Source organism: Amblyraja radiata, chromosome 18, assembly GCF_010909765.2.
Source record: "Amblyraja radiata isolate CabotCenter1 chromosome 18, sAmbRad1.1.pri, whole genome shotgun sequence".
Classification (NCBI taxonomy): domain Eukaryota; kingdom Metazoa; phylum Chordata; class Chondrichthyes; order Rajiformes; family Rajidae; genus Amblyraja; species Amblyraja radiata.
In genome coordinates, this window is record NC_045973.1 from 5732228 (window position 1) to 5804316 (window position 72089).

Genomic DNA, 72089 nt, shown 5'->3' on the forward strand with positions numbered 1-72089 from the left:
GCACTGCGTAATATTTTAGGCTGGTGACTCATACTACCATAAGACTTTGCTAGTCTTGGGTGCCTAGAAATTGCACATCGTGCATCAAACTTAATTCGTTCCATGGCAATTGTGGAGAGAGAATTAAAAAAAACCCAATACCAAGTCAGTTGTGTTCCACATTATCAACATATAGATTGCATCAACACATGGTTTAGTTTAGTTTGTTGCAATGTGTACTGGGGTACGGTGAAGAGCTCTTGTTGCGGGCTTTCCAGTTAGAGGAAAGACAATACATGATGGCGCCTCTCTTCTCTGTGGATTGTCACCTTGTTGTAGTGGCGAAGCTTGTGTGGACCTGAGATCCTGAGAGCGATGCCGTCTGGAGCTATGCTCCTGGTAGGGCCGCCCGTGGCGGTGAGGTCGAGTGGAAGGTCTCGGACAAAGAGCAATCCAACCAAGACCTCAACGGTGGAACAGGCGGAGGACGATGGCTGACCTTAGTGGAGCATCACAACGGCTGGGAAGGCGGATGAAGGCTGCAGCAGAAAAGGGTCTCCGGTCGTCTTGGACTCCATGCCACTGGATCCTGACCCAGATCTGTCAAGGACCGTGGGGTGGCTGTCTGTGCAGCAGTCTCCCCACGTTAAACAAAGTCACGCACAAGCATCCTCCAACCCTGGAGACACCCATGGTCAGCTATGACCGAAGGGGGCATAAGAAGAAAGGATGGCGCCTCTTCAATGCGGGCTTAGTGTGACTGTTTCTGTACACTTGCTAATTGTGGATGTACATAAGCATGACTATACTCTACTGGACTGTTTGTAAGAAAATAATCTCACTGTGTGTTTGCACCTTGCACATGTGACAATGAAAGTACTATTGGACCAGTGCTTTCCAACAATTGGCCATTGTAAAACTATAGCTCTTTGTTCTGGCAAGCCAGCAAACCCGTATCCATTTCGCCATCCCCTGTATGGTTGAGTCTCAAGAATTAGATGTTATATTCTTCAGGCGGGGGAACGTTAAAGACAAGGAAATCCAACAACTACAACCGCTTCATTTTATTTCCACTATATTAACGGTTGTTGGTGTTGGAACAGTACAGTGCAGAAACTGGCACGTCGGCCCACAAAGTCCGCGCTAAACATGATGCCCAGTCGCACTAATCTCCCCCGACTGATCGTCCAAAAGTTCACAAGTTATAGGAGTAGAATTAGGCCATCCAGTCTACTCCACCATTCAATCCTGGCTGATCTCTGCCCCCTAATCCCATTCTCCTGCCTTCTCCCCATAACCCTTGACACCCGTTCTAATCAAGAATTTGTCTATCTCTGCCTTAAAAATATCCACTGATGGCTTCCACAGCCCTCTGTGGCAATGAGTTCCACAGATTAACTACCCTCTGACTAAAGAAGTTCCTCCTCGCCTCCGTTCTAAAAGAGCGACCATTAATTCTGAGGATCCATAGCTCTCCATTCCCTGCATATCCATGTACCGATCTAAAAGCCTCAGACACCATTATCGTATCTGCCTCCACCACCAACCCTGGCAGTACATTCCAGGCACTTACCACTTTCTACATCAACAAAAACCTGCCCCGAACACCTCCATTAAACTTTGCCCCTCTCACCTGAGAGCCTTAAACCTTTAGGGCAGCACAGTGGAGTAGCGGTAGGGAGAGCCGGGTTTGATCCTGACCACAGGTGCTGTCAGTGCGGAGTTTGCACGTTCTTCCTGTGACCGCGTGGGTTTTCCCCGGGTACGCCGGTTTCCTCCCACACTCCAAAGACGTGCAGGTTTGTAGGTTAACTGGCTTTGGTAAAAATTGTGAATTTAGAAACATAGAAACATAGAAATTAGGTGCAGGAGTAGGCCATTCGGCCCTTCGAGCCTGCACCGCCATTCAATATGATCATGGCTGATCATCCAACTCAGTATCCCGTACCTGCCTTCTCTCCATACCCTCTGATCCCCTTAGCCACAAGGGCCACATCTAACTCCCTCTTAAATATAGCCAATGAACTGGCCTCGACTACCCTCTGTGGCAGAGAGTTCCAGAGATTCACCACTCTCTGTGTGAAAAAAGTTCTTCTCATCTCGGTTTTAAAGGATTTCCCCATTATCCTTAAGCTGTGACCCCTTGTCCTGGACTTCCCCAACATCGGGAGCAATCTTCCTGCATCTAGCCTGTCCAACCCCTTAAGAATTTTATAAGTTTCTATAAGATCCCCTCTCAATCTCCTAAATTCTAGCGAGTATAAGCCAAGTCTATCCAGTCTTTCTTCATAAGACAGTCCTGACATCCCAGGAATCAGTCTGGTGAACCTTCTCTGCACTCCCTCTATGGCAATAATGTCCTTCCTCAGATTTAGAGACCAAAACTGTACGCAATACTCCAGGTGTGGTCTCACCAAGACCCTGTACAACTGCAGTAGAACCTCCCTGCTCCTATACTCAAATCCTTTTGCTATGAAAGCTAACATACCATTCGCTTTCTTCACTGCCTGCTGCACCTGCATTCCTACTTTCAATGACTGGTGTACCATGACACCCAGGTCTCGCTGCATCTCCCCTTTTCCTAGTCGGCCACCATTTAGATAATAGTCTGCTTTCCTGTGCATGTAGGATAGCGTACGTGTACGGGGTGATCGCTGGTCAGCGTGGGCTCGGTGGGCCGAAGGGCCTGTTGCCGCGCTGTATCTCTAAAGTCTATGCTCTCTTAGAAGGTCTTTAACATTTCCACGTTGGGATTCAATGTGAAGTATGTGAATGTGAGGTGATTTGAGAATTAAGGGACAGAAGTTTAGGGGTAACACGAGGGGGAACTTCTTTACTCAGAGACTGGTAGCTGTGTGGAATGAGCTTCCAGTGGAAGTGGTGGAGGCAGGTTCGATTTTATCATTTAAAAATAAATTGGATAGGTATATGGACGGGAAAGGAATGGAGGGTTATGGTCTGAGTGCAGGTAGATGGGACTAAGTGAGAATAAGTGTTCGGCACGGACTTGAAGGGCCGAGATGGCCTGTTTCCGTGCTGTAATTGTTATATGGTTATATGGTTTATACTTTGGTCTACCTCTTATGTTGATAGATTTTATGACATTCCCTTTCTACATTCTTAACATGTGCTATTTGTGAAACCTTCTGCAAATTGATTCACCAAGGCTGCTGTGGAAACTGTCTGAAATTCTGACGATAATGCAGGAAGAAGGATTGTGAGATTTGATCGATGACCAGACTAAAAAAGGTAAATAATAAATCAGGGCATGTAAATTAATGCATGGGTTAACAGTCGATAGTTTTCAGACACACAACATTGGCAAAAACTGAAGCGCAGACTCGCTTTTGTTTTAAGATAGAACGTGTTAGATCGTTGACTTACTGCATACGAACCTAGGCTGGCATTGAATAGATCTCCACAGTGAAAATGTGAACTCGTCGACAAGAAGCCAACACATCAATAGGTGACATATTTCTTTAACTCCTTTTATCATCCACATACTGTTCATATAATGAGACGTGCAAGGACAAAATATTCAAAAGTGCGTGGAGGAGCAAACATTGCTCTCTCCTGGGATTCGCTATCATAGTATTTAACAGTTCGAACAAAGAGTAAATCTAGAACTCAATGACATGGATTGGCTTACAGCAGCAACTACTGCCTCTCAAGCGCAGAAAAAGTGGCCACGTGTACCTAGGTAGAGTGTGATGGATGCACGTGAAAATAAACTACTAATGTGTTGGAAGGAACTGCAGATGCTGGTTTAAACTGAAGATAGACACAAAGAGCTGGAGGAACTCAGCGGGTCAGAGAGCATCTCTGGAGAGAAGGAATAGGTGATGTTTCGAATCAAGACCTGAAACAACACCTATTCCTTTTCTTCAGGTAAACTAAACTAAACATTTGTTGGTACACAAAATTGCTGGGGAAACTCAGCGGGTGCAGCAGCATCTATGGAGCGAAGGAAATAGGCGACGTTTCGGGCCGAAACCCTTTGTTGGTACAGGTGGGGACCCTAATGTGTTGGAAGGAACTGCAGATGCTGGTTTAAACCGAAGATAGACACACAGGGTCTCAACTCCGAAACGTCGCCTATTTCTTTCGCTCCATAGATGCTGCTTCACCTGCTGAGTTTCTCCAGATTTTTGTCTACCTTTGATTTTCCAGCATCTGCAGTTCTTTCTTAAGTCCATAACAAGGGGTCACAGTTTAAGCATAAGGGGGAAATCTTTTAGGACCGAGATGAGGACCGGTGGATGTGGTATACTTGGACTTCCAAAAGGCTTTTGACAAGGTGCCACATAAGAGACTATTGCTAAAAATAAAAAATTATGGGATTGGGGGTAATATATTAGCATGGGTAGAGGATTGGCTAACAAATAGGAAGCAGAGAGTGGGGATAAATGGTTCATACTCGGGATGGCAACCGGTAACTAGCGGGGTTCCGCAAGGGTCGGTGCAGGGACCCCAGTTGTTCACAATTTATATAAATGATTTGGAGGAGGGAACCAAGTGTAATATATCAAAATTTGCGGACGATACAAAAATGGGAGGAAAAGTAGGGGATGAGGAGGATAGGAAGAGTCTGCAAAAGGATATAGATAAGCTAGGTGAGTGGGCAACAACTTGGCAGATGAAATTTAATACTAATAAATGTGAAGTCATTCACTTTGGGAAAAAAAATGATAGGGCAAGTTATTTTCTAAATGAGGAGGAGCTGCGTTGTAATGCAACGCAAAGGGATCTAGGGGTATTAGTACATGAATCACTAAAAGTTAGTATGCAGGTGCAGCAAGCAATCAGGAAGGCCAATGGAGTTTTGGCCTTTATTGCTAGGGGGATTGAGTATAAAAACACGGAGGTCTTGCTGCAGCTGTACACAGTATTAGTGAGACCACATTTGGAATACTGTGTACAGTTCTGGGGTCCATACTTAAGAAAGGATGTACTAGCCCTGGAGGCAGTGCAGCGAAGGTTTACAAGATTAATTCCTGCAATGAGGGGATTGACATATGAGGAAAGGTTAAGTAGGCTGGAACTCTACTCTTTGGAGTTTAGAAGAATGAGAGGTGATCTCATTGAAACATATAAGATCGTGAGGGGCCTTGATCGGGTGGATGCACCGAGGATGTTCCCAATGATCGGGGAAACTAGAACTAGGGGACATAGTTGCAGAATAAGGGGGGGCTCTTTTAAAACTGAGATGAGGAAGAACTTCTTCACCCAGAGGGTGGTTAATTTATGGAATTCACTGCCCCAGGGAGCAGTGGAAGCAGAAACGTTAAATATATTTAAGTCTAAAATAGATGTTTTTTTAGCTGCCAAGGGGATAAGGGGCTACGGGGAGAGGGCAGGGATATGGACCTAGGTATGGTTAGTATAGTAGACCTGAGTGATCTCCTGGACAAGTGTCGATCGCCTGGATTGGGGTCGGAGAGGAATTTCCCGGATTTTTTTCCCGAATTGGACCTGGGTTTTTATCCGGTTTTTTGCCTCCCCCAGGAGATCACGCGGTTCTTGGGGTGGAGAGGGGTGATAGCGGTATAAAGGGGAGGGTAGTGTCTTGTGTTCTGTGTCTTGTGTCTACTGTTTGTGGGTAAGTGTGTCTGTTTAGTGTTCAGCCATGAGCGAATGGCGGTGCGGGCTCGACGGACCTGGTGGTCTACTCTCGCACCTACCTACTTTCTATGTTTCTATATTTAAGAGGGGGTTAGATGTGGCCTTTGTGGCTAAAGGGATCAGGGGGTATGGAGAGAAGGCAGGTACAGGATACTGAGTTGGATGATCAGCCATGATCATATTGAATGGCGGTGCAGGCTCGTAGGGCCGAATGGCCTACCCCTGCACCTATTTTCTATGTTTCTATGTTAAACATTTATTGGCACAGACTCAGTGGGTCAAAGGGCCTGTTTCCACACTGCACCTTTCCACACAGTGCCTCAGTCTCTGGGATTACAGTAGCATTTTCCATTCCAGAAACATTCTGAATTATTTGACAGCTGGCAAAGCTCAATATCAGTTTTTGCTGTGTTTAAAAACCATCATACATGCGCATCTTAAAATTCAACAGCTAACTTATTTTCAAAAATATATTTGTGACCTGAAATGTAAATCAAAACCTATGGAAGTATTTCTGAATAATTACATAAATTAAACAGAAATATAATAATTTTAATCAGCCTGATGAAGGGCCCCCAATCCAAAACGTCATATGTCCATGTTCTCCAGAGATACTGCCTGACCTGACCCGCTGAGTTACTCCAGCTCTCTGTGTCTTTTTCTGTAAACCAGCATCTGCAGTTTCTCCATTTGACTCTTCCCACTGTGAAAACTCCTCAAGGTACGCCTACTTTGAAGAGGTTCTTCAACCTCTCTCTCCGACAGGAGTTCCGTGAGACTCTCTCTCTCCCCCCCCCCCCTCTGTAAACCCTGAGAGCGTGAATGAGGGCCCTGACCCAAAACATGGCTTTTCCATGTTCTCCAAAGATGATGCCTGACCTGCTGAGTTACTCCAGCACTTTGCGTCACGATTTGCTGACACTTCCTCACTCCATGGGGGAATTGGCATAAACACTGCTCCAAATATGTCAAAAAGTAATGTTTCAGAACATAGAAAATCAGTCTGGGCCTTTAAAGAATATGAAGAAAAGCCGAAAAAGACCCGAAGTTGACGACCAAAAGCAGCCATGGAAAGTGGCATTAAATAAACCCCAAGGTATTTTATACATATATTAAAAACAAGGTAGACAAAAATGCTGGAGAAACTCAGCGGGTGCGGCAGCATCTATGGAGCGAAGGAAATAGGTAAAGTTTCGGGCCGAAACCCTTCTTCAGACTGATGCAGGGCGGGAAGAAGAAAGGAAGAGGAGGAGCCAAAGGGCTGAGGGAGAGCTGAGAAGGGGAGGAGACAGCAAGGGCCACTGGAAATTGGAGAAGTCAATGTTCAGGCCACTAGGGTGCAGACTGCCCAAGCGGAATATGAGGTGCTGCTTCTCCAATTTCTGATGGTGCTCACTCTGGCAATGGAGGAGGCCCAGGACAAAAAGGTCGGATTTCAATTCAAGTCAAGTCAAGTTTATTTGTCACATACATATACGAGATGTGCAGTGAAATGAAAGTGGCAATGCTCGCGGACTTTTGTGCAAAAGACAAACAACCAAACAAATTATAAACACAATCATAACACACATATTCTTTTACATAATAAATAATGGAGGGAAAAACGTTCAGTAGAGTTAGTCCCTGGTGAGATAGGCGTTTACAGTCCGAATGGCCTCTGGGAAGAAACTCCTTCTCAACCTCTCCGTTCTCACCGCATGGCAACGGAGACGTTTGCCTGACCGTAGCAGCTGGAACAGTCCGTTGCAGGGGTGGAAGGGGTCTCCCATGATTTTATTGGCTCTAGAGTTGCACCTCCTGATGTATAGTTCCTGCAGGGGGGCGAGTGAAGTTCCCATAGTGCGTTCGGCCGAACGCACTACTCTCTGCAGAGACTTCTTGTCCTTGGCAGAGCAATTCCCAAACCAGATGGTAATGTTCCCGGACAAGATGCTTTCCACCGCCGCTGCATAGAAGCACTGGAGGATCCTCGGAGACACTCTGAATTTCCTCAATTGCCTGAGGTGGTAAAGGCGCTGCCTTGCCTTACTCACGAGTGCTGAGGCGTGTGTTGCCCATGTCATATCCTCGGAGATGTGGACTCCCAGATATTTAAAACAGTTCACCCTATCCACAGGATCCCCATTTATCCTCAATTTCTGAGGATGACCAGGGAGAGGATACGATTACTTAAGGATAAAGGTGGAGATGTAGGCTTGGAGTGAGGGGGTGTAGGCAAGGCACTAAACCAACTTTGTATTGGTATTGACCATGAAGAAGGACATGGTGGATGAGATCAATATTGGGTCGACTAATAATCCTGGGCATTGTGAGGGTACCATGTTTGGCACGGACTGTGGGCCAAAGAGCCTGTTTCTGTGCTGTACTGTTCCATATTCCTCTGCAGCTGAGTTTCATCTTCCCACGAGGCCCACCAGCGCTCCCATTCACTGACCACGCCAGCCCCATCCCATGGACATTCCCCCTCCCTTTCCAAATGTCCCTCTCATAATCCGCTTGTTGTGTTTACTTTCTCAATCATTGAGTTGTACAGTGATACAGCGTGGAAACAGGCCCTTCGGCCCAACTTGCCCATGCCAACCAAGATGTCCCATCTACTCTAGTCCCGCCTGCCCGCATTTGACCCATGTCTCTCTAAACTAGTTTGTACATGTACCTGTCCAAATGCTTTTTAAATGGTTCCACTCCACTCCTTTACCTCTTCAACCCCCTCCAAACCTCTCCACCACTACTCCTCGTCTCTCCCCTACACGCATACCATTACCTCCCCGCTAGCCTCCATCACTCCACTGTTCTCTCCTCTTGTTCCCTTCCACCCCTCCTCTCTGCATTCCTCCCATCTCCCTCCCTGTCCGCCCTCCTCACTCCCATCTCCCTCCCTACTCCACCCCTCTCCATCTCCTCTTCATTCCACCTCTCTCCCCCTCCCTCTACCTCCTGCCTCTCCCCTCCCCTTCTCTCCCATCCCTTCCTCCATCCCCTCTCCCTTCATCCCCTCGACATTTCTCCGCCCTCCATTCCTCTCCTCTCATCTCCATTTCTCTACTCTCTCCCTCGTCCAAGCTCTCTCCCTCCCTCCTCACCTGCCTCTCCCCCTCTCCACTCCCTCTTCTTTCCTCCCCTCTCTCTTCCTCTTCTCCTCCTCCCTCTCCCTCCTCCCTCTCCCTCCTCCTCTCCTCCCTTTCTCTCCTCCCTTCTCTTTACTCCTCTCTTCTCTCCTCTCCTCTCTTTTCCTCTCCCCATTTCCTCCTCTCCTCTCCCCTCTCCTCCCCTCCCTTCTTTCCTCTCCTCTCCTCCCCTCCCTTCTCCCCTCCTCTCTTTTCCCATCTCCTCTCTCCTCTCCTCCCCTCCCTTCTTTCCTCTCCTCTCCTACCCTCCCTTCTCCCCTCCTCTCTTTTCCTCTCCTCTTCTCTCCTCCCTCTCTCCTCTTCTCTTCTTCTCTCCCCTCTTCTCCTCCTTACTCCCTCTCTCCTCCCCCCTTCTCCTCTCCTCTGTGACGGCCGGTGACGCGAGGTGAGGTGAGGCGAGGCTCCGGTCCGGTGCCACCGCCGCCCGGCTGCAGCCTCGCCTCGCCCCCGCCCCGCACACACACACTGCCCGCGGCCGGAGCCGCCATGGCTGCAACCACCCCCGACTTTAACATCCTGCTGGCCACCGACTCCTACAAGGTAGAGGGGGCCCCGTGAGCGTGGGTGGGATCCGCTGTCAGTAATCCCAGGGTGGTGGCTGGGGTGGACTTACGACCAGCAACCATGCACTGACCACTGAGACCCCCACCCTCCTCCCTCCGTCCTGAGGAACACCTTCTACTGACCTCACTGACCACTGGAATCACACTCCGCCATACTGGCACCATCCTCCGTCCTGAGGGGACCTTCTCACTGACCTTCTCTCTGACTACTGAGACCACCCAAGTCCTCCTCCATGCTGAGACCGCTGTCCATCCTCCTCCACACTGAGACCACCCACCATCCTCCTCCACACTGAGACCACCCACCATCCCCCACACTGAGACCACCCTCCATCCTCCTCCACACTGAGACCACCCTCCATCCTCCTCCACACTGAGACCACCCCCACCATCCCCCACACTGAGACAACTCTCCATCCTCCTCCACACTGAGACCACCCTCCATCCTCCTCCACACTGAGACCACTCTCCACCATCCCCCACACTGAGACCACCCTCCATCCTCCTCCACACTGAGACCACCCTCCATCCTCCTCCACACTGAGACCACTCTCCACCATCCCCCACACTGAGACCACTCTCCATCCTCCTCCATAGCAAAACCACCCACCACCCTCCTCCACACTGAGACCACCCACCATCCTCCTCCACACTGAGACCACCCACCATCCTCCTCCACACTGAGACTGCCCTCAATCCATGGTGTTTGGGAAGGTCACACATCGATCCTTCATTATCTTAATGATCTTAAGATAATAAGCCTGGGTACTGCCCGATTCTCCTCCACCCCATTGCAGACATGCACTTTATCTCTGCAACTGATGCGCTACAATGTCGGGAACTATATTCTGGACTCTGTATCTCCCCCTTTAGTCTACCTATTGTACTTGAGTTTGACCTGATTGTGGTATATCCGATCGGGTTGGATAGTAGGTGATACAAAATGTTTCACTGTATCTCGGTACATGTGACAATAGTAAACCTTAAGCTTAAACCTAATTTGTAGAAATAAGGCTCGACCCAACTAAAGTGATTGGAATTCACAGGGATATGCAAGAAGTAGCAGTGAAATATATTCAGAAGATAGACACGAAATGTTGGAGTAACTCAGCAGAACAGGCAGCATCTCTGAAGAGACCCTTCAGTCTGAGGAAGGGTCTCGACCCAAAACGTCACCCATTCCTTCTCTCCAGAGATGCTGCCTGCCCCACTGAGTTACTTCAGCATTCTGTGTCAACCTTCGGTTTAAACCAGCATCTGTAGTTCCTTCCTACACACATAGTGAAATATTCTGCCCAGGGCACCATTAGGAAGCGGTTAGCTGCTGACTACATCTTATTACATCTTCATACATCAGCCATGTGTCTGGGTCAATGGGAACAACTTCTTACCAACCTGCTGGTACTGGATGCTCACTCTGTCACCTTCCTGTCAGCTAACAACGAACCTTTCTACATTTCCTTATCATCATCTGCTTTGATCTATCATTTTCACACATTACCCTTCCATATCTCTCATTTCTCCTGGCTCTCAGTCTGAAGAAGGGTCTCGACCCGAAACGTCACCCATTCCTTCTCTCCAGAGATGCTGCCTGTCCCGCTGAGTTACTCCAGCATGGTGGATCAATGCTTGTTTGAAGGACCCAGTATTTGTATTGGAAGTACCTGAGGTGAATCTTACTGCCGTTAGTTTGTACATGCACAATTGCTACTTGGCTGAAGAAGGGAATTATTATTCCGAAGAAGGGTCCCGAACGGAAACGGCGCCTATCCATGTTCTCCAGAGATGTTGCCTACACTGATTTATTCCTGCACTTTGTGTCTATTTTTAATACTAGGGCCGTTTTGACAAGAAGTGTATTATTTTTCAAGATTCTAGGCAGATGATGATAATGGTTTATTCAGTTTCATTACATTCATTTTAGCTGTCGGCAATGATTGATTGAAAGATACAGGCCCTTCGGCCCACTGAGTCCGTGCTGGCCAGTGGTCGCCCGTTCACACTAGTTCTACGCTATCCCACTTTCACGCCCACTATCCGACACACTCGGGCCAATTTACAGAGGCCAATTCACCCACAAACCCGCACGTCTTTGCGATGTGGGAGTAAACCCACATGGTCACAGGGAGAACGTGCAAACTCCACACAGAGAGCAGCTGAGGTCAGGATTGAACCTAGGTCTCTGCCGCTGTGAGTAGCAGCCCTACCAACCTAGCCACTGTGAGTGCCCCAGTTTCCTCCCGCATGCCAAAGACGTACAATTTTTTTAGGTTAATTGGCTTCTGTAAATTGCCTCTAATGCGTGGGGAGTGGGTGCGAAACATAGACGGATGACCGACGGACAGCATGAACTCGGTGGGCCGAAGAGCCTTTTTCTATGCTGTATCTTTCAATCAACAAAACTCCAAGCAACAGGCTCCAAAAGAAGATGCCACGATGCTGTTACCCAAAACTAATATCTGCAGTGAGCCATCTATAAATATAATGGCAAATGTCCAGTGTTTGTCCAAGATCAATCTAAAGAATTGACACATTGAGAAGCTACTTAAAAATCTACATTCCCAGCAACGATACGGTAAAAAATAATTATCCTGATTACTGCAGTATCTGGTTCACTTTCCATTTGATTTAGATGGAACTACTATGTATTGATGTCACAGCAAAATATTTGTCCTGATTGTAAATTAGTGCTGGTTGCTACAACCCTGAATCATATGCACTGGTATTCTTAATTATCTTCATTTAATCTTTATTCTTGTGCAGTGGTAGATAAAGGTAGAAGATTGAGGGGGGATCTTATAGCAACTTACAAAATTCTTAAGGGGTTGGACAGGCTAGATGCAGGAAGATTGTTCCCGATGTTGGGGAAGTCCAGAACAAGGGGTCACAGTTTAAGGATAAGGGGGAAATCTTTTAGGACCGAGATGAGAAAAACATTTTTCACACACAGAGAGTGGTGAATCTGTGGAATTCTCTGCCACATAAGGTAGTTGAGGCCAGTTCATTTGCTATATTTAAGATGGAGTTAGATGTGGCCCTTGTGGCTAAAGGGATCAGGGGATATGGAGAGAAGGCAGGTACACAATTTAAGAATAAGGAGTAAGCCATTTAGAACGGAGGCGAGGAAACACTTTTTCTCACAGAGAGTGGTGAGTCTGTGGAATTCTCTGCCTCAGAGGGCTGTGGAGGCAGGTTCTCTGGATGCTTTCAAGAGAGAGTTAGATAGGGCTCTTAAAAATAGCGGAGTCAGGGGATATGGGGAGAAGGCAGGAACGGGGTACTGATTGGGGATGATCAGCCATGATCATATTGAATGGCGGTGCAGGCTCGAAGGGCCGAATGGCCTACTCCTGCACCTATTTTCTATTTTCTATGTTTCTATGTATGTCCTGTCTCACCACCTTAAAACTAATTTGTCCAGTAAATAATTCTGAAATAAGCCGGGATGACATGTATTTTACCTTTTTTGTTAATTACCATCTTTGATTTGTGTTTATAATTCATTTGTTTTTACTGTTATGAATTGACTGGATTTACCTTGCACTAAACATTATCCCTGTCATCGTGTATCTGCACACTGTGGGCGGCTCGATTGGAATCATGTATTGTCTTTCTGTTGTCTGGACAGCTCGCAACAAAAGCTTTCCACTGTGTCTCGCTACACGTGACAGTAAACTAAACGCAACTCAAAACTACAGTTCATAAGTTCATAAGTGATAGGAGCAGAATTAGGCCATTCGGCCCATCAAGTCTACTCCGCCATTCAATCATGACTGATCTATCTCTCCCTCACAACCCCATTCTCCTGCCTTCTCCCCATAACTCCTAACACCTGTACTAATCAAGAATCTATCTCTGCCTTAAAAAATATCAATTGACTTGGCCTCTAAAGCCTTCCACAGCAACGAATTCCACAGATTCACCACCGTCTGACTGAAGAAACTCCTCATCATCTCCTTCCGAATGGAACGTCCTTTAATTCTGAGGCGATGACCACTGGACTCTCCCACCAATGGAAACATCCTCTCCTCAGTTGAGATACAAGGAACTTCAGGCGCTGGAAACTTTAGCAAAACACAGAGTGCTGGAGTAACTCAATGGGTCAGGCAGCATCTCTGGAGGACATGGATAGGTGACATTTTGGGTCGGGACCCTTCTTCAGACGGCAGTGCAGTTGAACATCAGAGGAGCCTGACTTCTATGTTCAACAGATCTAGTATCTGAAACAGATTGCCAATTTCGCTGCCAGTGGAAATGGGCAATTGGAGATGTTGCTTAATGAACCAGGTGGAATCAATATCGTACTACTTACTGTTCCAGATAATATTAAACTGTTGATAACTAATATTGTCCCTGAGTGTTAGTGTAAATCATTCTTTAGAGCCTGGAGAAGAAAAGTAAGTATTTAAAATCTTTACCATCCATTCAATGACCTAAATAAGGTTCCGTCACACAAGTGCAGAAACAAGGAACTGCAGATGCCGGTTTATACCAAAGAAAGACACAAAATGCTGGAGTAACTCAGCGGGTCAGGCAGCATCTCTGGAGAACCTTAACACAAATGTTCCTTTCCTTTCTTGCTCCTCGCTCAATTCTATTCTCTTCCACTTTTTTTCTTTTGCTTTCATTCTTCCCACTCTCCCTTTAATCTTGAGCTCATGCTCATAAAGTCATAAGAGCAGAATCAGGCCATTCAGCCCATCAAGTCTACTCTCCCAATCATGGTTGATCTACCTTTCCCTTTCTACCCCATTCTCCTGCCTTCTCCCCACAACCCCTGAACACCCGTACTAATCAAGTATTAATTGACCTCTGATGTTTAAGAAGGAACTGCAGATGCTGGAACAATCGAAGGTAGACAAAAATGCTGGAGAAACTCAGCGGGTGAGGCAACATCTATGGAGCGAAGGAATGGGTGATGTTTCGGGTCGAGACCCTTCTTCAAACGGAAATCAACCTCTGATTGTCTTCCTCTAATTCTACACAACATAGTAATCCTAACCTTTTAAAAGATTGTGTCGTTGGTCATAAGAGAGATACAGCATTTAGTCAATATTCAATACCACTTTATTGTTACATGTACCTAGGTACAGTAGAATTATTTGTTTTGCATACAATCTAGTTAAATCATACTGTACATATCCACAATCATATGTACGATTGTGGAATGCTTAAAGATACAGATTGGAAACAAGCCCTTTGTTCCACCAAATCCACGCTGACCATCGATAGACAATAGACAATAGGTGCCGGAGTAGGCCATTCGGCCCTTCGAGCCAGCACCGCCATTCAATGTGATCCTGGCTGATCATCCACAATCAGTACCCCGTTCCTGCCTTCTCCCCATATCCCCTGACTCCGCTATCTTTAAGAGCTCTACCTAACTCTCTCTTGAAAGCATCCAGAGAATTGGCCTCCACCGCCTTGTGAGGCAGAGAATTCCACAGACTCACAAATCTCTTGTGTGAAAAAGTATTTCCTCATCAAGTTCTAAATGGCTTACCCCTTATTCTTAAACTGTGGCCCCTGGTTCAGGATTCCCACAACATCGGGAACATGTTTCCTGCCTCTAGTGTCCAATCCCTTAATAATCTTATATGTTTCAATAAGATACCCTCTCATCCTTCTAAATTCCAGAGTATACAAGCCCAGCCGCTCCATTCTATCAACATATGATCTTCCCGCCATCCCGGGAATTAACCTTGTGAGCTACGCTGCACACCTTTAATAGCAAGAATGTCCTCCCTCAAATTTGGAGTCCAAAACTGCACACAATACTCCAGGTGTGGTCTCACTAGGGCCCTATACAACTGCAGAAGGACCTCTTTGCTCATTTACTCAACTCCTCTTGTTATGAAGACCAACATGGCATTAGCTACCCTCCAATCCACTGGAACTGATCCTGAATCTACAGAACACTGGAAAGTGATCATTAATGCGTCCACGATTTCCAGAGCCGCCTCCGTAAGCACCCTGGGATGCAGACCCATACACTAGTTCTATATAAGCCCACTTTTGCTTCCCATGCACTTGGGACAATTTATAGAGGGACAATTGACCTGCAGACCTGCACGTCTTTAAAATGTGGGAGGAAACTGGAGCACCTGGAGAAAACCCAGGGAGAACATACAAACTCCACACAGACAGCACCTGTAGTCAGGATCGAACCAGAGTTTTTGGTGCCGTGAGGCAGCAACTCTACTGCTGCGCCACTGTGCCATCCCTAAAAATAGTAGATTTCTACTAAGGAAATACACACAGAATCGCTTATAAAATGCACCAACTAGTATCTCTCAAGTATCAAGGTCTTATCTTGGTCTTAAAGGGCCTTTGCCCAGGGAATTCCACTTTTTTATTCCCCCCCCCCCCCTATTCTTGTAGACTCCCCCCCAATTCTACTAATTGCCCACACACTAGTGGTTATTTATACTGGCCAATTAACCCATCGACTACCATATCTTTGCGACATGGGAGGAAATTGGAGCACTCCAATGGTCACACGGAGAACGTGCAAACTCCACACAGACAGCACCCTAGGACTGAATTGAACCTGAGTTTCTGGCGCTGTGAGACAGAGGCTTTGCTAACTGTGCCACTATGCTTCTCAGATTTATAAGGAGCAGGAAGTGTATTGAAACTTTTTGAGACGGCTCCGTCTAGACTATCCTTGTGCGGCACAGTGGCGCAGTGGTACAGTTGTTGCCTGCGGCCTCACAGCGCCAGAGACCCGGGTTCGATCCTGACTATGGGTGCTGCCCGTATGGAGTTTGTACATTAACCTGCGTGGGTTTTCTCCAGGGACTCCGGTTTCTTCCCACACTCCAAATGATGTACAGGTTTGTAGGCTAATTGGCTTGGCATGATTGTAAATTGTCCCTAGTGCGTGTAGGATAGTGCTAAGTGTGCGGAGATGGCTGGTCGGCTCGGACTCGGTAGGCTGAAGGGCCTGTTTCCGCGCTGTATCTCTAAACTAAACTAAAAAATGTTGTATTTTTTTCCTTCAGGTCACCCACTTTAAACAATACCCACCAAACACCAGCAAAATCTACTCTTACTTTGAATGCCGGAAAAGAAAAAATGATGAGTTCAAAGAAATTGTCTTCTTTGGCTTACAGTATATTCTGAAGAAATATTTATCAGGTAAAAAATGTAGTGACTCAGGATCCAAAAATATGTCTTCTAACGAGATGAGCAGACCCATCACAGTTCTGCATAACTACATATTTTATTCTCGTTTGCCAGCTAGCCTGCAATGGGACTCATCCCAAACGGTTTAAAATTCATGAGCTGTCACCTTAGATATTTAGTCGTAGAAAATTGCATTTAGAAAGTTCAGAGACGTACCGGCAACAGTTGCATTTGCACCTCTTGGCTGGCACAGGCTCTTGTGAAGGAATGAACTGCAGTTGCTGGTTTCAACCAAAGATAGACACAAAAAGCTGGAGTAACTCAGCGGGACAGGCAGCCTCTGGAGAGAAGGGATGGGTGACGTTTCGGGTCGAAACCCTTCTTTTGTAATAGATGTCAGTCAATAGTCTATTTCTTGTGATGGAGACGGTGAGATCTAGAAAGGGGAGGGAGGTGTCGGAGTAAAATGGTCCAAGTAAATTTGAGTGCAGGATGGAAATTGGTGGTGAAGTTGATGAAGTCCATGAGTTATGCATGGGTGCAGGAGGTAGCACCGATGCAGTCGTCAATGTAACGGAGATAGAGTTCGGGGATAGTGCCAGTGTACGCCTGGAACAGGGATTGTTCAACGCACCCTACAAAGAGGTCAGCAGACCTGGGCTCATGCGGGTGGCCATAGCTACGCCTTGGACTTGTAGGAAGTGGGAGGATTCAAAGGGGAAGTTGTTGAAGGTGAGGACCAGCTCCGCTAGGCGGAGTAGAGTGTTAGTAGAGGCAAATTGGATGGGTCTTCGGTCGAGGAAGAAACTGAGGACTTTAAGGCCTTCCTGGTGGGGGATGGAGGTGTAGAGTGACTGAACGTTCACAGTAAAGATGAGGGAGTGGGGGCTCGGAAAGCGGAAGTCATTAAAGAGTCAAAGGGCGTGTGAGGTATCTTGGACATAGGTCGGGAGAGATTGGACCAGGGGGGATAGGATGGAGTCGAGGTACATGGAAATCATTTCCGTCGGATAGGAGCAGGCAGAAATAATTTGTCTGGCAGGGCAGTTGTGTTTGTGGGTTTTGGGGAGGAGGTAGAAACGGGCTGTGCGGGTCTGGGAAACGATAAGGTTGGAGGCTGTGGAAGGCAGACAGACAGAGGTGATGAAATCAGTAAGGCATGTGAGATTAAGGCCTGGTGCTCATCTGCGGGATCATGGTCCAAGGATAAGTAGGAGGAGGTGTCTGAGAGTTGTCAGCTGATGGAGGTCAGCGCGCCAGACTACCACAGCAACTCCCTTGTCAATAATATAACTGGAGGCGATCGCGGTATTTGATTTCCCATCACCAAAATGTAGCTCACTTTCAGTTTAATCATTTAAAAAATTGATTGATGGAAGTAGACTATATTTGAAGTCCCCCGCGGTCAGTGAAAATACAAACAGTACTTAATGGCTTCAATTTGCCTGATTCACATTATCAATTCGGGTATCTAGCGATTGTCTGTGGATAGATGTTTCTTAAAAAGATCTTCCTTTCATAAGAGTCTTGCCATATGCATTATCAATTTTTCTCATTAATAAATCTCACACAGGTTCAGTTGTGACAGAGGAAAAGATTCAGCAAGCCAAACAAATCTATCACCTTCATTTCAAGCACTCTATCTTTCACGAGGATGGATGGCGGTACATTTTAACGGTAGAAAATCTATTAGAATATAGTTCCATTTGGATCATTTCTATGAGTAGATCCTGTTCATGATGCAGGATGGTTTAGTGGTAAAACTGTAAATGCAGATATATAACTCTACACAATGGGCAGCACGGTGGCGCAGCGGTACAATTGCTGCCTTACAGCGCCAGAGACCCGGGTTCGATCCTGACGACGGGTGCTGTCTGTACGGAATTTGTACGCTCTCCCCGTGACCTGCGTGGATTTTCTCCGGATGCCCCAGTTTCCTCCCACATTCCAAAGGCCCACAGGTTGCAGGTTAATTGGCTTCAGTAGAAATTGTAAATCGTCCCAATAGACAATAGACAATAGGTGCAGGAGTAGGCCATTTGGCCCTTCGAGCCAGCACCGCCATTCAATGAGATCATGGCTGATCATCCCCAATCAGTACCCCGTTCCTGCCTTCTCCCCATATCCCCTGACTCTGCTATCTTTAAGAGTCCTATCTAGCTCTCTCTTGAAAGCATCCAGAGAACCTGCCTCCACCGCCCGCTGGGGCAGAGAATTCCACAGACTCACCACTCTCTGTGAGAAAAAGTGTTTCCTCGTCTCTGTGCTAAATGGCTTACTCCTTATTCTTAAACTGTGGCCCCTGGTTCTGGACTCCCCCAACATCGGGACCATGTTTCCTGCCTCTAGTGTGTCCAACCCTTAACAATCTTATATGTTTCAATGAGATACCCTCTCATCCTTCTAAACTCCAGAGTGTACAAGCCCAGCTGCTCCATTCCCTCAGCAAATGATAGTCCCAAGTGTGTGTTGGATAGTGCCAGTATATGGGATAATTGCTGGTCGGCACGGGACACAGTGGGCTCAAGGTGCTGTTTCCACGCTGTATCTCTAAACTAAAGTCTCAAGGCTTGATTGGATCCATGTATAGTACAGTCATAGAGCGATACAGGCCCTTCAGCCCATCTTGCCCACTCTGGCCAACATGCCCCAGCTACACTAGTCCCACCTGCCTGCTCTTGAGCCATAATTTGATCTATGTATCCATGTATAATCTGATTTGGCTGAAAGGCACACAAGCAAAGCTTTTTACTGTACCTCAGTCCACATGACAATAATGAACCGAAACTTACAATACAATACAATTTATTTGTTATCATTTGAACCTCTTGAGGTTCAAACAAAATTTGGTTTCTGCAGTCATACACACAAGAAAAAGAACCAAGACACGATTTACACAAACATCCATCACAGTGAATCTCCTCCTCACTGTGATGGAAGGCAAAGTCTTATCTCTCCCCTGCTCTCCAATCCTCCCGATGTCAGAGTCAAAGTCCCCGGCGGGTGATGGTAAGTGTCCCGCAGCCATTAAAGCCGCACCGGGCGATGCAAGGCCGCGCTCCGGGTCTTGGTGTTGGTGCCCCTGGCGGGCGCTTGCAAGTCCCACGGCCGTTAAAGCCGCGCCGGGCGATGTAAGGCCCTGCTCCAGGTACTTTTCAACCCCGCAACTCGGGGTTGCGGAAGCCCCGAAAACGCCGTTGCGGAAGCCCCGAAAAGCGGTCTCCCACCAGGGACCCGCGGGCTCCCGGTGTTACTGTCCACCAGACCTGCGGTTGGAGCCTCCGAATCTCCAGGGTCCGGCTGCTTTAAACTAAAGCTTCCTTAAATGTATTAATTTGGAATCTTGTTTTGGTATTTTGCAGCATAACTAACAGTACTGATCTTCTGTTGCTTATTATCCAGAATATATACTCTATTGTCCCCATAGTTACTTTTCAAAGGTTTACCTGAGTTCTTAGATATTACCTTGCCCACTGTGACTAACAAATGTACAACATACTACTGCTCTGACACAGTGATAATCTGTAACTTTGGTCCCAAATGGATAGTAGCTGGCCAATGCCATGCCAATCCCACATCAAGATAAGGGAGATAGTTCCACGGATTAAAAGACTCATAAGAATTTTTTTGTTCTCACAATTCTCCAAGTTTACAAAACTGGTTTGGACAGGTGCCTCTGTTTCAAACCATGTTCATTCTGTATCTGAATTTCGAACGCGTGGAAAGTTGAACATAGAACAGTGGGGCCCTTCGGCCCACTATGTCCGTGCTAACCATGATTAGAAGATAAACCTCTCTGATCTGCCCGCACATGATCCATATCCATCTATTCCCTGCAAGTCTATGTACCTATCTAAAAGCTTCTGAAACACCACTGCCATATCTGCCTCCACCACCACCCCATGGCAGCGCGTTCCAGGCACCCACCACCCTCTGTGTAAAAGACTTGCCCCGCACATCTCCTTTAAACTTTGCCCCTCTCACCTTAATGTAACACCATCTGTCCTTTGACATCTATACCCTGGGGAAAAAGATTTTGACTATCCGCCCTATCATCGCCTTTCATAATTTGTCATCTAATGTTTGATTATTGTGCATTTGTACCCACCTATTCATTGCCTTTCATGTCCTTTTGCATGAAAGGGTCATTTGACCAGTTGGTGTGTTATTTGGAAGTTTACTATAATATTCTTTTACCTCAGAAACACAAAGGACACCTACCAATCCGAATTAAAGCTATTCCTGAAGGGAGCATCATTTCACGGGGAAATGTCCTATTTACTGTGGAGAACACAGACCCCGATTGTTTTTGGCTGACAAATTACATTGAGGTTTGTTGACATAACTATTAAATCACAACGGCTGATCCCGGTAGAATTTCTGGATGTTTTTAGATGTCATTGAATGTTACCATTAACTGATACATTAACTCGGGTGGTGCAGCTGGTAGAGCTGCTGCCTCACAGCGACAGGGACCCCAGGTTCGATCCTGACCTCGGGTGCTGTCTGTGTGTGGAGTTTGCACGTTCTCCCTGTGACCGCATGGAGTTGCTCCGGGTGCTCCGGTTTCCTCCCACGTCCCAAAGACGTGCATGCTTGTCGGCTAATGGGTTTCAGGAAGTAGTTCCTGGTATCCAGGGGAATGGTGGAATTTAGGGAAAGTTAATGGGAATGCGGGGATAATTGAAAGAAAAGTGAGATGAATGCTGGATCAGTGCGAATTTGTGGTAAAAGGTCGTGACAGATGGCACAATGGGCTAAGTGTTCGGCTGGCAACCGGAAGGTAGCTGGTTCGAATCCCGCTTGGAGTGCATACTGTCGTTGTGTCCTTGGGCAAGACACTTCACCCACCTTTGCCTGTGTGTGTGGATGTAATTATGTGAGGCACTTTGGGGTCAATGCAAGTTGACTAAAAATGTGCTATATAAATAAAGAAATTAGAATTAGATCGAGCAGGCCAAAGACCCTATTTCTGAAAACACATGGAACTGCAGATGCTGGAATCTTGTGCGGAACACAAAGTGCTGGAGTAACTCAGCAGGTCAAGTAGCATCTATGGAGGGAATGGCCAGCTAATGTTTGGGGTGGAGCCCTCTTTAGACTGCAGTAGGGGGGAAAAGCTGGAAAACAGAGATGGGGGAGGGACAAAACCCGGCAAGTGATAGGTGGATACAGGTGGGGAGGGGGTGATTTGCAGGTGACGGGCGCTCGATGGTCAGGTGAGGGGTGTTTGTTTCTGTGTCTCTGTACATAAGATATGTGGTATAAAATCATGAGAGGAATAGCTAGCGTCAATGTACAGTCTTTTACTCAGAGTAATGGAATCGAAAACCAGAGGTTTAAGGTGGGGGGGGGGGGGGAGATTTAATAGAAACCCGAGTTTTTTTACACACGGGTGGTGGTTGTATGGAATGAACTGCCAGAGGAGGTAGTTGAGGCAGGTACCATCACAACATCTAAATAAGGGGTTTGGACAGGCTAGATGCAGGAAGATTATTCCCGATGTTGGGGAAGTCCAGAGCTAGGGGTCACAGTTTAAGGATAAGGGGGAAGTCTTTTAGGACCGAGATGAGAAAATCATTTTTTACACAGAGAGTGGTGAATCTGTGGAATTCTCTGCCACAGAAGGTAGTTGAGGCCAGTTCATTGGCTATATTTAAGAGGGAGTTAGATGTGGCACTTGTGGCTAAAGGGATCAGGGGGTATGGAGAGAAGGCAGGGATGGGATACTGAGTTGGCTGATCAGCCATGATCATATCGAATGGTGGTGCAGGCTCGAAGGGCCGAATGGCCTACTCCTGCACCTATTTTCTATGTTTCTATGTTTCTATAACATTTGGACAGGTACATGGATAGGATGGGTTTAGAGGGATATGGGCCAAAAGCAGGAAGGTGGGGCTAGTGTAGATGGGGCATATTGGTCGGCATGGGCAAGTTGGGCTGAAGGGCCTGTTTCCACATAGTTTGACTCGTGTGTCTAAGTCTGTTAAAAACCGAGCAGACTTTTCGAAAAGTAATAGAAATACAGACTTTGAGATTTAGTGGGTTACAATGTAATGAATTACCTTCATTTTATCTTTTGTTTTTCTCCAATAGTACTCTCTCAGCAATGATTCTGAATACTTTTGTCCCAACAGACGACGCTTGTTCAGGTCTGGTATCCGATCACCGTTGCTACCATTTCCAGAGAGTTCAAGAAGATAATAGCTCTGTACCTGAAGAAAACCACTGGTGGTTTGGATGATCTGGAGTTCAAGCTACATGACTTTGGTTATCGGGGAGTTTCATCACAGGAGGTACTCACTTCTCAAATACCAGTTTGACATTGGATGTACAATTCTGCAGTGATTTATAATGTCATTTTAATTTTGCTTGACGTTGAGGTTAATTATTGTCACACGTGCCGAGGCGCAGTGAAGACCTTCGCCTTGCGTGCTATCCAGTCGCAGAGACACACAGCACAAAGACAGGTCCTTTCGCCCAACCACCTCTGCTGACACTGGTTCCCTCAACATCCTCATCCTCCTCGACCTGAGCGCAGCCTTCGATACAGTGAACCATAACATCCTGCTCACCAGACTCAAAGACCTCGGCATTGAAGGCTCTGCACTCAGCTGGCTCCGTTCCTACCTTTCCAACAGATCCCACTTCATCTCTCTCCACAACCACACCTCTGCTACAGCCACAGTCACTCAAGGCGTTCCCCAAGGCTCCGTACTCGGCCCCCTCCTCTTCATCATCTACATCCTCCCCCTTGGTCAGATACTCCGCCACTTCAACCTGGACTTCCACTGTTATGCCGATGACACCCAGATCTACTTCGGCACCAAATCCCCCCACAACCCCCCCCCCCCCCTCTCCCATATCAACTCCTGTTTGTCAGCTATAAAAACCTGGATGCAACATAACTTCCTCAAACTAAACAGCGATAAGACAGAATTCCTCCTCCTAGGCTCCAAAGCCACACTCAGCAAAATCAATAACCCCACTCTCACCATCGACGGCACCACTGTCTCCCCATCTCCCAAGGCCCACAACCTTGGCGTGATCTTTGATTCAACCCTCTCCCTTGAGCCTCACATCCGCCATGTCATTAAAACCTCCTTCTTTCATCTCCGCAACATCGCCAAACTCAGACCCTCTCTCACACCTCCCGCTGCTGAAAGACTCATCCATTCCTTCATCTCCTCCCGACTGGACTATTGCAACTCACTTCTCCTTGGCATCAGCTCCACCTACATCAACCGACTCCAACTGGTCCAGAACGCACCCGCCCGACTCATCACCCACACCAAATCCTGGCATCACATCACTCCAGTCCTCAAACAACTTCACTGGCTTCCCATCTCCCACCGGATCACCTACAAAATCCTGATCCTCACCTACAAAGCCCTCCACCATCTGCCCCCCCCCCCCCCCCATATCTCACTGACCTCCTCTCCCCCTACCAACCCTCACGGTCCCTCAGATCCACATCAGCCGGTCTCCTCTCCATCCACAAGTCCAACCTCTGCAGTTTTGGGGACAGAGCCTTCTCCAGGGCAGCTCCCAGGTTCTGGAACTCCCTCCCCCAACTGATCCGCAATTCCGTGTCCCTCACCATCTTCCAGTCCCGCCTCAAGACCCATCTCTTCACCTCTGCCTATCCTTAGCCCCACGTCCCCCTCCCTTTTCATCTGTGCATTAATTGCCTCATATTGTGTTTTGAATTGTATTCTGTCTTTACTTTGTGTACTAGTCATATCTCTACTATTTATTTCATTCCCCTTACATGTTTTTTCTCTACCTGCTAAATTTTTGTAAGGTGTCCTTGAGACTCCTGAAAGGCGCCCATAAATAAAATTTATTATTATTATTATTAGGCCATGCCGACCAAGATGTCCCCATCTAAGCTAGTCACGTTTTCAGTTCGTGACTGCTATTTTCTATGGATGTGCAGGGAATGGAGGGATATGGATTATGTGCAGGCAGATAAAAGTTGGTCTTGGCATCATGTTCGGCCAGACATTGTGGGCCGAAGGGCCTGTTCGTGTGCTGTACTGTTGTATGTGTATGAAGGAACTGCAGATGCTGGTTCTGAGAAAACAAATGTGTTAGTGGGGTGGTGTGGCTGTACTGTTCTATTTCCTTGTTCTACTTCCCTTTATTTTAAAACTATGGAGGAAAATATTGTGTCACCTGCATGCAGACTTGGGGAAAATCTTCCTTATGTAAGTAATCCCTTTGCTTCCTGTGGCTTCTAGCATTTTCAAGTGTAGATGGTTCTTGAATAATATTTTCATGAGCTCGCTTTTAAACTTCAGGTTGGGACTTAATCCATTTCTTTTATCTAAAGAGTGGTAATACGCAAAGGAAAATGTGATCATTTTTGGTTGAAGTAGCTGTCAGCTTATTCAGCATTTTTTTGAATGCAGCAGTTTTGTAATTTATTGCAATCTGGTGAAAATGTTGGAAACTTTCCTTGAGAATATTCACAATTCATATTCCAACATCAGTTCAGTTTAGTTTACGGTGCCTCAGGAAGGCCGTCAGCATCCATAAAGACTCCTCACACCCGTGTAATGTACTGTTCGAACTACTTCCCTCCGGCAGACGTTACAAGGCCTTCTACGCCCGAACCTCCAGACTCAGGAACAGCTTCATTCCCAGAGCTATAGCGGCTCTGAACCTGGCCCTGCTGAGTGCCCCCCACCCCCCATGGACTGTCCCCCTCGGATGGTCACGTCACACAGACACATCTGCACTTTAATCTGTTTGAACTGTTTTGGCTATTTTAATGTTCTTTTTACAAACCATGTTCTCGGGGTATCTAAATCTAAATTTTATTAGTTATTTAAGTTATGACATCGGATGGAAGCTGCATACCAAATCTCGTTGCGCTTATGTGCAATGACAATAAAATATTATTATTATTATATTATTATTATTTATTATCATGTGTACTGAGTGAGGTACAGTGAAAAGCCCTTGTTGCATGCTAACCAGTCAGCGGAAAGACAATATATAAATACAATCGAGCCATTTACAGTGTATAGATAAGGGATTACATTTAGTGCAAGGTAAAGCCAGCAAAGTCCGATCGAAGAGTCCGAGGGTCACATATGAGGTAGATAGTAGTTCATCATTCGACTGGACTATTGCAACTCACTTCTCCTTGGCATCAGCTCCACCTACATCAACCGACTCCAACTGGTCCAGAACGCAGCCGCCCGACTCATCACCCACCAAATCCTGGCATCACATCACTCCAGTCCTCAAACAACTTCACTGGCTTCCCATCTCCCACCGGATCACCTACAAAATCCTGATCCTCACCTACAAAGCCCTCCACCATCTGCCCCCCCCCCCCCATATCTCACTGACCTCCTCTCCCCCTACCAACCCTCACGGTCCCTCAGATCCACATCAGCCGGTCTCCTCTCCATCCACAAGTCCAACCTCCGCAGTTTTGGGGACAGAGCCTTCTCCAGGGCAGCTCCCAGGCTCTGGAACTCCCTCCCCCAACTGATCCGCAATTCCGTGTCCCTCACCATCTTCCAGTCCCGCCTCAAGACCCATCTCTTCACCTCTGCCTATCCTTAGCCCCACGTCCCCCTCCCTTTTCATCTGTGCATGAATTGCGTCATATTGTGTTTTGAATTGAATTCTGTCTTTACTTTGTGTACTAGTCATGTCTCTACTATTTATTTCATTCCCCTTACATGTTTTTCCTCTACCTGCTAAATTTTTGTAAGGTGTCCTTGAGACTCTTGAAAGGCGCCCATAAATAAAATGTATTATTATTATTATTATCACTGTTCTCTGGTTGTGGTTGGATGATTCAGTTGCCTGATAACAGCTGGGAAGAAACTGTCTCTGAATCTAGAGGTGCGCATTTTCACACTTCTGTGCCTTTTGCTCGATGGGAGAGGGGAGCAGAGGGAGTGTCCAAGGTGTGACTCATCCTTGATTATGCTCCTGGCCCCTTGCCGAGGCAGCGTGAGGTATAAATGGAGTCAATGGAAGGGAGGTTGGTTTGTGTTATGGTCTGGGCTGCGTCCACAATTTGCTGCAGTTTCTTGCGAACTTGGATGGAGCTGTCCCCAAACCAAGCCGTGATGCATCCTGACAAAATGCTTTTTGTATGGCTCATCTGTAGAGGCTGGTGAGAGATCAGGGCATGCTGGGGAAAGTCAGCAGTTTCAGCTGCCTCTGTGGACAAAGAAAGAGAATGAACTGATCAGAATGATAGCCCTTCAGCAGAGCTGGAAACGTGAGAGGAAACATGAGTGTGTTTTAAATTGCAGAGAGGAGCAAGGTGGAGCCAAGAGAGGGAATGGATTTGCTCGCATTTTTTGTGCATGGAATGTGCCAGGGACCTGGAACACATTGACAGAAACAACGGTGGAGGCAGATACAACAGTAGCATTTGAGAGGCTTTCAGGCAGGCGCATGTTTCATTAATGAAAAGGAACCCCGGATGCTGGTTTATACCAAAGATACACATAAAGTAACAGAGGGTCGAGCAGCATCTCTGGATAAAATGGACATGACATTTCGGGTCGGGGTCGGACTCAGTTTGAAGAAGGGTGCAGATGCTGCCTGTACGGAGTTTGTACGTTCTCCCTGTGACCACATGGGTTTTCTCCGGGTCCTCCTGTACTCCAAAGGCGTACAGGTTTGTAGGTTAGTTGGCTTCTGTAAGTTGTAACTTGTCTCCAGTGTGTAGGATAGTGCTAGTGGTGTCTGGTCAGCACGGACTCGGTGGGCTGAAGGGCCCGTTTCTGCGCTGTAGTTAGAGTTAGATAGAGCTCTAGGGGCTAGTGGAATCAAGGGATATGGGGAGAAGACAGGCATGGGTTATTGATTGGGGACGATCAGCCATGATCATATTGAATGGCGGTGCTGGCTCAAAGGGCCGAATGGCCTCCTCCTGCACCTATTTTCTATGTTTCTATGTTTCTATCTCTAAAGTCTAAAAGTCTAAACTTAGAAACATAGAAACATAGAAAATAGGTGCAGGAGGAGGCCATTCAGCCCTTCGAGCCTGCACCGTCATTCAATATGATCATGGCTGATCATCCAACTCAGTATCCCGTACCTGCATTCTCTCCATACCCCCTGATCCCTTTAGCCACAAGGGCCACACCTAACTCCCTCTTAAATATAGCCAATGAACTGGCCTCAACTACATTCTGTGGCAGAGAATTCCAGAGATTCACCACTCTCTGTGTGTAAACACAGTAAGATTCCTCGATGCCTGTCAAACGGAATCGCCATTCAAGTGTTGGCTGGTTCAGCGACACATTGTCGGAAATATATTTCAGGAAAACATTTTTCTTTCTCTGCGAACAAGGTTCTTTTCAACAGAACTGCCAGTTGTGATATACTCTGTGTGTAAAACAAAAATTATTACTGTCCATGAACCTAAAGAGAAAAACCTCAAAACAGGCACATTCTTAATGAATTATTAACATGATATATAACATAAATCAGTCAGCATAACTTAGGGCTGTAATATTGAAACTTAACCCCTTCCTAGAAAATATAGGGAAATGTATTTACAGTGAAAGAAAAAGATGATTGTAGTTTTCTGATGAATTTGTCCATTGTTTACCGAATAATAATCAGCTTTTCTCAATCCCCTTTCAATTTGACTTTTCACATACACAGGAAAATGTCTTCCTCAATTCACTGCATGCAATTTTGTCTAATGTGACCAAAAAAATGTAATGCATAAAGGATATTATGAATGCCAAACTTTAATAAACTTAAAATTTGTGCTTTTGAATTGTGGAACAAGGCCAAGAGTTTTGGATTGAATGAGGTGTAATTACTAATCTGGTGTGCAATTAATAGACAATAGACAATAGACAATAGACAATAGGTGCAGGAGTAGGCCATTCGGCCCTTCGAGCCAGCACCGCCATTCAATGTGATCATGGCTGATCATCTCCAGTCAGTACCCTGTTCCTGCCTTCTCCCCATATCCCCATTTCGTTTGAACCTCAAGAGGTTCAAATGATAACAAATCAATTGTATTGTATTGTATTGTATTGTATTTTTAAGAGCCCTATCCAGCTCTCTCTTGAAAGCTTCCAGAGAACCTGCCTCCACCGCCCTCTGAGGCAGAGAGCCTAACATTTTCAATATAACATATTATATTATCATATAACAATCATATAACAATACACCTAACATTTTCAGTTCAAAGCTGAGAAATTAGGTATGTTTTTGATCGTATCGTTCAGGAGCAATTGATAAATCGCACCTTCTAGGAGTGCATTGAAAACTTAAATCATTAGAATGTGCATTTTATCCATTGGTCGTTTTGAACAAGATGCATTTTAAAAGCAGCACAGTGGCCCACCAGGTAGAGTTGCTGCCCAACAGCGCCATAGACCTGGGTTCGATCCAGACCTCAGCTGCTGACTCTGTGGAGTGGGCACGTTCTCCCTGTGACGACGTGGGTTTCATAGAAACATAGAAACATAGAAAATAGGTGCAGGAGGAGGCCATTCAGCCCTTCGAGCCAGCACCGCCATTCATTGTGATCATGGCTGATCATCCCCTATCAATAAACCGTGCCTGCCTTCTCCCCATATCCCTTGACTCCACTAGCCCCTGGAGCTCTATCTAACTCTCTCTTAAATCCATCCAGTGACTTGGCCTCCACTGCCCTCTGTGGCAGGGAATTCCATAAATTCACAACTCTCTGGGTGAAAACTTTTTTTCTCACCTCAGTCTTAAATGACCTCCCCTTTATTCTAAGACGGTGGCCCCTGGTTCAGGACTCACCCAACATTGGGAACATTTTTCCTGCATCTAGCTTGTCCAGTCCTTTTATAATCGTATATGTTTCTGTAAGAATCCCCCTCAATGAATGAATGAATGAATGAATGAATGAATGAATGAATAAGTTTATTGGCCAAGTATTCACATACAAGGAATTTGCCTTGATGCTCCGCCCACAAGTGACAACATGACATACAGTGACAGTTAGAATTGACACATAAAACATTAAACATTAATAATAAAACATTATTGATTAAACATGGAATTAAATAAAATATCAGAGCAAAAGGAGGCTACAGATTTGTCGTTATTGAGTAGAGCTACTACTCGTGGAAAAACGCTGTTTTTATGTCTGGCTGTGGCGTCTTTGACAGTGTGGACTCGCCTTCCAGATTGCTTGGCCTTTTGCCTGTCCTCTGCAGTAGGAGGGCCTGAGATATGTTTCCATTCTTTACATCACATCCCCATCCAGCCTGTCCACATCTGGTGCCTTAAATGTACGGGTGATCGACGCAGCCGAAGACTTGAGAAGTAAATGTTTGGAAAGTGTCCCGATCTCCGGGTGAGCTTGTATTGATGGATATGGTGTTTGCTTCCCTTGCAGTCTGCAGCTCTCGGAGGCGCGGCGCATCTGGTGAACTTCCAAAGCACAGACACGGTGGCAGGGCTGGTGCTGGCCCAACAGTTCTACAACTGCCGAATGGCCGGGTTTTCAATCCCTGCAGCAGAGCACAGGTAAGAAACATTATGTTTTGTTTAGTTTTAGAGATACAGCGTAGAAACAGGCCCTTCGGCCCGCCGAGTCCGCGCCCACCAGCGATCCCCGCACACTATTATGGGGCTGTCCCACCGTACGAGCTAATTCAAGAGTTTCTCCCGAGTTTCCCCTGATTCGAAATTACGGTAATGGCCGCTCGTGGGTACTCGGGGCTCTCGTGGACATTTTTCAACATGTTGAAAAATCTTCACGAGTCTTCCCGAGCTTACTGCGTTTCCCGAGTACCTGCCGTTAGGATTATGAGCCACTAAGGGACGTCCCAAGCTCCGACGTACCGTCAACGTACATACTACTTGCTTACCACGAGTTTGATTTTTTTTTTAACTCGGGAGAGCTCTTGCAGTGGGACAAGTGGTACAGTGGGACAGCCCCATAACACTATCCTACACACACTAGGGACAATTTTACATTTACACCAAGCCAATTAACCTACATAACCTGCACGTCTTTGGATTGTGGGAGGAAACGGAGGATCTCGGAGAAAACCCACGCAGGTCACGGGGAGAACGTACAAACTCCGTACAGACAGCACCCGCAGTTAGGATGGAACCCGGGTCTCTGGTGCAGTAAGGCAGCAACTCTACCGCTGCGCCACCGTGCCGCCACAGCGGGGGAGATCATCGTGTGAAATTTGAAACTCCTGATTGTTTGTACAAGTTGCAATTTGAAGTGATCAAACTACACCAACAGATAACTGAAAAAATATATTCTAATAATGTGCTTATTATTTAATTCATGTCTTTAATATGCTTATTTCCCTTGCGTTAGGCACACATTATGAAGGGTCCTGACATGAAACGTCACCTATCCTTGTTCTCCAGACATGCTGCCTCACCCACTGAATGAGTGTAGGCGAGTGTGTGTGTGTGAGTAGTGTGCGTGAGTGTGCAAGGGCGAGTGCCTGCACAACTGAGTGTACAAGCAAGTGTGAGTGGGCGACTGCGAGTAAGTGTGATTGAATGTGTGTGTGCAAGTGAGTGTGTGTGAGTGAGTGTGTGCGAGAGTGTGAGAGTGTGAGTGAGTGTGTGTGTGTGTGAGAGAGTGTGAGTGAGTGTGCGCGTGTGCTTTCTCTTGCAACATCCAACTTACAGTGGCTTGCAAAAGTATTCATACCCCTTGAACTTTTCCACATTTTGTCACGTTACAACCACAAACGTAAATGTATTTCATTGGGATTTTATGTGATAGACCAACACAAAGTGGCGCATAATTGTGAAGTGGAAGGAAAATGATACAAAACTGAAAAGTATGGCGTGCAAAAGTATTCAGCCCCCTTTACTCTGATACCCCTAAATAAAATCCAGTGCAACCAATTGCCTTCAGAAGTCACCTAATTAGTTAATAGAGTCCACTTGTGTGTAATCTAATCTCAGTATAAATACAGCTGTTCTGTGAAGGCCTCAGAGGTTTGTTAGAGAACATTAGTGAACAAACAGCATCATGAAGCCCAAGGAACACACCAGACAGGTCAGGGATAAAGTTGTGGAGAAGTTTAAAGCAGGGTTAGGTTATTAAAAAATATCCCAAGCTTTGAACATCTCACGGAGCACTGTTCAATCCAACATCCGAAAATGGAAAGAGTGTGGCACAACTGCAAACCTACCAAGACATGGCCGTCCGCCTAAACTGACAGGCCGGGCAAGGAGAGCATTGATCAGAGAAGCAGCCAAGAGGCCCATGGTAACTCTGGAGGAGCTGCAGAGATCCACAGCTCAGGTGGGAGAATCTGTCCACAGGACAACTATTAGTCGTGCACTCCACAAATCGGGTCTTTATGGAAGAGTGGCAAGAAGAAAGCCATTGTTGAAAAAAAACCCATAAGAAGTCCCGTTTGCAGTTTGCCACAAGCCATGTGGGGGACACAGCAAACATGTGGAGGAAGGTGCTCTGGTCAGATGAGACCAAAATTGAAGTTTTTGGCCTAAATGCAAAACGCTATGTGTGGCGGAAAACTAACACTGCACATCACCCTGAACACACCATCCCCACTGTGAAACATGGTGGTGGCAGCATCATGCTGTGGGGATGCTTTTCTTCAGCAGGGACAGGGAAGCTGGTCAGAGTTGATGGGAAGATGGATGGAGCCAAATACAGGGCAATCTTGGAAGAAAACCTGTTAGAGTCTGCAAAAGACTTGAGACTGGGGCGGAGGTTCACCTTCCAGCAGGACAACGACCCTAAACATACAGCCAGAGCTACAATGGAATGGTTTAGATCAAAGCATATTCATGTGTTAGAATGGCCCAGTCAAAGTCCAGACCTAAATCCAATTGAGAATCTCTGGCAAGACTTGAAAATTGCTGTTCACAGAAGCTCTCCATCCAATCTGACTGAGCTTGAGCTATTTTGCAAAGAAGAATGGGCAAAAATTTCAGTCTCTAGATGTGCAAAGCTGGTAAAGACATACCCCCAAAGGACTTGCAGCTGTAATTGCAGCGAAAGGTGGTTCTACAAAGTATTGACTCAGGGGGGCTGAATACTTTTGCACGCCACACTTTTCAGTTTTTTATTTGTAAAAATATTTGAAAACCATGTATCATTTTCCTTCCACTTCACAATTATGCACCACTTTGTGTTGGTCTATCACATAAAATCCCAATAAAATACATTTACGTTTGTGGTTGTAACGTGACAAAATGTGGAAAAGTTCAAGGGGTATGAAAACTTTTGCAAGCCACTGTATACAGTTCTAGGAAAAAAGGCACAAAGTGCTGGAGTAACTCAGCGGGTAAGGCAACATCCCCAGAGAACATACACAGGTGATGTTTCAGGTTGGGACTCTTCTTCAGACTTAACTGCTTTAACTTAATAGAAACATAGAAAATAGGTGCAGGAGGAGGCCATTCGGCCATTCAGCCCTTCGAACCGCCATTCATTGTGATCATGGCTGATCGTCCCCTATCAATAACCCGTGCCTGCCTTCTCCCCATATCCCTTGATTCCACCAGCCCCTAGAGCTCTATCTAACTCTCTCTTAAATCCATCCAGTGATTTGGCCTCCACTGCCCTCTGTGGCAGGGAATTCCACAAATTCACAACTCTGGGTGGAAAAAGTTTTTTCTCACCTCAGTCTTAAATGGCCTCCCCTTTATTCTAAGACTGTGGCCCCTGGTTCTGGACTCACCCAACATTGGGAACTTTTTTCCTGCATCTAGCTTCTCCAGTCCTTTTATAATTTTATATGTTTCTATAAGATCCCCCTCATCCTTCTAAACTCCAGTGAATACAAGCCTAGTCTTATCAATCTTTCCTCATATGACAGTCCCGCCATCCCAGGGATCAATCTCGTGAACCTACGCTGCACTGCCTCAATCACAAGGATGTCCTTCCTCAAATTAGGAGACCAAAACTGTACGCAATACTCCAGATGTGGTCTTACCAGAGCCCTATACAACTGCAGAAGAACCTCTCTACTCCTATACTGAAATCCTCTTGTTATGAATGTTAGGAAAGTCAATGAAATAGAACAATTGCGATCATTCACAAAGTGCAGATATAACAATCCTCACAGCAATGTTATTACTATGCTTTGCATGACCACAATAACACTTTATCACAGAGCTCTTTACTGATGAGACTCGTTTAGGTGCTTGGTTGCACTATATCCTGTATTTTTATTTTCAGAATTACATTAAAAAAGCTCAAGAGATAACCCCTGCAAGCAGAATCCATTATTAATTTAAATGTATTCCTTAGCGCAGTGAAGTTTGCTTCCTTTTGATGTTAACAAATACATTTTCTATTTATTCTGCTCTACTTTTAATGTATATTTTATGATATTGTAACCAAGAATTTAGATGAACAATTATTTCTTCTACATTGGCTACAAAGATTATGCAGATTGCATGATACAATCAGTACCCCGTTCCTGCCTTCTCCCCAGATCCCTTGACTCCGCTATCTTTAAGTGCTCTATCTAACTCTCTCTCTCCCGTATCTGAGGAAGGATGTGCTGGTGTTGGAGAGGGTCCAGAGGAGGTTGACGAGAACTATCCCGGGGATTAAAAGCGTTAACGTCCAATTAACGGAACCTTTGACATCCTTATCTAAACGAATCAAGAACCTGTCAATCTCCGCTTTAAAAGTACCCAATTACTTGGCCTCCATAAAGCCCTGTCCCACGGTACGAGTTCATTCAAGAGCTCTCCCGAGTTTAAAAAAAATCAAACTCGTGGTAAGCACGGAGAATGAACGTAGCGGGTACGTCGGAGCTCGGGGACGTCTCTTAGCGGCTCGTAACGCTAACGGCAGGTACTCGGGAAGACTCGCTAACGGCAGGTAAGCACGGGCAGACTCGTGAAGATTTCTCAACATGTTGAAAAATGTCCACGAGAGCCCCGAGTACCGACGAGTGGCCATTACCGTAAATCTCCGAGTTAGAATCAGGGCAAACTCGGGAGAGCTCTTGGAATGAACTCGTACCGTGGGACAGGGCTCATAGCGGTCGGTGGCATTAAATTCCACAGATTCACCACCCTCTGGCTCAAGAAATTCCTCCTCATCTTCATTCTAAAGGCACGTCTTTTTATTCTGAGTCTGCGCCCGCTGGCCCGACACCCTTCCACGAGTGGAAACATCCTCTCCACATCCACTACACTATATCCAGGCCATTCACTGTTTGGTAAGTTTCAATGATGTGTCCCATCATCCTTCTAAACTCCAGTGAGTCCAGGCCCAGTGCGGTCAAACGCTCATCATACGTTAACCCGCTCATTCTGGTAAACCTCGTCTGGACCCTCTCCAACGCCGGCACATCTCTCCTCGGACACGGGGCACAACCGCTTTCCTTTTTCATTTGAAAGTTGGAATCTGTTTGCGCCCATGCTTGGGGCAATGTATGTATGGACTTTGATGACATTTGCCGTATGATTTGTTGCCTTTGCAGCACCATCATTGCATGGGGCAGGAGTCGGGAGAAGGATGCCTTCGAGTATTTGCTCCAACAGTTTCCGTCCACTCCCATTTCCGTCGTCAGTGACAGCTACGACATTTTCAACGCCTGTCGGCAGATCTGGGGAGGTGACCTCAAGGACAAAGTCATGCGACGGAACAAGGATTCCGTGCTCGTTATCCGACCCGACTCTGGCGATCCGGTCAAGACTGCCATTGAGGTACTTGCCAGACTGAAAAAAGTTAAGGAATTATTGCCATTGTTGGCACTGGCTTTTGCACCCAATTTATAGACAATAGACATTCGGCACTTCGAGCCATCACGAGTGTATGGAACAAGCTGCCAGAGGAGGTAGTTGAGGGTGGGCCTATCCCACCATTTAAGAAACGGTTAGACAGGTACATGGATAGGACGGGTTTGGAGGGATATGGATCAAATGCTGGTAGGTGGGACTAGTGTAGCTGGGACATGTTGGCCGGTGTGGGCAAGTTGGGCCGAAGGGCCTGTTTCCACGCAGTATCACTCTATGACTATTATTGGCTGATGCCCACCTTCTGCACTCAACTCCCTGACTGATGAAGGCCAACATGCCTAAAGCCTTCTTCACTAATCTTTTCATCTGCAGCACTGCCTTCAAGGAACTATGTACCTGTGCTCTGTGATCCATCTGCTCCACAATACTCCCCAGGGCCCTGTCATTCACGGTGAAGGTACTGCCACGGTATGACTTCCCAAAACCTTGTGTTTATTTATCTCCATTTGCCATTCTTCGGCCCACTTGCCCAAGATTGCATTGTAATCCTTGATAACCACCCTCACCGTCCAGATACAGCCTATTTTAGTGCCATCGTCAAACCTACTGATCATGCCTTAGTTCTAGTTCAGTTTAGAGAGGCAGCACGGAAACAGGGCCTTCGTCCCACGAGTCCGTCCCCGCACACTAGCACTATCCTACACACACAAGGGACAATTTACAAGCCAATTAACCTACAAACCTGTACGTCTTTGGAGTGTGGGAGGAAACCGGAGCACCCGGAGAAAACCCACGTGGGTCACGGGGAGAACGTACAAACTCCGTACAGACAGCGCCCGTAGTCAGGATCGAACCCAGGTCTCTGGCGCTGTGAGGCAGCAACTCTACCGCTGTGCCACCGTGCATTCTGTGACAAAAGAGACGCAAGTTGTTTTTCTATGTTTTCTTTTCCTGTCAGAGTCTGTAGAGGAGTAGATAGCTCTGGGAAATGGGGCATTTGTCACTTTGAGCATCAGCTTATAAAGTTTGCTTTGTTTCAGTCTAGTTATGTATCACACACCCAAGATCTGAAGAGAGGTTTTACTGCACTAGTGGGGCTATTTCATCTGTACCAATGGATTGCTCGAGAGCATTAATTTGTGCCCATTGGAGAGATTTTATGTTCTAGCCTCAATGTTGTATAAAAGTTTAGACTTCACAATCTCATTTCAGACTACCGTTGTGTAATGGTAACGTTTCTGAAACAGCCCCAGATCCATTGACTCCATCAACGTATCACACTGCCTCAGCAAGGCCACCAGCATAATCAAGGACCAGTCTTACCCCTGTGATTACTGTATGTGCCTGATTGTTGGAGAGATACAATAGACAATAGGTGCAGGAGTAGGCCACTCGGCCCTTCGAGCCAGCACCGCCATTCAATGTGATCATGGCTGATCATCCCCAACCAGTACCCCGTTCCTGCCTTCTCCCCATATCCTCTGACTCTGCTATTTTTAAGAGCCCTATCTAGCTCTCTCTTGAAAGCATCCAGAGAAACAGCATCCAGCATACAGCATGGAAACAGGCCCTTCGGCCCACTGAGTCCACTTCTATGTTATCCCACTTTCTCATCCACTCCCTACACACCAGCGTCAATTTTACAGCGGGCCAAATAACCGACAGACCCGCACGTCCTTGGAATGTTGGAGGAGACCGGAGCACCCGGAGATGCCCACAATGTTGGAGGAGACCGGAGCACCCGGAGATGCAGCATGGATGAGATGTTGCTAAGACGACGTGCATATTATTATATAAGTTATCACAAATCTGAAAGGCTGCAGTTTAAATCATTCTTCCGCCACGGATCACCTGACGTCATTTTCTTTTCCTACCTGCAGGTTCTGAGAATTCTGGAAGAAGTCTTTGGAAGCACTCCCAACTGCCTGGGATATAAGACGTTGCCAGCCTACATCCGACTCTTTCTGGGAGATGCTATCAACCTGGGTTCCATAGAAGAAGTGCGTGAATTTTGTTGCAATGGCATAGAAAGGAACTGCAGATGCTGGTTTATTCCAAAGTTGGACGCAAAGTGCTGGAGTAACTCAGCGGGTCCAGGCAGCATCTCTGGAGAAAATTGATAGGGGATGTGTCGGGTCAGGAAGCCTTCTTCAGACGGAAACATTTGTTCTCACAGAGAGTTGTGAGTCTGTGGAATTCTCTGCCTCAGAGGGCGGTGGAGGCCGTTCCTCTGGATACTTTCAAGAGAGAGCTAGATAGGGCTCTTAAAGATAGCGGAGTCAGTGGATATGGGGAGAAGGCAGGAACGGGGTACTGATTGGGGATGATCAGCCATGATCACATTGAATGGAGGTGCTGGCTCAAAGGGCCAAATGACCTACTCCTGCACCTATTGTCTATTGTCTATTGAATAGGATCGGAGATATAAGGTCTTCACAACCTGCTGGCATTGGATGCTTGTTTGAAAGACCCAATATTTGAATTTGGAAGTACCTGAGGTGAGACCGTCTCCCAATGTTTTGTACGTCCAAAATGACTACTTGGCCGAAGAAGGGAATTACTGCTCTGAAGAAGGGTCCTGACCCGAAACGTCACTTATCCATGGTCTTCAGAGAGGCTGCCTGACCAGCTTTAGTTTAGTTTAAAGATAAAATGTGGAAACAGGCCGTTTGGCCCACCAAGTCCGCGCTGACCATCGATCCCCGCACATTAACCCTGTCCTAAAAGCACCAGCGACAATTTAAAGCCCTGTCCCACTGTACAAGTTCATTCAAAGAGTTCTCTCGAGTTTACCCTGATTCGAACTCGGAGATTTACGGTAATGGCCACTCGTCGGTACTCGGGGCTCTCGTGGACATTTTTCAACATGTTGAAAAATCTTCACGAGTCTTCCCGTGGCTACCGCGTTTCCCGCGTACCTGCCGTTAGCGTTACGAGCCGCCAAGAGACGTCCCAGAGCTCCGATGTACCCGCTACGTTCATTCTACGTGCCTACCACGAGTTTGATTTTTTTTTAAACTCGGGAGAGCTCTTGAATGAACTCGTACAGTGGGACAGGACCATTACAGTTATACCAAGCCACAAGCCTGCACGTCCTTGGAGCGTGGGAGGAAACCGGAGATCCCGGAGAAAACCCACGCAGGTCACGGAGAGCACATACAAACTCCGTACAGACAGCACCCGTAGTCGGGATCGAACCCGGGTCTCTGGGACTGTAAGACAGCATCAGCACCAAAGTTACTCCAGCATTGTGTGAATCATGTTTTTCAGTGTTTTTTGTTCATTCGGGTCACCAATGGAGGAAGTTCCACACATATGGTGAATGTAAAGCCTGGCTATTGTTTTGCTTTCCAGATCCTAATAGCTTTGAAGAAAGAACACTGGAGCGCTGAGAACATAGCGTTTGGGTGCGGAGGTGCACTCCTGCAAAAGCTGAACAGAGACACCTTGAACTGCTCTTATAAATGCAGTTACGTTGAACAAAATGGAAAAGGGGTAAAGATAAGTGTATTGTAGATTTGAGATATGAACGATCAGAAACCAGGGAGTATAGTTAGTGCGAATGGTCAACCATCAGTTTGAATGGCCTCTTGAGAATGCAGAGTGGGTTATAATGTGAGGGGGAATATCATGGGAACTTACTGAGTAATGAAAGGACCAAATAGAGTGGGGATGTGGGGAGGAGGTTTCCAGTCGTGGGAGAGTCCAGCACCAGAGGGCGCTGCCTCAGAGTAGAAAGACGTGCCTTTTGGGATGGCGCCAAAACGTGGCGGTGCCCGCATGTGTAAATACGCAAAAATAATTTCATTGTGCAGTTACGTGTGTGGCAAATATTGAACCATTGTAGATCGGGAGGAATTTCTTTAGCCAGAGGGTGGTGAATCTGTCGAAACTATCGCCACAGACGGCTGTGGAGGCCAAGTCATTGGGTATTTTTAAAGCAGAGATTGATAGGTTGTTGATTAGTAAATCGTCGAAGGTCACGGGAAGAAGGCAGGAGAATGGGGCTGAGAGGGAAAGATAGATCAACCATGATTGAATGGCAGAGTAGACTTGATGGGCCGAATGGCCTACATCTGCTCCTTGGTCTTATGGTCTTAAAGCAACTCTTGCTATTGAGGGAGTGCAGCGTAGGTTTACAAGGTTAATTATCGGGATGGCGGGACCGTCATATGCTGAGAGAATGGAGCAGCTGGGCTTGTACACTCTGGAGTTTAGAAGGATGAGAGGGTATCTCAGTGAAACATATAAGATTGTTAAGGGCTTGGACACGCTAGAGGCAGGAAACATGATCCCGATGTTGGGGGAGTCCAGAACCAGGGGCCACAGTTTAAGAATAAGGAAGCCATTTAGAACGGAGACGAGGAAACACTTTTTCTCACAGAGAGTGGTGAGTCTGTGGAATTCTCTGCCTCAGAGGGTGGTGGAGGCAGGCTCTCTGGATGCTTTCAAGAGAGAGCTAGGTAGGGCTCTTAAAAATAGCGGAGTCAGGGGATAACGGGAGAAGGCAGGAATGGGGTACTGATTGTGGATGATCAATCATGATCACATTGAATGACGGTGCTGGCTTGAAGGGCCGAATGGCCTATTCTTTAACTGTCTTATTTTATGCCCAATATTATGCGGTTCATGTGACCAAATATGTTTTCTTGATTACTTTGAAAATGCTCTTCAGTTTTCTGGTTGCTATTGGTGCCTGAATTGGACATCCAATTTGCAATGTGATTTCTACGTATTCAAACGTGGACATAATTTGCAGAGACTTACCTGTCAGTGACGAGACGAGAAATTTGGGTGTGTTCTCCTTGTGATAGTGCGACCATTGAATTAAATGGTCAGGAAGTTCAGACAGCAGCTGCCTGAATGTAGCACACAGCCAGAACATGTGGTCAACATTCCTAGATTGTTAACTGTCAATGAGAAATGTCCCTCTCGTTAGGAACAAGGAACTGCAGATGCTGGTTTACAAAATACGAGACAAAGTGCTGGAGTAACTCAGCGGATCAGACAGCATCTCTGGAGAAAAGAAATAGGTGACGTTTTAGATCGAGACCCTTCTTCAGACAAAAGGGTTTCTGAAGAAGGGTCTTGATGTGAAACGTCACCTATTCCTTTTCTCCAGAGATGTTGCCTGACCCGCTGAGTTAGTCCGACATTTTGTGTCCACCTTCAGTTTAAACTGGCATCTGCAGTTCCTTCCTGCACACCAATTGTTGACCTGGATTCAGTCAATCATAGAAGTTGTCTTGGGCGACACAAGATGTCTTGGTAGAGCCGCTGCCTCACAGCGCCAGGGATCTGCGTTCAATCCTGACCTCAGGTGCTGTCTGTGCGGAGTTCTCTGCACGTTCTCCCTGTGACAGTGTGAGTTTGCTCCGGGTGCTCCGGTTTCATCCCACATCCCAAAGACGTGTAGGTTTGTGGGTCAATTGGCCTCTGTAAATTTCCCTGAGTGTGGGGAGTGGATGAGAAAGTTGAATAACATTGAACTAGTGTGAACGGGTGATCGCTGGTCGGCGTAGGCTCGGTGGGCCGAAGGGCCTGTGTCCATGTCGTATCTCAACTAAAGTCGCTGGTCAAAAAGCCCTGCTACAGATGGTTAATAACAATGCCGTTATTCCTCCGAACCATTTTGACATTGGAGTGAGTGAGTTTATTTTTAAGTAGTAATAGACAATAGACAATAGGTGCAGGAGTAGGCCATTCGGCCCGTCGAGCCAGCACCGCCATTCAATGTGATCATGGCTGATCATCCCCAATCAGTACCCCGTTCCTGCCTTCTCCCCATAGCCCCTGACTCCGCTATTTTTAAGAGCCCTATCTAGCTCTCTCTTGAAAGCATCCAGAGAACCTGCCTCCACCGCCCTCTGAGGCAGAGAATTCCACAGACTCACCACTCTCTGTGAGAAAAAGTGTTTCCTCGTCTCCGTTCTAAACGGCTTACCCCTTATTCTTAAACTGTGTGTGGCCCCTGGTTCTGGACTCCCCCAACATCGGGAACATGTTTCCTGCCTCTAGCGTGTCCAAGCCCTTAACAATCTTATATGTTTCAATGAGATACCCTCTCATCCTTCTAAACTCCAGAGTGTACAAACCCAGCTGCTCCATTCTCTCAGCATATGACAGTCCCGCCATCCCGGGAATTAACCTTGTAAACCTACGCTACACACCCTCAATAGCAAGAATGTCCTTCCTCAAATTAGGGTTCCCAAAACTGCACACGATACTCCTGGTGTGGTCTCACTAGGGCTCTGTACAACTGCAGAAGGACCTCTTTGCTCCTATATTCGACTTCTCTTGTTATAAACTTGTTAATCTTGTTATTAACTCGCTAATCAAATATGCGACAGTGGCAGTCGGCGGCACTTGATCTTAATCCCTCATTTAATTACTTTGTGTGCTTTATAATTAGCTGGATGTCTACAAACAGCCAGTGACTGACCCGGCCAAAGTTTCGAAGAAGGGCCGACTAATCTTGCGGAGAAATCCGGATGGAATCATTGAAACGGTGGAGGAAGGGAAGGGCAATCCGGAGGAGGTATGAGCCCAGGGAAGACTTTCCGTCTCACATTCTCTTTTCACTAACAATCATAGTCATAGAGTGATGCAGTGTGGAAACAGGCCCTTCGGCCCAACTTGCCAACATGTCCCAGCTACACTAGTCCCACCTGCCTGCGTTTGGGTCTTATCCCTCCAAACCTGTCCTATCCATGTACCTGTCTAACTGTTTCTTAAACGTTGGGATAGTCCCTGCCTCAACTACCTCCTCTGGCAGTCTGTGTGAAAAGGTTACCCCTCAGATTCCTATTAAATCTATTCCCCCTTCACCTTAAACCTACAGTATGTCCTCTGGTCCTGGATTCATATCTTTATGAACGGAGGTTGGAGTAGAGAAATAGGAGAAGCAGATGGTAAAGGGTGATCTGAAAAAAGGTCCCGACCCAAAATGGACAAAGTGTGCAGGATAGAACTAGTGTACGGGTGATCCAGAACAAGGGGTCACAGAACAAGGGGTCACAGTTTAAGGATAAGGGGGAAATCTTTTAGGACCAAGATGAGGACATTTTTTTTCACACAGAGAGTGGTGAATCTGTGGAATTCTCTGCCACAGAAGGTAGTTGAGGCCACAGTTCATTGGCTATGTTTAAGAGGGAGTTAGATGTGGCCCTTGTGGCTAAAGGGATCAGGGGGTATGGAGAGAAGGCAGGTACAGGATACTGAGTTGGATGATCAGCCATGATCATATTGAATGGCGGTGCAGGTTCGAAGGGCCGAATGTCCTACTCCTGCACCTATTGTCTATGTTTCTATGTTTCTATGATCACAGGTCGGCGTGGCCTCGACGAGCTGCCTGTGAGGGAGGAACTACGGAAGACCCAGCGTGGGCGGACCTCTGTGAGGGGGGGGGTGAAGAGGAATGGGGACCCACCCTGGAGGGCCGCCGTGAGGGGGGGGGGTGAATTCGTAACCTATGTAAGCACCCTTTATGGGCAACTATTTGCCAGCAAATAATTTCACTGACCTCATTATGTGACAATAAAGCATTCAATTCAATTCAATTCAATGAAGGGCCTGTATTTTTACACAAAACCAAATGAAATTAAACTCAATTTGGCCTCGATGACCCCACACGACTTGCCTCTCAGTGCTGTCAGGTGTGGAGATCCTTTACGGTGAGAGAGGAAAGATTGAATATGAACCTGAGGGGTACGTTCTTCACACAGGTGGTGGGTATTTAGAACGAGCTGATAGAGGAGATAGTCGAGGCAGGTACCATAACAACATAAAAGACATTCGGATAGGCCCATGGACAGGAAAGGTTTGGAGGGATCTGGGTGAAATGCGGGCAAATGGGACGAGCTTAGATGGGGCATCTTGGTGGGCGTGTAGCAGTTGGGCCGAAGGGCCTGGTTCCACACTGTATCGCAGGTAAAGACAATTCAGCTTGTATAAAATAATTCCAAGATTAATGATTGGCCTAAGGAAATAAAATGCTTTTAATAATGTTGAATGTATCTCTAAGTTAAGGGGGGGGGGGGGGCACAGTGGCACAGCTGTAGACCTGCTGCCTCCCAGCGCCAGAGTCCCAGGTTCGATCCTGACTTCAGTTGCGATCTGTGCGGAGTTTGCACGATCTCCCTGTGACCACGTGCGTTTCCTCCAGCTGATCTGGTTTCCTCTCGCACCCCAAAGACGTGCGGGTTTGTAGGTTAATTGGCTTAAGTAAATTGCCCCTAGTGTGTAGGATGTGAAAGTGGAATAAGATGGAACTAGTGTACGAGTGATCGCTGGTCGGCGTGGACTCGGTGGTCCAAAGACCCTGATTCCATGCTGTATCTCTAAATTAAATTAAACTAAATGGGGCCTTTGGCCCACCGAATCCACGCTGATCACTGATCCCCTCACACTAGCACTATTCCACACACACCAGGGACAATTTACAATTTACCAAACCAATTAATCTACAAGCCTGCACGTCTTTGGAGTGTGGGAGATCCCGGAGATCCCGGAGAAAACCCACCCATATCACGGGGAGAACGTACAAACTCCGTGCAGACAGCACCCCTAGTCGGGATCGAACCCGGGACTCTGGCGCTGTGAGGCAGCAACTCTACTGCTGCGCCACCAGATAGTAAATGCTGAACGTATATTTTTACAGGACCTCTTGGTTGCTGTTTTTGAAAACGGGAACGTACTCCAGGACTACACACTCGACGAGGTTCGAGAAAATGCAAAGCTCCATCCAGCCTGTTGACCTGCAGTGGCGTGAGCAGGCGAGAGAGCTGCCTGATAAAATCTGTTAACTGGTGATTCACCTTCAACAACAAAAATGCAGTTGTCTGGAAGTACTAACTATCGAACTGTGGGGCTGCTTTAACAAACAGAGTCAGAAACCAGCAAAGATTACAGTTAGTGATTTTCACCAACCCACCCAAAGAAACGAGACGAGTTTGAAGATTTCATGTGTAAAATTATTCAGTTAAAAACTCAAAACCATAGCATGTTTTATTAAAATTTTGATAAACCAGACGTGTAATGTTTGACTGAAGAAACAAAAGTAGTTTGAAGATTTCATGAGTAAAATTATTGAGTAAAAACTCCAAACCATAACATGTTTTAGTGCAATTTTGATAAACCTGACGTAATGTTTGACTGTCGACAAAAAATGCTGGAGAAACTCAGCGGGTGAGGCAGCATCTATGGGGAAAAGGAGTAGGCCACGTTTCGGGTCGAGAACCTTCTTCGTAGTCGAAGGGAGGTCGAAGGCGGTCGTCTTCACTCTCCACTATTCGGTGTCCAATTATCCCGAAGTTAGTTGTAGCTAGTCGAAGCTGGTCTTCAACATAGTCGAAGGAGGTCTTCAACATGTCATTTTTTCAAACTTTTCTAAACTCGCCAATTAGGTCGCCCAAGTGGGACAGCCCCTTAACTATATACGACATGCTGGACTGTGCCGTTTCCGAACGTCACAAACCATTAGTAGAGAGTAGAGTGTTTAATTTAATTTGTTCATGATATATGTTTTTTATTTCTAGTTATTTGTTGTTATTTGTACTGCACACTGAATGGACACTGGTTGAGTAACGTTTTTTTGTTTCCTCTGGGTATGTGAGTACTCAGGAAAATGACAATAAAGATATACTGATACTATGCCCCACACCTGGGCAGCACGGTGGCACAGCGGTAGAGTTGCTACCCCTCAGTGCCAGACACCCAAGTTTGATCCTGACCACGGGTGCTGTCTGTGCGGAGTTTGTACAGTACGTTCTCCCCGTGACCTGCAGGGGTTTTCTCCGGGTGCTCCGGTTTCCTTCCGCACTCCAAAGATGTACATGTTTGTAGGTTAATCGGCTTGGTAAAATTGTCAATTGTTCCCAGTGTTAATGTGTGGGGATAGCTTGTCGGCGTGGACTCAGTGGGCTGTAGGGCCTGTTCCCGCACTGGTCAGCGCAGACTCAGTTGGCCGTAGGGCCTGTTCCCGCACTGGTCGGCGCAGACTCAGTGGGCCGTAGGGCCTGTTTCCGCACTGTATCTCCAAACTAAGCTAAACCTGATTGATTTTTAAGCACATTCTAATTTAACATTCCATTGACCATCTTTAAATCTAATGGTTGAAATATATAATTGGTTCTATTATGGCAGTTTGCAAAGAGATATCACCCTGAAAATATCCTCTCAAAGATAATTATTTCTTGTCTTTCTCAAAAGGGTTTATACATTGAAGTTGTGTTCTATTTACAATTTAGGGACGGCACAGTACTGCAGCGGGTAGAGCTGCTGCCTTGCACTGCCTGACCTTGGACGCTGTCCGTGTGGAGTTTGCACGTTCTCCCTGCGACCGGGTGGGTTCCCTCCGGTTTCCACCCACACCCCAATGACGTGAGGATTTGTCCGTTAATTATAGCCTCTGCAAACTGCCTCTAGTGTTGGGGAGTGAACGAGAAAGTGATGACTGACAATGAATACGTTTATTGGCCAAGTATGTTCACATACAAGGAATTTGCCTTGGTGCTCCGCTGGCAAGTAACAACACGACATACAGTAAACAATTTAGAATGACACATAAAACATTAAACATTACGAATAAAACATTATACTTTAAACATGCGAATGAAATAAAATACCAGTGCAAAAGGAGGCTCCAGACTTGATTATTGAGTCGAGCTACTGCTCGAGGAAAAAAGCTGTTTTTATGTCTGGCTGTGGCGGCTTTGACAGTGGGATAACAAAGAACTAGCGTGAAAGGGTGATCGATGGTCGGCATGGACTCAATAAGCCGAAGGGCCTGATTCCATGCTGTATCTCTAAACGAAGCCACAATCATTCTTTCAAGACTTTTTGAGAGTGGAGAAAGAAATAGCTTTTAACCATCCGCAGAAGTTTGATTTGTTGCAGTACTCGAGAAATCATTTCATTCTCCATATAATGGGTCTAGATTAATAGTTAAAACACCGATTCCACTTAACGTCACTGCTCTGGGTAAAGAAAGAATTCTGGTTAAAAATGGTTTAATAACACTTGCTGAATCCTCATTTTTTTATGTGTCACAGCAATTGATGATTCCGTGAAATACGCACAAAACAAACCGTTTCAATGGTGAAAGCTTGACTAATGACCCATGAAGAAAATCACTTCCCTTTAATGAAAGCTCGGTAACAATGCAGAGGCTGCGTATATTTTAAACGTGATAGGGGCAGAATTAGGCCCATCAAGTCCACTCCGCCATTCAATCATGGCTGATCTATCTCTCCACCCTAACCCCATTCCCCTGCCTTCTGCCAACAACCCTTGCAACCCGTACAAATCAATAGTCTATCTATCTCTGCCTTAAAAGTATCCATTGATTCAAGACTGCGGAGCATCCTGGACCATGCAGCTCACCCCCTCCATGACACACTGGTCAACCTGAGGAGCACCTTCAGCAACAGACTGGTTCCACCAAGATGCAGCACAGAACGCCACAAGAGATCCTTCTTCCCTGTGGCTATCAAACTGTACAACTCCTCCCCCTTCTGTCATGGGGTAGACTGACTCCATTTCCCCCACCTCCCCAATCTTTGCACATCCCTAATCTTGGGCTTTCCACTCGTCACAGTGGTCAGATTTTACATGTCTTCAATCCATTTGTAGGTTTATAGGCTTGGAGGCCAGAAGCATTGGAAAGGTGCTGAGTTTATACACGGTACATGATCCCGTGAATGATTAGGTTAATGTACGATGAACGTTTGTCGGCACTGGGCCTGTACTCACTTGAGTTTAGAAGAATGGGGGGGGGGGACTTCATTGAAACTTACAGAATAGTGAAAGGCCTGGATAGAGTGGATGTGGGGAAAGGGATTTTCCACTAGTGGGAGAGTCTCGGATCAGAGGGCAAAGCTTCAGAATAAAAGGATGTACCTTTAGAAAGGAGATGAGGAATTTCTTTAGTCAAAGGCTGGTGAATCTGTGGAATTCATTGCCACAGAAGGTTGTGGAGGCCAAATCATGGAATATTTTTAAGTTGGAGATTGCCAGATTCTTGATTAGTATGGGTGCCAAGGGAGATGGGGCAAAGGCAGGAGAATGTCGTTGAGAGGGAAATATGAACCAGCCATGATTGAGTGGCGGAGAGATTTGATGGGTGGAATGGCCTAATTCTGCTCCTAGAACTTATGAAGCTATGAATTTATGAAACATCATTAGAGTCGATGCCTCAAATCCAATCTCAGCATTCTTCCTGAATCTTGCTTCAAATCCACGCTATTGGAATCATAATTAGTTGCAAGACGGTCTTTCAAAGGTATGTTACAGCCCATTAGACCTGTTCCATTACTGTATCTCACAACTAGCTCCAGGCTAAAATGCCCTGCAATGTTTTACAGAAGTGAGAACGATGTAGGTCATGAACATGGCCCCTACATCTCCCATTGTGTGGGTAATCCATGGCTGGTTTGGGCCACATCATCATCGGCGGGTCACGCGGAACGAGTCTGACTGTCCTCTCATGGAGGACGCCTGTGCGTGACTTTGTTTAACGTGGGGAGACTGGTGCACAGACAGCCACCCCACGGTCCTTGACAGATCTGGGTCAGGATCCAGTGGCATGGAGTCCAAGACGACCGGAGACCCTTTTCTGCTGCAGCCTTCATCCGCCTTCCCAGCCGTTGTGACGCTCCACTAAGGTCAGCCATCGTCCTCCGCCTGTTCCACCGTTGAGGTCTTGGTTGGATTGGCTCTTTGTCAGAGACCTCCCCCTCGACCTTACCGCCATGGGTGGCCCTACCAGGAGCATAGCTCCAGACGGCATCGCTCTCAGGATCTCAGGACCACACAAGCTTCTCCACCATGACAAGTTGACAATCCACGGAGAAGATTATTTCTAGCATGTCTGTTACTGTTCCATGTAGGGATCGGCTGTGCTGTAGCCTCATGCGGCAGGAGACATGGACTAATTTACTCGCGGACAAATTGGACCCCAATTGTGAAATTTATTTTTGAGAAGCCCTCTAACCACCAGCACTGTTCCCCATCTCAACCAAACAGAGCTTTTCAAAGAAATCATCAGTTTAGTTCTGAAATACAGCGCAGAAACAGGCCCTTCGGCCCACTGAATCCTCACCAACCAGCGATCCCGCACACTAACACTACCCTACACACACTTGGGACAATTTACATTTACACCCAAGACAATTTACCTACAAACCTGTACGTCTTTGGAGTGTGGGGGGATACTCGGAGAAAACCCAATCTCGGAGAAAGCCCACAGCAGGTCACGGGCAGAACGTGCAAACTCCGTAGTCAGAATCGAACCAAGGTCTCTGGGGTCACAAGGGGTCACAGTTTAAGGATAAGGGGGAAATCTTTTAGGACCGAGATGAGGAAAACATTTTTCACACAGAGAGTGGTGAATCTCTGGAATTCTCTGCCACAGAAGGTAGTCGAGGCCAGTTCATTGGCTATATTTAAGAGGGAGTTAGATGTGGCCCTTGTGGCTAAAGGGATCAGGGGGTATGGAGAGAAGGCAGGTACAGGATACTGAGTTGGATGATCAGCCATGATCATATTGAATGGCGGTGCAGGCTCGAAGGGCCGAATGGCCTACTCCTGCATCTATTTTCTATGTTTCTATGTTTCTCTGACGCTGTAAGGCAGCAGCTTGCCATGATTGTTGTGAAACCATTTGTGTTTGTTTTAGGGATGTCTGAAGAAGGGTAACAACTCGAAACATCTCCAGGGATGCTGCCTGACCCACTGGCTAAGATATGTAAAATGAAAAGGATTCCTAATTGTCAGTCCAGCTCTTACATGAAACAAAAGCCATGGTATACATTTTATTAGCTTTCAAATGCCTTTTGGATTATTTATGCCACGCTATTTCTAAATCTTGTTTAATCTTGTAGAATTCACGGGGCACACACACTAGCACAGGCGTGAAACATGAATGGACAGTGTTGAATATTTATCTTTCAACATGGATGCAGTGGAACATGCAGTCAAGTGGTTATTTATCCTGTCCATAAATTTAAAGAGTAATAAAATAAGGGGCATAAAATAGCAAGAATTTAGACGTATGATTTAGCAATATTTGCAGCTGTGGTCATAGCCTGAACTCAAACTCATAAGGTCATAACTGATAGAAGAGGAATTAGGCCATTCGGCCCATCAAGTCTACTCCGTCATTCAATCATGGCTGATCTATCTCTCCCTCCTAACCCCATTCTCCTGCCTTCTCCCCATAACCCCTGACACCCGAAATAATGAAGAAACTATCTATCTCTGCCTTAGAAATATAATTTTTATTATTATCAAAAAATATATAAATATGATTTTTATCATAGTAGATATCTAGACTGAAGCCAGCTGCAAGTATAACCATATAACCATATAACAATTACAGCACGGAAACAGGCCATCTCGGCCTTTCTAGTCCGTGCCGAACACGTATTCTCCCCTAGTCCCATCTACCTGCATTCAGACCATAACCCTCCATTCCTTTCCCATCCATATAATTATCCAATTTATTTTTAAATGATAAAATCGAACCTGCCTCCACCACCTTCACTGGAAGCTCATTCCACACAGCTACCAGTCTCTGAGTAAAGAAGTTCCCCCTCATGTTACCCCTAAACGTCTGTCCCTTAATTCTCAATTCGTTGAGGTTAGTATCACATTCAATTGTATTCCCCATTATTTCACTTGATTGTCACTAAATTTAATTAAAACATTTTCTCGCTGTTCCTCCCCTCTACGCAGGTCGTCGTGCCAGCTTCAAAGTCGCCTGGTTGAGTCTCATTGTCTGTAACTCCTTTTCAGCTAGACCACAGCTAGACTATGGCCTGTCTCCATTGTGATCATTACTTTTTTGTATATCTTTCATTCATTTGTTCTGTATCTCGCTACATCGCTGCCTATATCTCTAATTTCCCTTTCCCCTGACTCTCCGCCTGAAGAAGGGTCTCGACCTGAAACGTCACTCGCAGTGACTCAGCAGGACAGGCAGCATCTCTGGAGAGAAGGAATGGGTGACGTTTCGGGTCGAGGCCCCGCCTTCTCTGACCCCAACCCCCACCCTTGTCGTGTCTTTACCATCCCCCCTATCTCTGACTTGAAATAAAAGTTATCCTGATATTATTTGGTAATGAAAGGGTGGCACAGTGGATCAGCGGTAGAGTTGCTATCTTACAGCCCTCGCAGCGTCAGAGACCCGGGGTTTGATCCCAACTACGGGTGCTGTCTTTGCGGAGTTTGTCCATTCTCCCCGCGACCTGCGTGGGTTTTCTCAGAGATCTTCAGTTTCCTCCCACACTCCAAAGAAGTACAGGTTTGTTGGTTCAAAGACGTAGGGAGGTTTGTCGGTTAGTTGGTTTGGTATAAATTTAAATTGTCCTCGTGTGTGTAGGATAGCGTTAATGTGCGGGGATTGCTGGTCAGCGCAGACCCGGTGGGCCGAAGGGCCTGTTTCAGCGCTGTATCTCTAAACTAAACGAAACTGAACTAAAATGCTGTTGCTATCTAGTTTTCATTGATTATTACCCAAGTAACTTTAATGTTCCCTTATGCAGGATTTTTCTCAGTCATGGAAAAGCTGCAAGAGAGGAGTTAGATTAGTAAGAGACAGCTTTGGAAATTAAAAAACTGGGTCTCTTTAAATAATAGGCGTTAATATGAGAGCAATCATTCCAGACTCAGTGTCTTAGCAACCGAACTGGTCAGGCACATGATGCTTAATCTACTTCCTTGCATTCCTGCAGTGAGCAACTATTGACGGTCCCTTCACCCTGAGGGCCACGTTGTGATAAATACCAAAGCTTACAAGCGCACAATGTGAAGAAGGCCATCTATTCAGACCTTTGTCAGTAACTATCAGAGCGGCATCTGCAATGCCATTGTAACAAAATGGAGGTAGACTATTAAGTGTCAAAGACGGAGGGCATAGCTTTAAGGTGAGAGGGGCAAGGTTTAAAGGAGATGTTTGGGGCAAGTTTTGTGTGGGTGGGTGTCTGTAACGCGCTGTCTGGGATGGTGGTTGGGGCAGATACAATAGTGGCGTTCAAGACGCAATTACATAGGCACGTGAATATGCAGGGAATGGAGGAATATGGATCACGGACAGGCAGATGAGATCAGTTTCGTGTTCGGCACAGGCACTGTGGGGTGAAAGGACTGCTGCTGTGCTAAACGCTCCTATGTTCTATTCCAATGGCAATTGAGGCTTTTGGATAGGTCCATGGGTATGCAGGGAGGGGAGGGATATGAATGTGCGAGCAGAAATCACTTTAACTTGCCATTAAGTTGAGCACAGACATTGTGGGCCGAAGGGCCTGTTTCTGTGCTGTACTGTTCTCTATGGTCCATATAATTTTCTATTAAGTCGCTGTAATTCCAGTGAATCAGAAAGTTAGACCAAAGGGGAAATTTGGCCAATCATCTCCGCCCTGTTGGGCATTTACAGAAGTGCCAATAGACAATAGACAATAGGTGCAGGAGTCGGCCATTCGGCCCTTCGAGCCAGCACCGCCATTCAATGTGATCATGGCTGATCATCCCCAATCAGTACCCCGTTCCTGCCTTCTCCCCATATCCCCTGACTCCGCTATTTTTAAGAGCCCTATCTAGCTCTCTCTTGAAAGCATCCAGAGAACCTGCCTCCACCGCCCTCTGAGGCAAAGAATTCCACAGACTCACAACTCTCTGTGAGAAAAAGTGTTTCCTCGTCTCCGTTCTAAATGGCTTACTCCTTATTCTTAAACTGTGGCCCAAGCTGCAGATAAACTTTATAGATTTAGATACAGCATGGAGACAGCTGCTTTGGCCCATCGGGTTCACCAAGTTGATCACCCGTTCACACTAGTTCCATGTTATCTCACTTTCACATCCACTTGCTAAGCTAAGGGCAATTACTGAGGCGAAATGAATTCACCTACAAACCCTCACGTCTTTGGGAAGTGGGAGGAAAGCGGAGCACCCGGAGGCCTCCTACGTGGAGAACGTTCAAAACCCCACACTGACTACAGATCCCTGCCTCAGAGGGGGGTGGAGGCCAGTTCTCTGGATACTTTCAAGAGAGAGCTAGATAGGGCTCTTAAAAATAGCGGAGTCAGGGGATATGGGGAGAAGGCAGGAACGGGGTACTGATTGGGGATGATCAGCCATGATCACATTGAATGGCGCTGCTGGCTCGAAGGGCCAAATGGCCTACTCCTGCACCTATTGTCTATTGTCTATTATCCCGAGGCCAGGATCGAACCTGGGTCTCTGGCGCTGTGAGGCAGCAACTCTACCCCCTGCGCCACCACGCCACACAAGTGGTCTTGACTTGGAAATGTATGAAATAATCCTATATTTGACATCAGTGAACCTGTCTCTGAACAGCACTGAGTACCTTCACCAAGAAGTGCCTCACTACCAACATCTCAAGGACAATTAGGGATGGGTAATGATAGACGACACAAAGTGTTGGAGTAACTCAGCAGGTCAGGCAGCACCACTGGAAACTGGCTGTAGGTGGGCAGAGGGGGGGGAGAAAGAAAGGTGGAAGAGAGGGACGCTGCCTGACCCGCTGAGTTACTCCAGTACTTTGTATCCTTTTTTTTTGTAAACCAGCATCTGCAGTTCCTTGTTTCTCCATGGATAATGACTGGTTGCCTTTCCTTAGATGCCCAGATAACAAGAAATTAATAAATACATTATTAAAAATATCAATAAATGTAACATTTTTTTCCCCTGAAGAAGTGAATTAATATTTTAGTTTTTGGTTATATAAGGATATGGAATTTCAATTTTTCCCAATTAGAAATAATACAGTTTCATTTATTTGCACTATATATTCTGTATTAAAATGTAACTATTGAAATCCATTCATCATATTACGTCAATTTTGAAGGCTGTGATAACACCATTTCCATATTTTAACTTCTATGTTTTAGCTCACAATAATTGATTTGTTCAAGTTTTAAAACTTGCAGCAAGTTTGTGAAGGAAGGTTTCTTTGTAATGTTCCTAATTTCAATGTGTGATGGAAAGGACATGTCGTGGGACTCTGAATTTAAAATATGGGCATTAGTGTGAGGGAATATTACTGAGATCATAAATCATATGAACAATGAATTGAGGTTAATAATTCTTATCATGAATAATAGAAACTGATAAAGCATGTAATGTTAAAAATAAGTAAAATGAAAACTTCTTAATAGTCATAGAATCATAGACTGATACAGTGCAGAAACAGGCCCTTCAGCCCAACTTGCCCACACCGGCCAATATGTCCCGACTACACAAGTACCACCTGCCCACGTTTGGTTCATATCCCTCCAAACCTGTCCTATCAATGTACCTGTCTAACTGTTTCTTAAATGTTGGAATAGTCCCAGCCTCAACTACCTCCTCTGGCAGCTTGTTCCACACACCCACCACCCTTTGTGTGAAAATGTTACCCCTCAGATTCCTATTAAATCTTTTCCCCTTCACCTTAAACCTACGTCCTCTTGTCCTTGATTCACCTACTCTGGGCAAGAGACTCTGTGCATCTACCCAATCAATTCCTCTCATGATTTTATTCACCTCAATATGATCACCCCTCATCCTCCTGCGCTCCAAGGAATAGTGACCCAGCCTACTCAACCTCTCCCTATAGCTCAGACCCTCTAGTCCTGGCAACATCCTCATAAATCTTCTCTGTACCCTTTCAAGCTTGACAATATCTTTCCTATAACATGGTGCCCAGAACTGAACACAATACTCCAATACTCAAATCCATCACCAATGTCTTATACAAATGCAACATGACCTCCCAACTTCTATACTCAATACTCTGACTAATGAAGGCCAATGTGCCAAACGCCTTTTTGACCACCTTATCCACATGCGACTCCACCTTCAAGGAACCATGCACCTGTACTCTTAGATCCCTCTGCTCTACAACACTCCCCCAGAGCTCTACCATTCACTGTGTAGGTCCTGCCCATGTTAGACGTCACAAAATAAAAACACCTCACCCTTCTCTGTACTTAATTCCATCAACGATTCCTCTGCCCACCTGGCCAATCGATCCAGATCCTGCTGCAATTTGTTCACAACCATCTTCACTATCTGCAAAACCACCCACTTTTGTATCATCAGCAAACTTGCTAATCTTGCCCTGTATGTTCTCATCCAAATATTGATATCAGTATATAATATAATTACATTTGATATAATTATCCAGCATGTTTTAACTGTTCTTTTCTCCCTGAACTTGAATAAATAGCCAATATTATTACCCAGAAATATCGTTACATTTAACCTTGGAATTAGATAATTAATTTTGGACAATTAAATAATTAATTAAATGTGAGTTGTGCTAATTCACTGTCCAGTTGAGAAAGGGGAATCTTTCACTATTTGAGTTTCATTTGATCGATTGATTGATTGATGGCTACAGAATAGAAACAGGAGTGTCACCCCACCGAGTTCTTGTCGACCCTTAATCAGCCGTTCACTCTAGTTCGATGTGAATCCACTTCTTGATGAGTACAGGTGTCAGGGGTAATGGGGAGAAGGCAGGAGAATGTGGTTGGGAGGCGAGAGATTGATCAGCCATGATTGAATGGCGAGTAGTCTTGATGGGCCGAATGGCCTGATTCTGCTCCTATCACTAATGACTGTATGACCACTCCCTACACACTAGTTCAGTTTAGTTTATTGTCACGTGTACTGAGGTACAGTGAGAAGCTTTTTGTTGCATGCAGACCACACAGCAGAAAGACAATACATGATTACAATCAAGCTATTTACATGATAAGGGAATAACGTTTAGTGCAAGGGTAAAGCCAGCAAAGTCAAGGATAGTACCGATTTACAGCAGCCAATTACCCTACAAACCTGCACGTCTTTGGGATGTGGGAGGAAACCAGAGCACCCAGAGGAAACCCACCTGGTCACAGGGAGAACGTGCAAACTCCACACAGACCGCACCCACAGTCAGGATCGAACCCGGTTCTTTGGCGCTGTGTGGAAGTGGCTCTGCCAGCTGCACCACTGTGCTCCAGACAGGAAGCTGAAGTCATGTTTCCCTGACTCATTGTATCTGCTTTATAATTGTGAATAAGCCGAAAAAAATGTTTTCTTGACAGAAAAGCTTCCAAAAATGTTTTGGAAACAAATCACCGGTTAGGACTTTGATATTTGATAAGAGGACGTATCTGGGAGTCCACATCGCTGAGGATATGACATGGACATCACACGCCTCAGCACTCGTGAGTAAGGCAAGGCAGCGCCTTTACCACCTCAGGCAATTGAGGAAATTCAGAGTGTCTCCGAGGATCCTCCAGTGATTCTACTCAGCGGCTGTGGAAAGCATCTTGTCCGGAAATATTACCATCTGGTTTGGGAATTGCTCTGCCCAGGACAAGAAGGCTCTGCAGAGAGTAGTGCGTTCGGCCGAACGCACTATGGGAACTTCACTCGCCCCCCTGCAGGAACTATATAATCAGGAGGTGCAACTCTAGAGCCAATAAAATCATGGGAGACCCCTTCCACCCCTGCAACGGACTGTTCCAGCTGCTACGGTCAGGCAAACGCCTCCGTTGCCATGCTGTGAGAACGGAGAGGTTGAGAAGGAGTTTCTTCCCAGAGGCCATTCGGATTGTAAACTCCTATCTCACCAGGGACTAACTTTACTGAACGTTTTTCCTTCCGCCAACAATATTTAATATGTAAAAGAATATGTGTGTGTTTATGATTGTGTTTATAGTTTGTTTGGTTGTTTGTTTGTTTGTCTTTTTGCACCAAGTCCGCGAGCATTGCCACTTTTCATTTCACTGCACATCTCGTATATGTATGTGACGAATAAACTTGACTTGAAAAAAAAAGGTAGGTGAGGAGTTAAAACTAGACAGCAATGACTAATGGGCCTGTCCCACTTGGCGATTTTTTTAGGCAACTGCCGGCGACTGTCATAGTCGTAGCAGGTCGCCGATAAACCGGTGACAACCTCCGTCATCCTGGCGACAACCTACAACAGCACCGACGTCAGGAGAAGTCAAGCTACGCACATTGGCGTCAAACCCACTGTCGCCGAAACATTTTCAATAAATTGAAAATTCAGCGGCGACCAGAAAGACGCTACGACTTTTTGCGTGACTGAGGAGACGACTCCCGGCGACCACCGGCGAACGTGTGGCGACAAACTAGTCGCTTGCAGTTGCCTAAAAAATCACCTAAGTGGGACAGGCCCATTAGGCTACGACGCTCAACCTGATACCAGCTGATACTTGCACCTCATCTCTTGTGGATGGTGTATTTTAGTCCTGTGTTTGAATTCCATCAATATCTGGCCACTTAAGTTAATTAATTAAAAATCATGGAATTAAAAGGTTCATTTTTTCAATGTATTTGCTGATTGTTATAAAAATCCAATGGTTTCATTAATATCTTTGGGGGAATGAAATTCTGCTCCAGCTATTAACATTTAAGAGTCGTTTGGACAGATGCATGGTGGATAGGATGGGTTTAGAAGGTAATGGGCCAAGCGTGAGCAGATGGGACTAGATGGGGCATGTTGGTCGGCACATGTAAGTTGGGCCGAAGGGCCTTTTTCCACGCTGTATGACTCTAAATTATGACTTTGTGATGGATGCAACTGACAGATAGATGATTGAATGGGCACGGACGTGAGATGATCAAACGATGTCATGTCTAGGACGCAAATCCGTGTGAAATGTTAAACAACAAAGATTGATCAGACTGATTAGTCTGGAGACGAGTCCCCAACCCAAAACGCCATCAGCCCATGACATCCACAGGTGCTGCCCGACTCACTGAGTTCCACCAGCACTTCATGTTTTGCATGGGAAAGATGGGCTGCTGCATTGTGAAGGAGTGTAGAATGGAATTGCAGATGCTTGAATATATCAAAGATACAATCTGAGGAAAGACATTCTTGCCATAGAGGAAGTACAGAGAAGGTTCACCAGACTGATTCCTGGGGTGTCAGGACTTTCATATGAAGAAAGACTGGATAGACTCGGCTTGTACTCGCTAGAATTTAGAAGATTGAGGGGGGATCTTATAGAAACGTACAAAATTCTTAAAGGGTTGGACAGGCTAGATTCAGGAAGATTGTTCCCGATGTTGGGGAAGTCCAGAACAAGGGGTCACAGTTTAAGGATAGGGGGGAAATCTTTTAGGACCGAGATGAGGATAACATTTTTCACACAGAGAGTGGTGAATCTGTGGAATTCTCTGCCACAGAAGGTAGTTGAGGCCAGTTCATTGGCTATATTTAAGATGGAGTTAGATGTGGCCCTTGTGGCTAAAGGGTTCAGGGGGTATGGAGAGAAGGCAGGGATGGGATACTGAGTTGGATGATCAGCCATGATCATATCGAATGGCGGTGCAGGCTCGAAGGGCCGAATGGCCTACTCCTGCACCTATTTTCTATGTTTCTATGTTTCTATCAGTCCGTGACCTCCACCAGTGCTGCCCGACCCGCTGAGTTCCACCAGCACTTTATGTTTTGCATGGGAAAGATGGGCTGCCGCATTATGAAGGAGTGTAGAAAGGAATTACAGATGCTTGTATTTATCAAAGATAGACATAAAGTGCTGGAGTAACTCGGTGGGCCAGGCAGTTTCTCTGGAGAAAAAGGATGGGTGATGTTTGGGGCCGGAACTCTTCTTCAGAAGATGTTCAGAAGAAGGTCCTGACCCTTTTTCTCCAGAGGTGCTGCCTGAGTTGCTGAATTACTCCAGCACTTTGTGTCTATCGTCACTATCTACATTATGAAGAATCTTGCCTGGGTATTGGGTACTGATCACTCGCTGTCTCCGTCTCTTCCTTTCTTCTTCCCGCCCCCCCCACCCCCACATCAGTCTGAAGAAGGGTCTCGACCCAAAATGTCAACTATTCCTTCGCTCCATAGATGCTGCCTCACCCGCTGAGATTCTTCAGCGTTTTTGTCTACCTTCGATCATTACATTTTGACAACGGTCTCAAACACTCCGGGTTTGAGATATCGCCGCAGGATGAATTTTCAAGAAAAAGGTTCTGAGTTTCACGACAAATTTCTTCTTGTTTATCTCCTTGCAACCTCTGCCAGGTTGAAAATGCTATCACTTACTCCTCCAGATTAATTAGCGCGGAGGAGTAGGTGGAGGGGAAAAGGATACGGAGCTCGGAGCGGGCGTTCCAGCTGGCACCAGCCACATTGTCATCTGTTCATTCATTTGGACCTGGAACCCGCTGCCAGGGGTTGGTGGTGGAGGCCGATACGGTAGTGGCATTGAAGAGAGTCTTGGATAGGCACATGGGGTATGCAGCGAATAGAGGAATACGGATGATGTGCAGGTAGATCAGAGTTGATCTTGGCATCATGTTCAGCACAGATTCTGTGGGCTGAATGGCTGTACTGTAATGTGCTGTACAGTTCTATGAACAGCCATGATCATATTGAATGGCGGTGCAGGCTCGAAGGGCCGAAAGGCCTACTCCTGCACCTATTTTCTATGTTATGTTTCTACGTTTCTATGTTTTATGTTCTAAATATAGGGGACATGTTAAAGAGGTTTGCAGAAGATGCTAGAATTGGCTAAGTGCTTGACCTTAACATGGAAGGTTTAATGTTGCAGATAAACAGATAACAAAGCATATTTAATCCAGAGAAGTAAGAGGAAATGTATTTGGGAAGGTACAAAAAGGTAAGGGAGACATGGTGGCGCAGCGGTAGAGTTGCTGCCTTACAGCGCCAGAGACCTAGGTTTGATCCTGACTACGGGTGCTGTCTGTACGGAGTTTGCACGTTCTCCCCGCGACTGCGTAGGTTTTCTCCGGGTGCTCCGCTTTCCTCCCACATTCCACAAGACGTACAGGTTTGTCGGCTGACAGGCTTCGGTAAAAATTGTAAATTGACTCTCGTGTGTAGGATAGTGGGCGTGAACAATAAATGAGAGAGTATTGAATGGGGTGGAATGACAAAGGACCTTGGAATATATATATACAGAAGCTTATAGCTACTCTAACAGCTCAGTTAGCAGGTTAAAAGGCACACAGGATGTTTTATTTTATTAGATGAGCCGCAAAACATAAGAGCACGAGGTAATGCTGAAACTGTATGCAAAATTAATGAGGCCACAATTTAAGTACTGCATCAGTACTGGTCATGACGTTATAGGAAAGATGTTAACATGCAGAGAGAGAGAGTGCAGGACATATTCATGAACATACATGCAAAATGCTGGAGTAACTCAGTGGGACAGGCAGCATCTCTGGAGAGAAGGGATGGGAACCGCTGCCTTATCTCCAGAGATGCTGCCTGTCCCGTTGAGTTACTCCAGCATTTTGTGTCTATCTTCGGTGCGAACTAGCATCTGCACAAATTCATGAACATGTTGTCAAGACCAGAAAACCGAATCTCCGATGAACAGCTAAATGAGCTAGGAACAAGGAACTGCAGGTGCTGGTTTACCAAGGAAAGACACTAAGTGCTGGAGTAACTCCGCGGGTTAGGCAGCATCTCTGGAGGACATGGATAGGTGACGTTTTGGGTTGGGACCCATCTTCAGACTGATTGTAGCGGTGGAGGTGCGGGGGGGGGGGAAGAAAGCTAGAAGGGCAGTACAAGGCCGGGTAGGTCATGGTGGGCTAAGATTCTTTACTTTGCAATAGGGGAGACATAATCGAGGCAGATAACATTCCATGGTGACTGGATCGAGTGAATAGGGAGGGCCTGTTTCCTGGAACGGAAAGGTCAAAAACAAAGTTCAATTCAGTTTAGTTTTGTTTATTGTCACGTGTACCGAGGTACAGTGAAAAGCTTTTGTTGCGTGCTGTCCACTCAGTGGGAAGACAACACGTGATTACAATCGAGCCATTGACAGTGAACAGACACATGATAAGGGAATAACATTTAGTGCAATGAAAAATCAGTTAAGTCCGATCAAAGATAGTCTGAGGTAGATAGTAGTTCAGCATTGCTCTCTGGTTGTGGTAGGATGATTCAGTGGCCTGATAACAGCTGGGAAGAAACTGTCCCTGAATCTGGAGGTGCGAGTCGTAAATGTTTAAGAAGGAACTGCAGATGCTGGAAAATTGAAGGTAGACAAAAATGCTGGAGAAACTCAGTGCGTGAGGCAGCATCTATGGAGCGAAGGAAATAGGCAACGTTTCGGGTCGAAACCCAAGGGTTTCGACCCGAAACGTTGCCTATTTCCTTCGTTCCACAGATGCTGCCTCACCCACTGAGTTTCTCCTGCATTTTTGTCTACGTGCGAGTCATAAATATTTGGTCGATGGGTTAGACAGTTTATACCATCCTTTTTTTCCTGAGAACCTGCCTGACCCACTGAGCTAGTCCAGTCCTTTGTGTCTATCTATGCTCATGTCAATCTAAATGAACCCATCTACTCTAGCCCCACCTGCCTGCATTTGGCCCATATTCCTCTTTAAATCTTTCCTATGTTTAAATTGTTAAATGAATTTCCAAGTCCTTACATTATAAAATAAATATTGAGCAAAAGGAATGTAAACACATAAAACCAAGTGTACTTACGAATTACATCAGTTCCTCATCTAATATTAATCAATAGCATTTCATGAAGGATATAAAGTGCCTGTCCAAAAGAAAGAAATGAGCTGGGAAAGCAGTATCCGTCACCCTGTGAAGGAAGTAATTAGATGAACATGTTCCACATCACGAGTAGGGTGTCTGTTGTACACAGTGAGACCACACCTGGAGTATTGTGTGCAGTTTTGGTCTCCAAATTTGAGGAAGGACATTCTTGCTATTGAGGGAGTGCAGCGTAGGTTCACCAGGTTAATTCCAGGGATGGCAGGACTGTCATATGTTGAGAGAATGGAGCGGCTGGGCTTGTATACTCTGGAATTTAGAAGGATGAGAGGGGATCTTATTGAAACATATAAGATTGTTAAGGGTTTGGACACACTAGAGGCAGGAAACATGTTCCCGATGTTGGGGTAGTCCGGAACCAGGGGTCAGAGTTCAAGAATAAGGGGTAAGCCATTTAGAACGGAGATGAGGAAACACTTTTTCACACTGAGAGTTGTGAGTCTGTGGAATTCTCTGCCTCAGAAGGCGGTGGAGGCCGGTTCTCTGGATACTTTCAAGAGAGAGCTAGATAGGGCTCTTGAAGATAGCGGAGTCAGGGGATATGGGGAGAAGGCAGGAACGGGGTACTGATTGTGGATGATCAGCCATGATCACATTGAATGGCGGTGCTGGCCCGAAGAGCTGAATGGCCTACTCCTGCACCTATTGTCTATTGTCTATTGTCTTCATAAGAGGTTGGGAACTAAGACTAGGAATTGGCCAGTTGAATCGTCAACTCTGTCGTCGAAAAATATCCTAACTGATCCAATCTTGACCTCAGTGCCACTTTTTCACTCTCTCCCCATCATTCACAAGTCCCTAGATAGACACATAAAGCTGGAGTAACTCAGCGGGTCAGGCAGCAACGTAAGGGAAAAGGAATAGGTGACGATTTGGGTCGAGACCCTTCTTCAGACTGAGTTCTTAGTTTGAAGAAGGGCCGTGACCCGAATCCATTCCTTCTCTCCAGAGATGCTGCCTGAGTTACTCCAGCATTTTGTGCCTATCTTCGGAGTAAACCAGCATCCGCAATTCCTTCTTCGGAATCTTTATATTTGAATGAGGATTATGTCCTAATTTTCCATTCCCAACTTCCACGACCTTTCTTCATTAATCAACCTTTTTGTGGAATATTTCTTTCTCACTGAGACATGAAATATTTATTTAAATGTCTGCTGCTGATGAACTGCCAGCCCCTTTAATCTATATTCCTTTTCAGCCCTTCTTAACTACCTCTGTCCCCATTCCCAATAAATAATTGCCTTTATTTAAGTTTCAGGTACTGAAGACTCAAGTTTCTCAGTCACAAACAGAATTTAAAATTCGACCAACGCACTTTCCGAAAATAGCCTGCTCCCTGATCAGTTCCTCCACTTAAGAAACCATTCCCATACAAGTATTGGTCAAATATACAATTCCTGTGAACTTATTCACAAGACTCCCCTTGCCAAATTGATTTATCTAGTCCATATGTAATTAAAGTCACCCATATTTATTGCCACCCTTTCTTAGAAGCTTCTATGTCTATGGAACTGATGCACCACAAAGCGCTACAATGCTGAGAACTATATTCTGTACACTCTGCACCTTTCCCTTTGTTCTACCTGTTGTATTTGAGTTTAATCTGATTGCATTTATGTACGGCACACCTGTTCTGTTTGGATAGCAGGCAAACCAAAGCTTTTCACTGTATCTTGGTACGTCATAGAGTCATACAGCGTGGAAACAGGCCCTTTATCCAACTTGCCCACGCCGACCAACATGCCCCATCGACACAAGTCCCACCTACCTGTTTTTGGTCCATATCCCTCTAAACCAATTCTATCTATGTACTCATCCAAATGTTTCTTAAACGTTGCGATAGTGCCAGCCTCAACTACCTCCTCCGGCAGCTCGTTCCATACACCCCCGCTCTTTGTGTAAAAAAGTTACCCCTCAGGATCCCATTAAATCTTTCCACCCTCACCTTAAACCTATGTCCTCTGGTTCTCGACCCCCCTACCCTGGGCAAGAGACTCTATGCATGTATCCCATCTATTCCTCTCATGTGAAAATAATAAAGTGAAACCTAAACCTAAATTGGTGAGATTAGGAACACCAAATATGCATATCTTTTCTTTCAGGCTCTGGAATCACTTAACTTGTTCAAGGCAGCATTAAAAAAACAAAGATTTACTCTATACCATTCTGATGGACAGCATGTTAGCACGGTGGTGCAGCGGTAGATTTGCTGCCTCACAGCGCCAGAGACCCGGGTTGGATCCTGACTACAGGTGCTGACTGTGCAGAGTTTGTACCTTCTCCCTGTGACCGCATGGGATTTCTCCGGGTGCTCCGGTTTCCTCCCACACTCCAAAGACGTACAGATTTGTAGGCTAATTGGCTTTGGTAAAATAATGAATTGTCCCCAGTGTGTGTGTGTGTGTAGGATAGTGCAAGTGTGCGGAGATTGGCGGGCCGAAGGGCCTGTTTCTGTGCTGTATCTCTAAACTAAACTAAACTAATGTCTGTGGAATTCTCTGCCTCAGGTGGAGGCAGGTTCTCTGGATGCTTTCAAGAGAGAGCTGGATAGGGCTCTTAAAAATAGCGGAATCAGGGGATATGGGGAGAAGGCAGGAACGGGGTACTGATTGGGGATGATCAGCCACGATCACATTGAATGGCGGTGCTGGCTCGAAGGGCCGAATGGCCTACTCCTGCACCTATTGTCTATTGTCTATTGTCTTTGGCATCATCAGTCACTGCGCCTTTGATAATGATAAGATGCGCACTTCCTGAATACCGCGCATGTATCGAATGATATGGTTTCATTCCTGGCACAGACCGTTGAGAGATATGAATGATAGTGCCTAATGCTGTCGCCCAGAGCTAAGACCAAATTGTTCTGTGGGATATCTACTAAACATGCATAGCCTTCAGCTCCCAGTCCCAGGAGAATCCTTCCATTGTGGGATTATTAAGACGGAGACTGGCAGGCTGCCAGAGTTCTATCTTGCAGTGGAGTGTTCTTGCAATAATAAGTGAATGATAGCATAGTGCGTACATTAGTAGTCTAGTTACTCAGACACCTGGACGCAAATGAATTTGGATCTGTCTATGGTGGTTGGAGAATTTAATTCACTCAGTTATGTTATCAGGAATATAAATCTTGTATCTGCATTGGTTACCATGAAGCAGCAACATTGGCACAAACACCCGAGACCCCATCACCAACTCGAGGGCGATTCTGACCTTCCACCCGCCTCATTGGAATCCCTCAGACTATCTTTAATCAGACTTTACTGGAATTTATCTTGTAGAATAGAATGCCTGTTATTGTCATTCAAACAGCTTGGTTTGAACAAAATTGCATTTTCTAGTCTCTACATTACAAAAAGAACCAAGATCCACACTTAATACAGTTTACACAAACATCCATCACAGTGAGTCTCCAACACCTCCTCATTGTGATGGAAAGCAAAAGTCTTATCTCTTCCCTTTGTTCTTCTGCCGCGGTCCAGCAGTCCAACTGCAGCATCGAGACGACTGGGGCTCCCGATGTTAAAGCCCCCGGCGGGCGATGGTAAGTCCCGCGGCCGTTAAGCCGCGCCGGGTGATGTTAGGCCCCGCTCCAAGTCATTTAACCCCGCGATTCCGGACGGGAGAAGTTGCCATTGCGGGAGCTCCAAAAAGCGGTCTCCCACCAGGGACCCGCGAGCTCCAGATGCAGCCACGCGCCACCACAGCTCTTCGCGTTCCGAAGTCGGCCAGCTCCGCGATGTCAGGTCCGCAGGCTCCACGACTGGAGCCCCCAGGTTGGTTCCGGCCAGAGGCCGCCACTGGCTCCACGATGTTAGGCCCAACGACACCGGAGACCCAACAGGGAAAAAGTCAGGTCCCCGAACAGGGAAGAGATTAACGGTTTCCCGCACATCCCCCCCTCCACCCCCCACATATACACAGCTAAAAAATAATAAAAACTAGAGTGAAAACATGCATTTAGAAACATAGAAACATAGAAAATAGGTGCAGGAGTAGGCCATTCGGCCCTTCGAGCCTGCACCGCCATTCGATATGATCATGGCTGATCATCCAACTCAGTATCCCATCCCTGCCTTCTCTCCATACCCCCTGATCCCTTTAGCCACAAGGGCCAATATTTTACCGAGACAAAATTTAAAAAAGACAAACCGACTGCGGTCGAGTAGTCCAGTACTAAACATTATTCCCTTTAAGTGCAGGAAGGAACTGCAGATGCTGGTTTAAATTGAAGATAGACACAAAATGCTGGAGTAACTCAGCGGTACAGGCAGCATCTCTGGAGAGAAGGAATGGGTGACGTTTCGGGTTAAGAGCCAAGAGTGTTTTATTGTCAGATGTCCCAGATAGAACAATGAAATTCTTAGGTAGAAATTCAGCACAACTGAATACGTAATCAAAATAAATAATATTACTAAAACTCGGAAAAAAAAGAACAAACAATAACAGTGCAATAATAATAATAATAATAATAATAATAGTCTATTGTAGTTCAGAGCTTATGAGATTGGAATTAATAGCCTGATGGCTGTAGGGAAGAAGCAGTTCCTGAACCTGGACGTTACAGTTCTCAGGCTCCTGTACCTTCTTTCCCGATGGCAGTGGTGAGATGAGTGTGTGGCCAGGGTGGTGTGGGTCTCTGATGATGATGTCGCAACCCTTCTTCTTCAGAAGAGTCAGGGTCTCGACCCAAAATGTCACCCACTCCTTCACTCCACAGATACAGAAATGCTGTAGATAGATACAGCATTTTGTATTTAAGAAGGAACTGCAGATGCTGGAAAATCGAAGGTACACAAAAATGCTGGAGAAACTCAGCGGGTGCAGCAGCATCTATGGAGCGAAGGAGATAGGCAACGTTTCGTGCCGAAACGTTGCCTATCTCCTTCGCTCCATAGATGCTGCTGCACCCGCTGAGTTTCTTCAGCATTTTTGTGTACCTACAGTATTTTGTATCTATCCACGGTTATCGCCTTTATCCTGTATTTTAAATATAACCATATAACAATTACAGCACGGAAACAGGCCATCTCGACCCTTCTAGTCCGTGCCGAACACATAATCTCCCCTAGTCCCATATACCTGCGCTCAGACCATAACCCTCCATTCCTTTCCCATCCATATAACTATCCAATTTATTTTTAAATGATAAAAACGAACCTGCCTCCACCACCTTCACTGGAAGCTCATTCCACACAGCTACCACTCTCTGAGTAAAGAAGTTCCCCCTCATGTTACCCCTAAACTTCAGTCCCTTAATTCTCAAGTCATGTCCCCTTGTTTGAATCTTCCCTACTCTCAGTGGGAAAAGCTTTTCCACGTCAACTCTGTCTATCCCTCTCATCATTTTAAAAACCTTTATCAAGTCCCCCCTTAACCTTCTGCGCTCCAAAGAATAAAGACCTAATTTGTTCAACCTTTCTCTGTAACTTAGTTGCTGAAACCCAGGCAACATTCTAGTAAATTGGAGTACAACTTTCTTGAAATGAGAGGTTGGACCTAGATCTTTATTGCCATAGCAGATTCGGTGCTGCTCTTTAAAGAGGATGAGCTGGTCATGTATTATTTGCAAGTCCTCACCGTCTATGACTTCACTATTGTTGCTTCGCTATAATCATTGCAACGACTACACTTCGGAAAAAATGTAATCGGCTGTGAAGTGCTTCAGACTATCCTGAGGACATGTGAGTTGTTACTTCCAAATGTTTAAACGTACGATGACTTCAGGAGAAAATACAGAGCATCTATTTCTTTCAGAATTTCACAACCAGGGGCCACAGTTTAAGAATAAGAGGCGAGCCATTTAGAACAGAGACGAGGAAACACTTTTTCTCACAGAGAGCTGTGAGTCTGTGGAATTCTCTGCCTCAGAGGGCGGTGGAGGCAGGTTCTCTGGATAATTTCAAGAGAGAGCTAGATAGGGCCCTTAAAGATAACGGAGTCAGGGGATATGGGGAGAAGGCAGAAACGGGGTACTGATTGGGAATGATCAGCCATGATCACATGAATGGTGGTGCTGGCTCAAAAGGCAGAATGGCCTACTCCTGCACCTATTGTCTATTGTCTATTCTGAACCTACTGAATGTTGTAGTCGGCAGGGCAGTACTCTGCATATCGCCAACTTGGACCATTTAACTTTTTTTTTTATCAAGCCAATTAACCTACAAACCTGTACGTCTTTGGAGTGTGGGAGGCAACCGAAGATCTCGGAGAAAACCCACGCAGATCACGGGGAGAACGTACAAACTCCATACACCCGTAGTCAACGTAGAGCTGAATCGGACAATACCCTAGCTTATGGAAGGACCGTTCACAAGCCTGATAACAGAGGGGAAGAAGCTGTTCCTGAGTCTGGTGGTGCGCGCTTTCAAACCCGGGTCTCTGGCGCTGCATGTTGCTGTAAGGCAGCAACTCTACCGCTGTGCCACCATGACAGTTCTGTTCTACCGCTGTGCCACCGTGACTATTGTCTTTCTCCGACCATTCCACCCCTAATGCGCAGTGATATTGGTAATTTTGCTTAGAATTTGACTATGTTTTATTACCCAAGGCATGACCCAAGGCGAAGTTGGGACATTGATGAATTGTCGTCATATAATCTCTATCTTGACAAACTGGCAGGACCAGAGGAGGAAAGTTTCAGGGAGAAAGCACACCGATGCCTCAACGTCCTGAGGAGGCTGGGAAAATTCGGCATTTCTCCAGTGACTCTTACAAACTTCTACAGATGCACCATAGAAAACATAGTGTCAGGTTGCATCAGAGTTTGGCTTGGGAACAGCTCTGCCTGCGACCACAAACATTGACAGGGAGTTGTCGATATACTGTAGCCCAGTTGATTTACCACACAGACCAGACTTCACACCATTGACTCCATCTACACTTCGCTCTGCCTTGGAAAAGAAGCTTGTCCCACCCCGGTCATTCCTTCTTCTTCCTGCACCTGCCCAGCAGAAGGTACAGAAGTTTGAAAGCGCGCACCACCAGACTCAGGAACAGCTTCTTCCCCTCTGTTATCAGGCTTGTGAACGCTCCTTCCATGAGCTAGGGTACTGTCCGATTCACCTCTACCCCATTGAGGACATTGGACTTTGTCTATGGAACTGATGCGCTACAATGCTGAGAACTATATTCTGCACTCTGTATCTTCCCCTTTGCTCCACCTATTGTATTTGAAATGACTTGATTGTATTTTTGTAAGGTATTATCTGATCTGTTTAGATAGCACAAACAAAGCTTTTCACTGTACCTCGGTACACGTGACAATATCAAACCTAAACCTAAACCTGTTCAGTTTAGTTTAGTTTAGAGATACAGCACGGAAACAAGCCCTTCGGCCCACCGAATCCGCTCCCACCAGCGATCCCCGCACACTTACACCATCCTACACACACTAGGACAATTTTATTTTCATACCTAGCCAATTAACCTACAAACCTGCACATCTTTGGAGTGTGGGAGGAAACCGAAGATGTCGGAGAAAACTCACGCAAGTCACGGGGAGAACGTACAAACTCCGTACCGACAAGCGGCCGTAGTCAGGATCGAACCCGGGTCTCTGGAGCTGTGCCACCTTTTTACCTCTGGGCACTCCAGCTATTCAGGGGACCTTGGAACTGGCCCCTGGGCCTTTGGTAGGAACTTCAAAAAAACATTCTGTGGGTAAAGTTGGCATTCCTTGAGGATTAATCTGAAGACTCCAGGAATTAATAATTAAGCAGTAGGACTTCTGCTGTGATCCAACTCAGCAATCCAGAAAGAAAGAAAGACAATCTGCCAAGTACAAACCATAAATCGTTTTCTTTCAAAGGTTTGGATTATTTGTTATAAAAACAAACTGAGTTAGAAAACAAAATGTCTGACTGCAACTGAAGGATTAGTCAGTGAGGAGTCTGGCATTGGAAGCCAGAACATCATTAGGATGGATGCATAGGTTGAATAATGGGAAAGATTGGTTTGAGGCATAAAGTCTTGAAATGAAACTCCATCAATAGGACAGGCAGTGCTGACTATCTTGTGTGGGAGAAAAGATGTTACAGTAATTTCTGTAGCCAGTGTGCTTCCAGAGTTGTTATTCTCGTATTTCCTCCTGACAAAGGAAACCATTTGGCCCATCAAGCCTATGCTAGCTTTCAGAGTAATCCTGCTAATTGCATTCTGAAGAAGTATTCCAAGTCAAAGTCAAAGTCATAAGTCAATTTTATTCGTCACATGCACCCGAAGGTGCAGTGAAATGAATTTGCCAGCAGCGATACACTTAAAAAGAACGCACAATACACAATAGAATTTAACACAAACATCCACCACGGTATTCTTCACTGTGGCGGAAGGCAACAAGGTTCAGTCAATCCTCCTCCTTTGTTCATCTGTTGTCGGGGCCAAGAACCCTCCCTAGTCGCCGCTACGGACGGCCCGATGTACAGGCCCTCTCGACGGGATGATCAAACACACTCCGCGGCTTCTTATGGCACTTTCCTACCGGAGATCGCAGCTTCAAGATGTTATAGGCCGCAGGCCGGCGGTCGGAGCTCTTCTCCGGCGATCCCCGGCAAGGGATCCCAGGCTCAGGATGGTAAGTCCATGACACGCCTGCGGCTAGATGCTCCACAGACCATAGCCCCACGATGTCAAAGTCACCAGGCCAGCGATCGGAGCAAGAGTTCGCCCACTCCGTGATTGGATAAGACCACGATGTGCCTGCTGCTGAAGCTCCGGGCCCGACTCAGGGAAAGGCCGCTCAGACCAAAGCTGTTAGGCCGCGAGGGAGGCGACATGGAAAATGTTGCCTCTCCGTCGATTAAGCGACTGAAAGCGGTTTCCCCCTCCCCCCCCCCCTCCCCCCCCCACCCTCCCTCCCCCCCCCCTACGCCCTACACAAGACATACCGAGAAACACCTAAACTAACATTTAGACACACAAAAAAAACAAAAAAAGTTGAAATAACGAGCACACTGCTGGCAGGGCAGCCGACTCGCAGCGCCCCCAACAGGCCAACGTCCAGTATTCTGAAATGGGGTAGATGCACAGGGTCTCTTGCCCAGAGTAGGGGAATCGAGGACCAGAGGATATAGGTTTAAGGTGAAGGAGGGGTAACTTTTTCACACAAAGGGTGGTGGGTGTATGGAACAAACTGCCAGAGGAGGTAGTTGAGGCTGGGACTATCCCAACGTTTAAGAAACAGTTAGACAGGTACATGGATAGGACAGGTTTGGAGGGATATGGACCAAGCACAGGCAGGTGGTACTATTGTAGCTGGGACATGTTGACCGGTGTGGGCAAGTTGGGCCGAAGGGCCTGTTGCACACTGTATCACTCTATGACTATGACTCTAATTGTATTCCAAAGACCAATTGCAATCTGAAGAAGGGTTCTGACCCGAAATGTCACCTATTCCTTCTCTTGAGAGATGCTGCCTGACCCGCTGAGTAACTCCAGCATTGTTTGTCTCTATCTTCTGCTAACTGTATTTCTCTACTCATGTCCTTATTGATTTGTTCGCATCTTCTGGGACAACACATGGAAGTTAAAAAAAAAATCCATCCCTTCATTCCTTGGTGAAACAGCACGCCTGCGAATTTCAAAACTCACAATCAGTGGGAAAGATTCTCCCGGCCGGAGAACACAATCAGAAATGTAGCGTTTCAGGAACAATGTTGCAACATGTTCTGCATTTTGTATCTCCAGGTGAATTATTCAAAGGCACTGAAGTCAATCTCTATTTAATCACAGCGGTGAAAGCTCTGTTGATTCCTCTCAATTAAACCAGGATGGTTTTTCCATGGAGTTGTTTACATTAACAAACCCAGGAATACAAATATAGTTGGCCTGGAAATGTAGCTATGAAGCTTGGTAGTGCATGCTGTGCCAGAACACTGGTTAATAAATAATACAGTCAACACAGAAACCTTGACAAAGACCCAGCCATTTTAACTCCAGCATCAATTTACCTCTCGACTCAGCTCACCAGGAGGACAAGAAAGATGAGGACGCACAGTAAATCTACTATGAGCTGCCAGTCGGCAGCTTAAAAACAGACTGTGCGTAAGCTTTAGAGATCAGAGGTGTGATCTGAGAATGGTTTTAGAGATAACAGCGTGGTAACGGGCCCTTCGGCCCACTGAGTCCGTGCCGGCCAGCGATCCCCGCACATTAACACTATCCTACACACACCAGGGACGATTTTTACATTTACCAAGCCAATTTACCTACAAACCTGTACGTCTTTGGAGTGTGGGAGGAAATCGAAGATCTCGGAGAAAACCCACCCGGGGGGGGGGGGGGGGGGGGGGGGACATACAAACTCCGTACAGATAGCACCCGAAATCGGGATCCAACCCGGGTCTCCGGCACTGCGAGCCCTGTAAGATGGTGGCCTGGTGAACCAGGATTGTCGTGTAGCCTGCCCCAGAATATAGGATGGACTTGGTTCTGAAGTCTGCGAGAGATGGCTCACAGGTGGATTGCCCGGCTACTAACCACGGAACGGGAAAGACTAGGAGTAGGATCAGCGCATCAGTGAAGGACAGCGGCTCAGTGGCAGAGGGAAAGAGGCTCTGAGTCTGTTCATGTGGTTGGCAGGAAGTAACAACTGCAGCGGGCTTCAGAATACATCAGGGTAAGAAGAGGTGCTTGTACGAGGGAGACGTTTTGAGAAGCACTTCTTGAGAAGTCGATCTAAAGAAGAGTCGAGACCCGAAACGTCACCTATTCCTTTGCTCCCAAGATGCTGCCTCACCTGCTGAGTTTCTCCAGCATTTTTGTCTTCCTCCGATTTTTCCAGCATCTGCAGTTCTTTCTTAAACCTACAAACCTGTACGTCTTTGGAGCGTGGGAGGAAACTGAAAATCTCGGAGAAAACCCACGCAGGTCACGGGTAGAACGTACAAACTCCGCACAGAAAGCACCCATAGTCAGGATCGAACACTGAACCCGGGTCTCAGGCGCTGTAAGACAGTAACTCTATTGCTCTGCCACCTTAAGCCATTTTTAAACCATTTCTAGTTTAAACTATTTCTGAGTTTTACATCCAAAAAAAATGACGTGCACAAAAGTGAGTTAATAATACATTCTAAAGGTTAATTCAATAGTTCACTCAGACATGAAAGCTAAAAAGAAAGGTTAAAATGTCTGTGTTCATCCGGTGGCAGTCTATATAAATAATTCTGCTTGCATACCCCTTAAAAAGATTAATAGACAAAAGTTGGAGTTACAACCACCTTTAATACAGGCCATAAAATTAGAGCCATAACATCTTTTCCCAAGTATTATGGGTGTCAGATCTGTTCCAAAACCATGTATCAGGTGCAGCTTTTGTAAGTAAGTAAGTGCGTTTATTGGCCAAGTATTCACATACAAGGAATTTGCCTTGGTGCTCCGCCCACAAGTAACAACATG

General features: G+C 46.1%; 1 protein-coding gene across 1 annotated transcript; it reads left to right on the top strand.

Annotated features, from left to right (window-relative positions):
• Positions 1 to 9117: 9117 nt before the first annotated feature.
• Positions 9118 to 44144, top strand: LOC116983075 (nicotinamide phosphoribosyltransferase-like). The gene is made up of 11 exons (XM_033036644.1): positions 9118 to 9269; positions 16297 to 16432; positions 17994 to 18097; positions 20623 to 20751; positions 22558 to 22716; positions 29799 to 29929; positions 34858 to 35083; positions 36997 to 37116; positions 38471 to 38611; positions 41529 to 41654; positions 43776 to 44144. Exons 1-11 carry the CDS (start codon positions 9216 to 9218, stop codon positions 43869 to 43871), a joined length of 1422 nt encoding a protein of 473 aa, XP_032892535.1. The 5' UTR covers positions 9118 to 9215; the 3' UTR covers positions 43872 to 44144.
• The last annotated feature ends 27945 nt before the right edge of the window (positions 44145 to 72089 follow it).

Coding starts and splice junctions, on each gene's coding strand:
- LOC116983075 (XM_033036644.1), top strand. CDS start 9,216: ATGGCTGCAACCACCCCCGACTTTAACATCCTGCTGGCCACCGACTCC. Junction 35,084..36,996: donor CGGTCAAGACTGCCATTGAG/GTACTTGCCAGA, acceptor TCCTACCTGCAG/GTTCTGAGAATTCTGGAAGA. Junction 41,655..43,775: donor GGAAGGGCAATCCGGAGGAG/GTATGAGCCCAG, acceptor ATATTTTTACAG/GACCTCTTGGTTGCTGTTTT.